Genomic DNA, 72,089 nt, shown 5'->3' with positions numbered 1-72,089 from the left:
GTATGCTGTGCATGTGACAGTTTGGTGTAGGCAGAGGTGATGCAGGCACATGAGTCATTGTTCTGGGTGCAGAGTTCGTCGCTCTGGTTGTGAGGTTATGCACTCGACCAGGGAAGCACATGTGGAAAGCGCAACCAAGCAGGCAGAGAATGAAGTGGTGCTGAACTCAGGTGTGCATGGAACTTGAGACCCGGATGCATGGCAGAGCGTGGCAGCCTGCAGGTCTGGTGAAAGTTCGTAATGGTCTAGAAAATCCAACCTGATCAGAGGTTCATCCACATCGGCAGCATGGAAGGTTCAAGAGAAGGTGTGAACCAGTGAGAGGTGAAGCGACATTTTGATGGAGCCGTGGACCACAATTGGAGAATGGTTGGTGCCGCTTAAGGTGAGGGTATTGGGGATAGCGCATCAACAGCGTGCTTTGCCAAGATGATGCTAACGTCAGTGACAGTGTTGATGAGAAAGTGAATGCCGGTCAAGATATCTGTGGCATAGAGGTGTCGCCTCACTGAAGCAGGTGGTGCAGCGTCAGAAGATAGGCACTGTGAAGGTACGTGGCAGGATGTGGCACCTAAACTTGCCCACCAGTCTCATCTGGGTAGGTGCAGGGTGCGCAGCTGTTGCAGGCGGCATCCCCATAGGTAGTGTGGAACCAGTACAGTGGGTAGGCCAGGTAGCTGATTGGGCCACTGCTCGGGTGAGGTCGGCAGCTGTCAGGAGCCCACTGGCAGTACATTCTGTAGGCACTAGGTGGCAGCTCCTGACGGGCAGTTGAGGTGTTGAGGTGAGCGTGCCAGGCTCTGCTGGCTGGGCATGGAACTGGAGGGGAGGTGCAGGTGTGCCAACTGAATAGGATGGTGGAGATGGTATTCGTGACAGGTGGTGTTGGTGATGAATGATGGTATAAGCCTGATCCGCCATACGTAATCAAACCTCAAGAGGGTCAGTGTCGTGAGACAGGAGATGAAGCTGCAGATCTGAAGGCATTTTGAATATCTACAACGTCCAAAGAGTGGCATCAGACTTTGCGTGGTCATCGATTAAAGCACGTAGATGCTGCCAAAGCTGTGAAGGGGTATGGTCATCAAGATGCTCCTTGTGTATAATGTGATGGATAGCCTCTGCCCAATGGCAGAAAAGGCACTTGATGAGCAGTGATTTGGCTGTTGAATATTTGTGCAATCCAGGTGGTGAGAGGAGCAAGTCGCTGATGAGGTCTGTATGTGCATGGAGATGGCTCAGGCAGACAAAATGGGCGCTGTCATCGGAAATGCCATGGATGTCCAGAAGGTGGTCCACTATGGTGAAATGTTTTAGGGTTGACTTTTTGCAATGCAGATAGCTTAGGGAACCTGCCTGGTAGCACATGTTGAGTCTGTACTGGCAGCTGGAGATTAGTGCGCACGGAGCAGGATGCCTCCGACGCCAAAAGTGCGGCAGTGGTGAACGACGTGTTGCCCGAGGTTTGGGTGGGGCGGTGACCACATGCAGCACATGATAAGGATGGATCGGAGGTGACAGGATGCATATAAGCTGGAAAGGCATGTCCAGCTGGCAAACCTGATGCAGAACATGGCGAGCGTGTAACAGCTGGTGCCACTGCAACAGCAGGTGGGGGCGAGGGGTGGTTGTGGTGGAGCCACAGGGTGGTGGACCCAGGAACCGGGGCTGGTGGAACGGCCTACACCATTATGAAAGCAAGCAGAATGTGGTTGTGGTGCAACCATCGTGCGATGGTCGCCAGTGCGTTTGAAGCGACCGGCATTGCCGAAACCGCATGCAGTAGCGGGTCAGAGGTGTGTGGTGGGGGGAGGGTGGGGTGGGGAGGCAAGGGCAAGGTTATGCTGCAATATTATGTAAATGAGAATGTGCTACCCCATGCATTGTAATGTTTGACTCACAGTCCTGGAAATAAGCCTGTGTGCCAAGCCATCCCGAAGGTAACAATGTACATGAAGGATAGACCGCAATGTCTTTAAGTGGAACATCCTCCATGCCATGGTTAGGCGGTGGGCACTGTCCATGTTATGGCTATTGCTGTGCTTCCACACTAGGTAGCAGCTGTGTTGAACCAGGTAATGTTACATGGCTGCCAGCATGGATGGACGTAAATAACTGTCCACTTTTAACCAAGTTCAAAGGAGGTACTTGTTCACTCGTGGTCGCAATTGGCAGAGTTAATGAGGCCCGTTACACTTGAACCGAAAGTCACAGTTAGATGCATTGTGGCACAAACAATGCAGTCTGGCACACAATGTGAGTCAATGATGAAAACAAGCTGAAATAACACTGGATTAGACATTGACGGTGTCAGGTTCACCACTGTGGTTGTCACGGGAGATTAGTCGAGAGATAACTCACTTTGATATGAAATATACATTTATTGAACACTTATACATATGACAATTATGGCTGTTGCACATAACATAAGCAGAAAGTTCATGCCAGACTCCTAGTCCAAAGAAAAAAGGTTCCCAAAGATAGGGCACTCTGCACCAGAAATGTCACAGGTAGAATACTGGGGAAGTGTGATCAATCTACAAAGGAGATTGCTTACAAATCACTCATGCGAATGGTTCTAGAATATTGCTCAAGTGTGTGGGACTCATACTAAATAGGACTAACAGAGGATATTGAACGTTTACAGAGATAGGCAGCACAAATGGTTAAGGTTTATTTAATCCATAGGAGAGTGTCAGAGAGATACTGAAGGAACTGGACTGGAAGACTCTTAAAGATAGATGTAAGCTATCCTGAGAAAGTCTACTAACAAAGTTTCAAGAACTGGCTTTAAATGATTTGTCTAGGAATATTCTACAATCCCCTACATATCGCCCAGATAGGGATCATGAGGATAAGATTAGAATAATTACTGCCTGCATAGAGGCATTCAAACAGTCATTTTTCTTGTGCTCCATACGTGTATGGAACAGGAATAAACCCTAATAACTGGTACAATGGGACATATCTCTGCCATGCACCTCATGGTGGTTTGTAGGATGTAGATGTAGATGCAGAGAGAAGTGCAGTCAGTCTACAAAGGAGATTGCTTACAAGTCACTTGTGTAACGCATTCTAGAATATTGCTCAAGAGTGTAGGACCCATACCAAATAGGACTAACGGGGGATACTGAATGTACACAGAGAAGAGCAGGTTTGTTTGGCTCATGGGAAACTCTTACAGAGATGCTAAAGAAATTGAAATGGCAGACTCTTGAAGATAGACATAAACTATCCCAAAAAAGTCTACTAGCAAATTTTCAAGAACCGGCTTTAAATGATGATTCTATGGGTATACTACAACCCTATATGTATCACTCACATATCAATTGTGAGAACAAGATCAGAATAATTACCGCACACACAGAGGCATTCAAATAATCATTCTTTCCACACTCGATATGTGAATGGAATGGGAAGGAACTGAAATAATTGATACAGTGGGTCATAGTCTCTGCCACGCATTTCACAGTGGTTCACTGAGAATGGATGTAGATGTAGATTTGATAGCAGAGGTTAGTATGAGAGACTACATCATAAACACAAAGTAAATTATAGTGTGAAAAGACATAACACATAATTAACAACATTTAATAAATGAGGTTTACTTAGTATGATGTTCTAGAAATTCAAGGCAGAGTAGAAGCAGTGGTCAAACAAGAACTATTTCAACTGTATCTTAAACATATTTAATGTTGGTAGGAATTTTAAGTAAGCAAGCGTATAGTTATACAAGATAATCAAAACTGTATTGCACACTACTGTTAACCAAATGCTTTTTGGAGCCTGCATATTGAGACTATTATCATTAACTTTCCATGAAAATCTACTTCTGCAGCATGAGCTCAGATTTGTCCATACCTGACTTGCAATAACTAGGTGCTAAGTTACATCCACCCATATTCAACATTCCTACATCAGTGGCCAAATTATGTTCGGTAACACATATTGCAAGCAACTCATTATTTCTTCATATATGATCTCCAGTCATTGTGTGCTAAGTTTTGTTGTTGTTGTTGTGGTCTTCATTTCAAAGACTATTTTGATGCTGCTCTCCACGCTAGTCTATCCTGTGCAAGCCCCTTCATCTCTGCACAACTACCGCAACCCGCATCCATTTCAACCTGCTTATATTTGCAAGCCTTGTCTACAATTTTTATCCACCAGCACTTAGACTCACTATCAAACAGATAGTAGCTTGATGTCACAGAATGTGTTCTATCAACTGATCCCTTCCTTTAGCCAAGTTGTGCCATAACTGTTTTGCCTAATTCATTTCAGTATCTCCTCATTTATCATCCAACATAGCCATCAAATCTTCAGCATTCTTCAGTAGCACTACATTTCAAAAACTTCCATTATTTTCTTGTATGAACTGCTTACTGCCTGTGTTTCATTTCTATACAAGGCTACACTCCAGATAATAATTTCAGAAAAAGATTTCCTAACACTTAAATTCACATTAAATGTAAACAAATTCTTCTTTATATAAGAACGTAGGCTTCCGCGGCTGGTGTCATAGTGATTAAAATTCTTCTGGGTATTATGCCACATCATTGCTAAAAACTAACAACAATAATAAACTAAAACTGATGTTTCGGCCGAATTGCAATGGTCTTCCTCAGGGCACAACTGGTTTTGCATGGGGATAGGTGCTTCTATTTATTACAGACTATCGATGTCTGATGTCACTGTTGTAAAACTTTTAATTGGCCCTCTAATATGATTGGCTAGTCATGATGTAAGGAAAGGTGGAGGGAAAGAGGCTATTCGTGGATGTCCATGTTGTCAATGATTGGTAGCTGTCTGCCAATCAGTGTTCGGCTTCTGATCGGCAAGTTTTCCTCCTGGCGTGCGCAGAAGTGGACTGACAGTTGCTCTACAGCTGTTTGTGGGGATACGTCCATGTCTCATGTAGCTTTTGCCCCATGACTGCTCATGGCCTGTTGGACTGGGATGGCCAGCAGCCAGGACGCTGGGAGTTTGTGGCCATCTTCTCTGTTGATGTTGTCAGGCTGCTTAATAATTTCGATCCCCTCCCGTATTTTGCATTCTCGTATCCACGATTCTTTCACCAGTACTCGGGCATCCTGGAACCTGATAGGTTGTCCACAGTCATGGTGGTGTTCCAGTATCACCGATTTATTATGTTGTTGTAATCGTACATAGCGTTCGTGTTCTGTTACTCGTAAGCTGACAGGTCTCCCTGTTTCTCCTACTTAGGCAGCTCTGCACTCACACCATAGTTCGTAAACACCTGCAGTGTTAAGATTGTTGACTACATCCTTGGTGGAACCTATCATTTCATGAATCCTGTGACTGCTTCAAAAAATTGGTTTGAAACCTCCTCGGCGGAGGACGTTGCCTAGCCATTCACTGACGCCTTTTACATATGGTAAATGTACCAGTGGAAGCTTTTCTTCTTTGCCTTCTTCTCATATTCTGCTTCCTTTGGTTTTAGCTACCTTTCTTATGATGTTGTCATCATAGCTGTTGGCACGAAACGTGTGTTGTAGCTCCTTTAATTCTTCTTTGATGTTATTTTCATCACTTATCCGGTTGGCTCGGGCAGTTAACGTATGCAGAACAGAATACTTTTGAGCTGGGTGGTGGTGGCTCTCTGTGTGCAGGTACCAATCAGTGTGCATTGGTTTCCGGTACACTTTGTGTCCCAGTTTACCTTCGGCAGCTCTGTATACTTCCCCATCCAGAAATGGCAAGGTACCATTGTTTTCAGTCTCATGTGTGAACTTCATATTTTTGTGCAGGCTATTTAAGTGCTGGAGGAAGTTTCCCAATTCCACTTCACCGTGAGGCCAGATAACAAATGTGTCATCCACATATTGTAGCCAACAACTGGGATGTAACGAAGCAGAAGCTAGGGCCGTTTGCTCAAAGGTTTCCATGAAGATGTCCACAGCTACAGGGGAGAGCAGGTAACCCATCTAACTGTTTGTAATATTTTCCCCACCAGGTGAAGTACGTAGATGACAGGCATAAGCGCACCAGATCACAGATATCTGATGGGATCCGATCCTCTAGAATGCACATAGTCTCCTCAGTAGGTATGTTAGTGAAGAGAGACTTGATGTCAAAACTGACCATAATGTCTGATGGCTTTATTCACTGTTCCCTATTCACTTGTATGAAGTGGGAAGTCTCTTTCACTTAGGAGCCTGTCCCACAAGACAGCATAACTTAGGTGCCAGATTGTTTCGCAACATAATACGTCGGTGAATCTATTCCGTTCACTATGGGCCTCAGCAAATAACCCTCCTTATGGAGCTTAGGTATTCCGTAGATTCTAGGAGGAACAGGCACCTTGGTGATTAGTCTCTTGGCTGTGTCAGGATCAATTCTCGAGTCCTTTACGAGGGCCTTTGTATTTCTGCCTGTCCTCACTGTCAGATCACTCCTTAGTACTCTGTAAATGGGATCGCTTAGCAGTTCGTCTATCTTCTTTTCATATTCAGAAGTGTCCATCAGAACCATAGTGTTTCCTTTGTCCGCATGTAGGACCACAATATCCTTGTTATTCCTGAGCTCCTTTGTGGCCTGTCTTTCTTCACATGTGATATTGGCTCTGGGTGGTTTTGCTGTTTGTAAAATTTTTACAGTTTCCTGCCTAATATTTTCTGCTTCAACACGTGGTACTTGGTGGAGTGACGCCTCCACAGATTGAATGATCTCTTCTGTGGGAATCTTTGTGGGTGTAACTGTGAAGTTTAACCCTTTGGACAGAACTGACGTTTCTGCCTCACTGATGGTCTGTGTCAAGATGTTAACCACGGTACAAGCTGCATCCAGACCTAGCTGTGAGTGGTGTTTGTTTCCTGTTAGCGCCTCAAATTTCTTTTTCTGTCAACTGCTGACCAAGTCCTCTTCCATGCAGGCCTGGTTGTGGGTTGTTCAGTCGATGTTATCCCAGTCCTTCACTGATAACATAGTTGACAGCCATAAATGCATGCTGTACAGTTGCCTGTTGTAGTCTATGAAGCTCTGGAGGTGTTGTATCCTCTCCCTTAATAATGCATGGCTGGGCCGATAGTAAATGGTTCTTGCTCTTCTCTTATCGATTTGAGGCTGTACCCTGATGAATTTCGGGATGACGGCTATAATAATTAACCATCCCCAGAAAGCGCCAGAGCTCTTTGAATGACGAAGGTCTGGGTAGGTTTAGTATTGTTTGTACTTTCTCAGGGGGCGGTGAAATGCCGTCAGCAGAGACCCGAAAACCAAGAAAAGTGACAGCGGGTTGATGTAGCTGCAGTTTGTCCTGGTTGGTCTCGATGCCTGCTGCCACGAGTGTGTTCATAACAGTTTGCACATTTCGAATGTTGTCCTCGACAGAGGAGCTGAACACAAGAATGTCATCAAGATATGCAAAGCAGAATTTTAGTTCGAATAGCACTTCGTTCATGAAGCATTGCCAGGTCTAGGTTGTGTTTTTCAGACCGAAGGGCAGGAATCGAAACTGAAATAACTCGATCGGGGTGGTGATTGCTGTCTTCTTGATATCTTCAGGTGCCATGGGGATCTGGTGGTAGGCCCGTTTGCAATCAATGACAGAGAATGTGGTCGCACCTGCGAGGGAACTGGTAAAGTCGGCAATGTTGGGTATGGGGTAGATGTCCATAATTGTTCGTGCGTTTAGTCGACAGTAGTCTCCGCACATGCGCCAGGACCAGTCTTTCTTGGGTGTCATATGTATGGGCATAGACCAGCTATTGGCAGAGGGTTCAATGACGGCAGAGCGTAGTAGTTCAGAAACCTGATTTTTAAGGTCGGAGAGGCACTCAAGACAAAGTCGATGTGGTTTACTGGAGATCGGGGGACCTGGCATGAGGTGGAGCTTGTGAACCGTGCCGTTGGTGACAACGGAAATGTTGCCGGCGGCACGGGAGGTGGTTTGTTTACAATGTGTGGTGGGCAGGGCAGGCGAGGCGTAGTTGTGGTGTTCGGAGCCACTTGGTGGATCCGACAGGAGCCGAGGCGACGAAGTATCCCAGGAGTGCCGAAATGTTTGGCGTGAGTGCACTGTTTGTGTTGTCAGTGGTGGTCGCACGGCGGCACGCAGGAGCCTAAATTGCATAGTTTGAGATGCTGTCCGCGAGGGGCGGGGTAAGAGCCGTCAGTTTGGGAACATGTGACACTCGTCGGGCATGCTCACTTGTGTCCGGCCGAGTGTCAAACGCTGCCGTGTTAGGACAGTGTGACCCTGCGGAACTGTCAGTACACGTTATGGTAGTCTTGATAGCACAGTTGCGAGGGGTAGCTGGAGATAAACACATGGAGGCTCGATTGCTGGGATTGCAAGCAGATTCGGTGCACTTACTGACCTTGCTTTGTTCTTGCTGTAGTGTCTGTAATTCATTTGCTGCATCGGAGAGCTGGAGCTGTGTTTCATGGAGCTGGAGGGAGAGTTCGAAGTTTCCCTTGTGTAGGCGAGCGATGTGTTCAAGCTTGACAAGGCACTTGTGCGTGGTTTATTGTAACGTCGTCGACAGAGACGAGCATGTATGGATGAGATGAGCCCGGACTGATGTGTCATAGGGGGGTTGCTCGACGGAGCACAGGGGAAGTGAGTCTTGGATGGATGATAAAACATGGTGTTTCACACTAGGTCCGGTGAAAGTTTGTGGTGTCGCAAGAAGTCAATGCCTAGTATAGGTCCATCAATTTCGTAGACTAAAAATGTCCACTCGAGTTTGCAGTTTGTGGAGAGTGAGATGACATGGGAAGTTGAACCCGAGCATTGCAGTTTAGTTGAATTCACGGCTTGCAGTGAAGTATGATGAGAGCAGATGTTTGACAATGCTAAGGACATAGGCAGTAGCGAAACATCGGCACCTGTGTCCACTAGAGAAAGGTATCCCGATGAAATGTCCTTAATGTAAAGTTGTCCGCAATTATTCCGTCGTTCCTGGACAGAATGGAGCACTGGGAGGTGCCTGTCATGTTGTGCGCAGGAGGTGGCACCCGGACCTAACTGCGATTGGCGTTTGGGAAGTAGCAGGATCGTCTGCAGTTCCATGCCGCCTCACCAAACCGTGTGTGGAAGTAACAGTACGGGAAGTGCAGTTGCATTTCCTGCGGAAAGTTCGTTGCCAGTGGTGGTGGCTGAGGTTTGGTGGCCGCAGCTGGTTCGGTTGCAGGAGGGAGCGTGACCGTGGGTGGAGCCGGTGACATCCCAGTTGCTTGTTTACTGCTTCCCAGAACGAGCGGAATGGTCGGCACAGTACGGCCCCGGCCACAGGGCGATGAGCCTGAACCTGAGGCTTGTCAGGTAGGCAGTGGCTGGTGAAATAGAGCAGTGATGCATCGTGTAGATAGTCAGCAATTGTTATTCTTTGCTCGACAGTTTCAGGAAACCTTTGAGCCAGAGCAAAGCAGATGTGAGGAGATAGTTTATCTACCAGATGGCGAGGAGAGCTGTGTCAGAGAATAGATCGGCGCTGACCAGGGTACGTAGCCGTCTCCAGAGCTGGGAAGGTTTGTCATTGCCTAGTTGCTCGACGTGGAGCACTTGCCGTATTGCTGCCTCAGTTGAGCGTGCAAGCCAATGTAGAACTGTCTTTTTGGCTAGAGTGTACCGGGTAGATGAGTCCGAGGCATCGACCAGGTCAGCAATCAAGTCCTCCTGGTCGTGCAGGTGGGTGATGACGCACAGAAACCTGGTTGACTCGCTGATTTTGTAATGGTCAAACACTTCATCCACAATTTTAAGCCAGGTTGTTGCTCTGTCGGGATTAAATGGCGGCAGCGTCGGTAAGCTTTGTAGAATGTTCGGAAGAACAAGTTGAGTTGAGTTCATCGTGGCACTGCCTGAATCGAGCTGTTGTTGCTGTAGTATTCCAGGAGAGTGTGCCTCCAGGGGGTGTGGCAACGACGGCCGTTCGGGTGGCAGCGTGAAGGTGACACGTTGTGGTTGAGCACGATCCGTCGCGACGTGGGAGAGACACCGTAATGTGTCGATTGCGGTTGCAGAAGCTCAACATGTTGCGGGTGTGTTCAGATTGACGCATCATGGAAGACAGACACGGATGAGGCACCGAGATGTGCCGAGAATGATAGCGGATGCTCGACTGGGGCTGGCATGGGGGCGACAGGCGAGAAAAAGTTCAAGGTTTGAGAACGCGTGTTAGTCTGCGGAAAGCTCGATATATGATCAGAGCTGAGGCCGCCTGTGTTGCAGGGAGGCTGCAGAGGTACAGACTGTCAAGAAGCACAGTGTGGGAATTGATGTCGAACATGGGACGGAATGTGTGAATGTTCACTGTTCATAGTCACTTCACTCAAAACGGTGTGCGGATAAGGTGAATGTCGTGGCGCAAAGCACTGAGGGGTAGCAGTGGGACGGAGGTGGAGTTCAGGCACAGATAACAAGTTATTGTTCCTGTTGCAGGCCAAAGTATCAAAGTAGGAAGGCATGTGCTGGTGCTGAACTGAGGCAGGCGCGGGCATGGTCGGATATTGAGGAGGTTGACCTGTGAACGAAGCAGTTCCAGCCACGTGGCAGGTATCCGTGTGGTACTGCACGGATTTTGGCGTGGCAAATCGTTGTCCTGGTGGTAGTATGTTGTCCGACGAAGCATTTGCAGAAATCGGCATTGGTCCCGCACTGCATGGAGATCCGTAAGACATAACTGCACAGTCGATGAGGGAGGGCACATGTGGCAGGAACAAAGGCGACTGATAGCCAGAGTCATGAGCACTCCTAACCTCACTTATTGTTGCAGGCTCGAAAACGTCTGCTGAAATCGGTGGAGGCATCGTGTTGCAGTCCTGGCGGGTGTACATCGCCCGCAACATGATGCATGTCAATCACAAAATCCAGTGTTAGACACTGGGCCAAAGTCATTGTTCGAATGCTGTGTCGATGTAATACATGTGAAAATAACCAATGTGGAGGTTACGGACACAGTAAAATGGCGAAAACAGAAAACGTTACAACATGGGCTCACCAGTGAGGGAGAAGTTCGGGTTGGTTACACCAAACAACACCCATTTAGCAGTAGTTCATTTATTCACCTAAACACATGCAAGGCTCACAAAGAACTGAACATGGCAGAACAGCCCAAAGACAATGCTCAGAGTCCAAAGACGGTGCTCAGAGTTCAAAGACGAATGCATATCAATGCTGGTGAAGATGTCATCGGTGCCACATATATATTCATTAACACAAACAAGCACAGGTCCTGCACACATGGCCACCATTTCTGGTAGTTCCGACAGAATGCAGCTGTCATATAGCATAGCATCAGTCTACAGATGGCAAGGAAGGGGAAGGGATAGCAATGTACTGGTGGGAGGAGAGAAGAGTGCTGTGTGGCAGAGTGTGCAGAGGCTACCAACAGGTGCAGTGTTGGTAAGTTGTGGGCCAGGGAGGTGGGTAGGGGAAAATACAGGGAGCAAAAAAGGGGAGGAGCAGGGCAAAATGGGCAGGTGTATTGGCAGAGGATGGCACATGAAAAGGGTGGGAGACAAGAGTAGGGAGGAGGAGATTGGACAGAGGAGTTGGGACCTGTTGGGTGGAGGGTGTGGGGACAGTATGTTAATGTAGGCTGAGGCCTGGATAATTTAGGGAATGGAGAATGTGTTATAAGGATAACTTCCATCTGGACAGTTCAGAATGGCTGGTGGTGGTGGATAGAATACAGATGGCTCAGGTAGTGAAGCAACTATAGGAATCAAGTGTGTTATGTTTGGGGCACCACTATCCAACCCGTATCTTACCCACAACATTCCTCTCTGTCAAACCCTCATAGCATCCAAACCCTGCATAGCTGAGCTTTCCTTCTTGTCACATCCTCCAAAACTCCACCAAATGCAGAGCTGAAACATTCTCATAACAATGTTGTTAACCTTTCAACCAAAACTCTCAGCCCTACAGAAGTTTCAGTCCTATCCAAAGGTCTCATCTTTAGCCCTACACCTAAATTTAACCATGCTGGATATGTCAAAGACCTACACTCCTCCCAATCCCTGCAGTGGAAATACTTCTTTGCCATTGATCCCTCCTACCAAAGCCTATATAATCCCAACATTGAACCTTGCCTCACCTTCTTCATACCACCATTCATCTGTGATCTCCCCCCCCCCCCCCCCTCCCACGTAACAACCCATTGGTCATCTTCTAGGAAAGCCTTACCTCCAACTTGGCCTTACCATCCTTCCCCAGGTCCCTTCCTCTGAATAACAACCGTTCAGCAGAAAAAATGACAGCAATATGCAACCTCAAAACAAATCCTGACATAATCATCTCACCTGCAGACGAAAGTTCCACTGCTATTGTTATGAATCATAGTGACTACCTGGCAGAAAGCCTCTGCCAATTACCTGACTCCTGCACCTATGAACTCTGCCAGAGTGATCCCATCCTAGAAGTCTAACATAACCTCCAATCCCTGCTTAGAGCCTTAGGTCCCTCCCAGAACCTCTTCTGTGAATCCGTTTCCATCCTCATATCTATGAGACCCTGCACACCTACTTTCTACACACTCCCAAAAATCCACAAACTCAACCACTTGGATGCCCCATTCCATTGTGGCTGGTTATTGTGCTCTCACTTAAAGAATTTCGGCCCTCATTGACCAACACTTTCAACCAATTGCACATAATCTAGCTTTCCATGTCAAAGATACCTACCACTTCCACCTCTTTACTTCCTGGATCTATACTTGTCACTATGGACACCATCTCCCTATATACCAAAATCCCTCATGTTCATGATCTTGCTGCTACTGAAGACTACCCCTACCAACATCCTTCAGACTCTAAACCCACTGCCTCATTCCTCATACACCTTAACTAACTTTATCCTAACTCACAACTACTTCTCCTATGAAGGGAAGGTGTACAACTAAATGTGCAGTACAGCCATGGGCACACATGGCTCCCTCCTAAGCCAACCTGGTTATAGGCCATCTAGAGGAGACCTTCCTAGCCTCCCAAAACGCCAAACTACTGGTGTGGTTCGGGTTCATTGATGATGTCTTCATGATCTGGATTCAGGGCCAAGACACTCTGTCTTCATTCCTTCACAGCCTTAACACTGTCTCTCCCATGCACTTCACCTAGTATTTCTCAATACAGCATGCCATCTTCCTGGACATTGGCCTACTACTCTCTGATGGCTGCATCCACACTTCTGTCTACATTAAACCCACCAACCACCAACAATACCTGCATTTCATCAGCTGTCATCCCTTCCACACCAAAAACTCCCTCTCATACTGCCTAGCCATCATGGGACAGCATACCTGCAGTGACAAGAACCCCCTTGCCCATTATGCTGAGGGTCTCACCAAGGCCTTCACAGACAGACACTGATCCCACACCCAGTCCACAGACATATCTCCCATGCCACTTGCCCTCACAGCCCCAGTCCTCCCACCATTACCAAGAAACAGCCACAAGTGAATGCCCTCTTCACCTCTCAATATCACCCTGGAATGGAACAACTGAACTACACCCTTTACCAGGATGACCTCCTCTCTGATGGCTCCATCCACACCTCTGTCTACATTAAACCCACCAACCATATCCCATCAGATGCCTGGCCACATTTGAAAGTAGCCATATCACATATCAGCTCTGCGGAAATCATTGTGCACATTTTTATGTTGTCATGACAACCAACCAGCTGTCGACCAGAATGAAAGGCTGTCACCAAGCTGTGGCCAAGAACAAAATAGACCACAATGTGGCTCACCATCAGCTGAACATAACTTGATTGATTTCAATGGTTGCTTCACAATCTGAGCCATCTAGATCCTCCCCTCAACCACCAGCTTTTCTGAACTGTCCAGATGGGAGTTATCCTTACAAAACATTCTCTGCTCTCAAAATTATCACAGCCTCAACTTATCAGAAATATACTGGCCCACACTCTCCACCAACAATTTCCACACCCTCTGTCCCGTCACCTCCTCTCTACTGTCAACTCCTACTCCCTTTGTGTGTGGCCTTTCCAGATGCACCCAACCATCTTTCCCCACTCTCTTCCTTTCTTGATCCCTCCTCTCCCCCCCCCCCCTCTCCCCATCACCCCTCTCTCCTTCTTCCTGCCCCACTGTTTCCTGATGCTGCATCTGTTGGCAGCCTAGTCTCTGCATGTTCTATCATACAATGCTCTTCTCTCCCACCACCTGTACACTGCTATCCCTTTCCCTTGCATTCAGGCCCGAGCTGCCAGTGCCAGTGTGTGTGTGTGTGTGTGTGTGTGTGTGTGTGTGTGTGTGTGTGTGTGTGTGTGTATATATATATAAAAAATGTCTGCTTGTGCCTGTATATGTGTGGATGGATATGTGTGTGTGTGCGAGTGCATACCTGTCCTTTTTTCCCCCTAAGGTAAGTCTTTCCGCTCCCGGGATTGGAATGACTCCTTACCCTCTCCCTTAAAACCCAAATCCTTTCGTCTTTCCCTCTCCTTCCCTCTTTCCTGACGAGGCAACCGTTGGTTGCGAAAGCTAGAATTTCGTGTGTATGTTTGTGTTTGTTTGTGTGTCTATCGACCTGCCAGCACTTTTGTTTGGTAAGTCTCATCATCTTTATATATATATATATATAAACAAAGATGATGTGACTTACCCAACGAAAGTGCTGGCACGTCGATAGACACACAAACATACACACAAAATTATGGTTTTCGCAACCAACGGTTGCCTCGTCAGGAAAGAGGGAAGGAGAGGGAAAGACGAAAGGATTTGGGTTTCAAGGGAGAGGGTAAGGAGTCATTCCAATCCCGGGAGTGGAAAGACTTACTTTAGGGGGAAAAAAGGACGGGTATACACTCGCGGACACACACACATATCCATCCACACATATACAGACACAAGCAGACATATCACCAGCTGATATGTCTGCTTGTGTCTGTATATGTGTGGATGGATATGTGTGTGTGTGCACGAGTGTATACCCGTCCTTTTTTCCCCCTATGGTAAGTCTTTCCACTCCCGGGATTGGAATGACTCCCCTTGAAACCCAAATCCTTTCGTCTTTCCCTCTCCTTCCCTCTTTCCTGACGAGGCAACCGTTGGTTACGAAAGCTGGAATTTTGTGTGTATGTTTGTGTGTCTATCGACGTGCCAGCACTTTCGTTTGGTAAGTCACATCATCTTTGTTTTTAGATATATTATATCTAATATATCTAAAAGAAAGATGATGAGACTTATCAAAGTTTGGTAAGTCTCATCATCTTTCTTTTTATATATATATATATATATATGTCTGCCTGTGTCTGTAATTGTGTGGATGGATGTGTGTGTGTGTGTGTGTGTGTGTGTGTGTGTGTGTGTGTGCAAGTGTATACCTGTCCTTTTTTCCCCCTAAGGTAAGTCTTTCCACTCCCGGGATTCGAATAACTCCTTACCCTCTCCCTTAAAACCCACATCCTTTCGTCTTTCCCTCTCCTTCCCTCTTTACTGATGAAGCAACCTTGGGTTGCCAAAGCTTGAAATTTGTGTGTCTGTTTGTGTGTTTATTGTCTCTATCAACATACCAATGCTTTCGTTTGGTAAGTTACAGCATCTTTGTTATGTGACTTACCAAACGAGAAAGCTCTGGTAGATAGACACAATAGAAAACACACACACACAAGTGTCAAGCTTTCGCAACCCAAGGTTGCTTCATCAGGAAAGAGGGAAGGAGAGGGAAAGACGATAGGATGTGGGTTTTAAGGGAGAGGGTAAGGAGTCATTTCAATCCCGGGAGCGGAAAGACTTACCTTAGGAGGAAAAAAGGACAGGTATACACTCGCGCACACACTCACATATCCATTCGCACATATACAGACACAGGCAGACATATGTAAATTCAAAGAGGTTGGGCAGAGATGTCAGTCGAGGGGGAAGTACACAGGTAAAGATGTTGTTCAATGACAGGTGATGTACAAGAGGCAGCAACTTGAAATTAGCGGAGGTTGAGGCCTGGTGGGTAATGGGAGGAGAGAATATATTGAAGGGCAAGTTCCCATCTCCGGAGTTCTGATAGGTTGGTGTCAGTGGGAAGTATCCAGATAACCCGGGCAGTGTAACACTGTGCCAAGATGTGCTGGCTGTGCACCAAGGCATGTTTGGCCACAGGGTTATCCTCATTACCAACAAACACTGTCTGCCTGTGCCCATTCACGTGAATGGACAGTTTGTTGCTGGTCATTCCCACATAGAAGATTTCACAGTGTAGGTCTGTCAGTTGGTAAATCACGTGGGTAACAGAGGGCGGTTACAAGGGTAGGAGCCAGAGGGTAGGTTTCCCTCTATTATATATGGATATACTTTTCCCCACGTGGAGTGTGTATGTGTGTTTCTTTTCCTGATGAAGGCTGCGGCTGAAAGGTAATGTGTAAGTTTCTTTTAAATGTGCATGTCTGCAACTTAAATGTGTCATCTGCATGATAAGTAGCAATCTATATTTTCCTTACATTGCTGAGTTTTTAAATTTATTCCTTCTGGATACAATTAATCAGATTTAACAATCCTGTTAATGTTATCTATAAGTGAAAAATTTTGAGCACATGAATTATATAGTTTCTTATTTTGCATAAAACTTTGGTTAAGTAAGTTTCTATCAAAAGAATTGATTTAGTTCAGCTTACTTTAGCAAAATGGTTTGGTTGGTTAAAATTAGTCAGTCTAACATTAAATCTACATGCTTCATCAGAAACAGAAAACACAGACACATTCACAAAAGCACATCTCTCACACACAAGGTCACAGTTGTCTATTGGTCCCAAAGCCCAACTGTGAGTGCATTGAAGGTGAGCATCAATCTGGCTAGGGTAGGTAGTGGTGGTTTGGAAGAGGTGTGGAGCAGGGCGGATAGCTAGTAAGTTTTCATTCTCTTTTGTTTGTGCCTGTCAATGAGTCAACATTCTTCTGTTCAGTAAGTGGTCCCCTTTAATCCTAAATTGTTTTTATCCTGCCAAAATTTTCTGTACTATATTTAGAGATTGAAAGTAATTATACAGTAGTTACTGTAAATGGTTTGAAATATACCTCTGTTTGTTATTACTTTTTAAAACTAATTTAAAATGCACTCTTTGTATCTCTTCTTTATTTGGAACTAGCCACCATTCGATTTATTTTTCAACTACATTTCATCAGCTGGGGACATTAATTCTCCCATTCTTGGGAGAAGTCTTCTCTGTATAAAATAACATTTTCACTCATGCTTTTATGCAGGGATAGGTCTATCATTTACCACTGAGTGCTTATTGTAAATCAAGTACCATACACTTCAACAAACTCTTAATTGTTGCTGTCAGGCTCTTCAGTCAGAAGACAAGTTTGATGCAGGTCTCCATGCCACTCTGTTGAGGAAAACGACTCCTGTTCTGTTTAGTAACCCAGAACAATGCTTTTCCAAATGTAAAACGTGCATATGTTAACCATTTAAAATACCCAAAGCACCTGGGTTACGATGAAGTGAGGTGGACAGTCTTCTCCAAGCACTGACAACACTTCCGTAAGACACTTATCCAGTGCTAGTCCTGTAGAAAAATTGTAACATAAAATAGTTTGTCTGTCTTTTCTCTTCAACTCATGATGTTAAACAATCAACAGCTGCATCAAAATTCACAGGAGTGCTATGTCCAAACACAGGCAGAAGTATGCTATGATCTGTCCATTTCTGGCTCCACAATGCATGAAATTGTCTAATACCCTTTATATTTATTAATACAACACTAATGTAATAGATTTTCTAGATTGTTGCATACTCTAGCAAAATATAAATGGAGAGAGATTTTCAACGTCAAATTGAAATTGTCACCTACTAATTGATATCTGTTCCACGGCTATTAGGCTCTGGTGTAAGGCATATTTCAGTGCCCAGTACTTTGTCTTCTAGTGCTGGAGAGATCATCAGAAGCTATAGAGAAGGGGTTAATTGATTTTCATTCTTAGCTGTAATTATGTCTTTCTAGCATTATGAGACAAAAGATCGCGCATCAAAACATGCTTTAGACCAATGCCGCTAAAAGACAAATTATCAAGAATGTAAATACCAGTAATGAAAGCCTTTGTTAGAAAAATGTGCACAAGACATCATATTATTGTTTGTGAAAGCTGGCCAAGAAGTAACATTACTTCATCATGGATTATCAAGAATGTGTCAATGTAGGGCTAAAGGTATCCTTAGTAAAGTACATAACTCCGTTTGCTATGTATTTTCGGATGCTATTTTTTTCCCCAGCCATGTCCTCTGATTGTGGGATTTTTCGATGTGTGTGCTGAACAGTGATAAGCATTTCATACTGGGTTCCAGTGCAAGGGATGCTGCAGCAGTTCATTTTTTTGGAAACCTTAAGTACATATACAATGTGGTGACAGTGATGAACACAGTGCGTAAAAGCATTAGCACACCTCTGTCACGGCCAAGTAGGCTATGCCTCTGTTGTGCGCTTTTCTCAACAAAATTAAGGGAAGAGTTATGGTCATGGTACTCCCACTCTGGTGTAAACTGTACGTGGTTATCTAAGAAAATAGGCTAAGTATGTAGGTGATTTTATTTGGGCTACCTTGCTCTGCGCGTACATGATTATGGTTACAAACCACGTATGTGGTCAACAAGACTGTGACTAAACTGGTGGACAGTTATATATGTCGTGACTAGTACACGCCACAATAAAATTATGATTCAGACTAGGCATCTTTTTAGAATCATCACGGATGTTGGATTAACTCCGATTCAGTGTTGTCAAACTATGATTCTGTTATGTTTCGCTTCAACTTTTATTTACGAATTAAGGTTCGGTACGAAGATTATTTCAAAACCGTTTTGATACAGACTGCACGCCACGATATGAGTTACGAATATAAGCGATTTAATGCGGATTCTTAAACGTGATATCCAACTCTTCATCGAACGAAAACAAAGATAAGCAACATATACAAATCTTATTATATCTTCTACACGGAAAAACTCCGTAGCAACCTCGACATATGTCCTTGACCAAAGATAAATTAGAAAATCGGGGCATACGGGAAATTACTGCGAGCGCTGCCCCGCGCCATTTCATCTATGGTCGTCCATATTGACCTGAGAAGAAATAGTAGTCAATTGAAAGACATAAATAAAACGCACTAGCAATATGTGATAAGCTAGAATCAGAATTTGTATTTAATGAAAAAAGTATTTTCTAGTTGTTACTTACGGTTAATTTATCCGCAAGTATTATGTCATTTAAATATAAAATATATTTCCATTCCACATGGGTACAGCGCTTCAGTGTCGTAGTAAACGTGATAGTCGGATAGAGCGGCATGTGTCACGTTCCGGTTTACATTTATGTTTCTTGTTGAATGTAAGCAGTTTAAACATTTATAATATTCTGTGTGAATAACAGTGATTATATTAGGAAGACGTAACATATGGGTTAGTTTGAATTTGTACTGACTGCTGTTTTTCGCTGTAATACCGTTTGGCGCGGTTGAGTGTGTGTGTATAGTTCATAGTAACTGAACTTCAAATGGTGTCTGTAAATATAGCGAGTTATTTGTAAACAACTAGTGGAAGTTGTATAAGATCTATACATCGTTTTATGTACGATTCTTGTTTTATGTGTTTACATTAGATTTGTGGTATTGACAAACACTGTGAATTTGTGAAGTTAGTAGTCTTCGGTACATTTCTAAGCCATGTCTTCAATGTAATGAATAGTAATGTAAGCCATTCATTATTTCAGTTATGTGTTCGAAAATAGTATGCCTGCTTCTGGGGGAGATCCAGTGAGTACAGCACTTCGCTTGTCCTTAACAAGTGAACGCACTGGAGATCTTGAAAAGCGGTTAGTGGCGTCCTCAGCGAATGTCCTCCTGTCTCATATAGAATATGAGTCGTCTGGCACCTTTAAGTCTTCTATGTTGGATACTTTGAAGGGAAAATATACTGTGCTACGCACTGGTGGGCCCATTTCGAATGGCAGTACTTGTCTGAAATCCTGTAACAAAAAATGTGAGTAATGGAAGTGCAAACTAACCTTAGTATAGTATTTAAATCTTTCTAGTTGCTTACTATTGTTTTGTTCTTACAGTAAGCGACGAAATGAGGCCTGAGCCAGATGCTGTGCTTCCTACTCCAGAGAGAACTCTGTTCCCAGCGGAAAAAGTGCAGCTGGGATGGCGGGGGACTTTTCCAGTTGGAGCAGGGATGATAAATATGGGGAATACCTGCTACCTGAATTCCACATTGCAGGTAAGCTAGTGTAGATTTCCATATGTCTTTCACCATAGACAATCAGCTCGTTTTGTGCACTATTTTGTAAGGCATGTTGTCAGTATTTAATTTGTGTTTAGTAAATTTCCAAAAGAACATGTCACAGATCACTTGACCCCGTAATGTTAAAGATGAACTCAAATCTACTTGCACATTTTAAAAATTTACATTATAATAACACTCCAATGGAAGTGGAGTTTGTGTGTCATGCACTTTGCTGTCAGTGCTAGGAAAGGTGTCAACACAAATTTTATAGGAAAGTAGTCAGTAATGATGTTTTTTTTTTTATTCGTATTATTACTACTATTATTTTCTCTTTTATTAACTGACATTTTGCCTGTATTGAGGGGTTTCGTGTGACTGTACACGATCTTAGAGTAGTAAAGTTACATTGAGAAAAGGTGCATGATAAGTAAGCTTATTATGTAGGTCATGATGCAGACAGAAGCATTATTCCTACAGAGCTTTCTTTCCCCCCTCTGTCATAAATTACATATCAGTGAAGAGATCATTAGCTTATGCTGTATGATATGGCATTACTGCTTTATTCACTGTCACAAGTTCTCACCCTATGTCAACCTTGCCATACGCAGATATGGAGGAATATTTGGTGTGTCAGCTTGGATGAGTGACATAGGAAACGTGTCAAACACAGTAAACAATACAGCGATTATAACATGATATTGGCAGCTTTTTTTTCTTTTTCAGATGGGCAAGGCTACAGATCAGTCTCTCACCCCAAAGAGATTTTTTTAAATATCCCATTCATTGGCTTCACAAACTCACAACCAAACTATCACATTCCAACCCGTACCTTAAACTAACCTACAGATCAGACTTTCATATTCGTTGGCTTTTTCAACTAACAGTAGTACTATGAATGTGTGCACCAAAAAGTGATATGACAGGAGCCATTAACACTATGTCATTGGCCAAAGCCAACAACTCATATTGAACATTCCTCTTGACATGCCTTTTATTATGCTTTCAATCACTGGCAACATGACTCAGTACTACTTTCAGAAGAGGAACTAATGTACATAGTTCATTTTTTTAAGTATCTTATTCGGCTTGTAAATCACTGTAGGTTTACTCAGCTATAACTGTGCCAGTAAGTTTGGAAATTGTCATTTGAAATTACTGTTCCTTTGGTAGGTGGCTTTCTCAATCTCAACATCAGTGATCGATTGTGTAAACACTTTTCCGGATAAGCACTGTTTGTTATTGATATAGAATCCAGATTTGTGAAATCCTGATCATTGGCACTTGTTAGGAATACATTTGGTTTTGTTAGAGCACGAAATAGATCTTTCTCTCCCATCCACCCTCCCTATCTGCATAGTTTTACAACTGACAGTAAAGAGAAGACGACAGGTGTCACTTCAATGACAACAAATAAACTAGTGAGAAATGAGTGGAACACCATGACTAGGGCCAGTGCGTGTTTAGTTTTCAGATTCACCAATTTCTTTTTTCAGAAACTGACATCATTGGAACACGAACATATGATCTTCCTCAGCCACGGAAGAGAGTGTGTGCCTGTTCTATGTCAGCTTTTGAAAGCAAGTTGGTGAGTTTGAAACTGTTCAGTTTGTATTGCTAATAAAGTGAGTGGTGATTTCTCTGTTTTAGATTTCTCTGTTAAACATAGTCACAACTGTGTTAACTCTACACAAAGTTTTCATTATTTTTTTGTTATTGTAATAATAAAGTAGTGTTCTTTTGGCCAAAACTTCTGTATGTGGTGGGTATTATACTAAAATACTTGTCATTTCAGGCACTATTCCATGTTCCCGCTCTAGTCAACTGGTTGCAAAGTGATTCTGGTCATCTTGAAAAATGTTCCATAAGTAAGTTGTTTAAAGTTAATATTTACATAACCAGTTGGTCTATGTTTAGTAATTTTCTTAATTTCATTCTCATTGTAATAGCTAAGATTCTCTCATTTTCTACATTTCTTATTTGTATTAATAAAAATGGCAGTGTAGGATAGTGGAATATGAGTCATTTAAAACCTGTCGGTGTTGCTGCTGTAAGCATGTAGTGAAATGTGCTTAGTAAAATAAGTTTGTATCATAATTTTCTTTTCCTGGTACGTGTGATATGTTATATTTCTGACTGTTGAGCTAAGTACATAATCCATTCTTCTGCATGTTTCATAAAGTTCTATTGCTTGCAGCTAATTAACAAGCTGACTTAAGTTAATTTTTGAAGCACTGTGCATAAAATATGACATCATCCTGGCTGGATACACAGAAATATGTGAATATGTTGGATACATATTGCATGAAAACTTTGAGACATCACAATCATGTTAGGCACTTATCACGAAACACTTACCTTGACCTATCTATCTCCAGTTAAGAAGGGTTTTTTATGTATAACATTTAATATCATAATTAGAAGCACAATATGATTCACAATACCAGTCAATCTTTTAAGGAGTAATTTACTGCACATGACGTGAATGATAACGGGACCTGAAGATGAACATAGGGCATTTCACATCATAAGAGTACATTACTCTTGATCTATCACTTGATAAGTTGTAGTTTCACACCAACAGTGAATGACAGACTTCCCTCAATGTGTATAGGAATTTATTATACTCCACATCCAATGATTTTGGAGTATTTCTGAGGAAATAACAAATTTGTTTCATCTAATTATTGTTTTATTACCACCAGCAATAACATGTCATATACCCACATCAGCATATTTCTAGGAAGTACTGGTCATAATACAAGGATGCCATCATACTCTTAAATCAGGAGAAATTTTGTGGGTATAATTGAAACCACTGTGAAAACGTAGGTGTCCTGTTGTTACAGTCTTCAGTCCGGAGACTGGTTTGACACAACTCTCCATGCTACTCTATTCAGTGCAAGCTTTCTCATCTCAAAGTACTTACTGCAACCTAAATCCTTCTGAATCTGCTTAGTGTATTCATGTCATGGTCTCCCTCTAAGATTTTTACTCTCCACACTGCTTTCGTATACTGAATTGGTGATCCCTTGATGTCTCAGAACATGTCCTACCAACTGATCTCTTCCTCTAGTCAAGTTGTGCCACAAATTCCTCTTCTACCCAATTCTGTTCAGTACCTTCTCATTAGTTACGTGATCTGCCCCTCTAATCTTCAGCATTATTTTGTAGCACCACATTACGAAAGCTTCTATTCTCTTCTTGTCTAAAATATTTATCGTCCATGTTTCACTTTCATACATGGCTACACTCCATACAAATACTTTCAGAAAAGACTTCCTGACACTTATATCTATACTCAATATTAACACATTTCTCTTCTCCAGAAATGCTTTCCTTGCCACAGCCAGTCTATATTTTATATCCTTTCTACTTCGACCACCATCAGTTATTTCGCTCCCCAAATAGTAAAACTCATCTACTAAATTAATTGTCACATTTCCTAATCTAATCACCTGATTTAATTCGACTACATTCCAGTATCCTTGTTTTCTTTTTGTTGATGATCATCTCATATCCTCCTTTCAAGACATTGTCCATTCCATTCAACTGCTCTTCGAGGTCTTTTGTTGTCCCCAACAGAATTACAATGTCATCGGCGAACCTCAAAGTTTTTATTTCTTCTCCATGGATTTTAATTCCTACTCCAATTTTTTCTGTTGTTTCCTTTACTGCTTGCTCAATATATAGATTGAATAAAATCGTGGATAGGCTACAACCCTGTCCCATTCCCTTCCCAACCACTGCTTCCCTTTTATGCCCCTCGACTCATATAACTGCTATCTGGTTTTTGTACAAATAGTAAATAGCCTTTCGCTCTCTGTATTTGACCCTGCCACCTTCAGAATTTGAAAGAGAGTATTCCAATGAACATTATCAAAAGCTTTCTGTAAGTCTACAAATGCCAAAAATGTAGGTTTGCCTTGCCTTAATCTATCTTCTAAGATAAGTAATAGGGTCAGTATTGCCTCACTCGTTACAACATTTCTATGGAATCCAAACTGATCTTCCCCGAGGTCGGCTTCTACCTGTTTTACCATTCGTCTGTAAAGGACTTTGCAGTCATGACTTATTAAACTTACCCCGAGGTCGGCTTCTACCTGTTTTACCATTCGTCTGTAAAGGACTTTGCAGTCATGACTTATTAAACTTATAGTTCAGTAATTTTCACACCTGTCAATGTCTGCTTTCCTTGGGATTGGAATTATTATATTCCTCTTGAAGTTTGAGGTATTTCACAAGTCTCATAGATCTTGCTCACCAGGTGGTAGAGTCTTGTCAGGACTGGCTTTCCCAAGGCTATCAGTAGTTATAATGAAATGTTGGCTAGTCATGAGGCCTCACGCAGTATCATATCTCCCAATTCATCTTCATCTACGTCCTCTTCCATCTCCTTAATGTTTCCCTTAAGTACATCGCCCTTGTGTAGACCCTCTATATACTTTTTCCACCTTTGTGCTTCTTTGATTAGTACTGGTTTTCCATCTGTGCTCTTGATATTCAAACAAGTGGTTCTCTTTTCTCCAAAGGTTTCTTTCATTTTCCTGTAGGCAGTATCTATCTTACCTCTAGTGATATATGTCTCTACATCCTTACATTTATCCTCTAGCCATCCCTGCTTAGCCATTTTGCATTTCCTGTCAACCACATTTTTTAGACTTTTGTTTTCCTTTTTGTCTGCTTCAATTACTTCATTTGTATATTTTCTCCTTTCATCAATTAAATTCAATATCTCATCTGTTACCCAAGAATTTCTGCTAGTCGTCGTCTTTTTACCCACTTGATCCTCTGCTGCCTTCACTATTTCATCTCTCAAAGCTACCCATCCTTCATCTACTGAATTTCTTTCCCCGTTCTTGTCAAATGTTCCCTAATGCTCTGTCTGAAACTCTCTACAATCATTTTTTTTTTTTTCCAAATCCAGGTCCCATCTTCTTAAATTGCTGCCTTTTTGCAGTTTCTTCAGTTTTGATCAACAGTTCATAACCGGTTGCTTGTGGTCAGAATCCACATCTGCCCCTGGAAATGTCTTACAGTTTAAAATGTAGTTCCTAAATCTGTCTTACCATTACATAATCTATCTGAAACCTTCCAGTGTCTCCAGGCCTCTTCCACGTATACAACCTTCTTTCATGATTCTTAAACCCAGTGTTAGCTATGATTAAGTTATGCTCTGTGCAAAATTCTACCAGGGTGTCTTTAAGTATCGAAAATGTACCTTCTGGAACATGAGAAAAAAAGTCCACAGTAACTTTCCACACCATATGGCTCTTTCGGTATGTTAATGATGACTAGCTGATTCCTTTACCTCTGCATTTTTTCTCATCAGTCTCTTTCTTGCTGTCAAGTCCTTCGTAGTGGCTTCAGCAGGTCTACCTGCTCCAACCATTTGTGAACAATCATGATCAAAGCTATTATCATATTTGTTCCTGGCTGAATGTCTAAATTATTAATTATTCTTACTCCTACTTTCACACCACCATGAGAATATATTATTTCATCCAGTATTTTCAGAAGTATCTAGCTAACAAAGACAAGTTCTTGGTATTCAGTTCCATAGACACTTGTTGAAGCTTTTGTTAGAGTTGTGCATGCAGCCATGTAGACACTTATCAAGTAATTTGAAACATGCAAAATGGTTGTATACTGGCTTCATTGCTTCCATGATGATGGAAGGGAAGAAATGTGGGTATATTCTGTGCGTGTGACAGCACCATTTGCTTGCTTCATAAAGCGTTCCCTTTTCGGCACATTGTATGCTGCATGTTTTGGTTTGTAGGTATTTTAGGGTGTTACACTGACTGTTTTGCTCTGTTCTACATGCACTCCAGCATTTATTATTGTTGCTAACACATAATAGTAGTTAAATTGTTTATTCCACACTACATAAGACAGTCAGGTCATCTGACGCATTTATCACACATAGCTTTCTTCCTACGAAAGTCTTTACTTAGCTTACTTAACCCGGCTGCCATTTGCTTCTGTTAATGTCCTAAACACTCCAGCACTTGTTTTTGTAACATTGCCATATGATCAGTTATTAACTACATTTGTGTGGCCCATACAGTCTGCTAACATAGAAAGCTTGCAGTACCAGATAAATCTTCATGGTGTCCTTGGTAATTGCTGCAGCTGTCAATTTATTGCTATATTATTTTGATTTGTTATTACAGGGTGTATACGACCCGGGACAACCGGGAATTCCGGGAAAAACGCGGGAATTTTTTCATCCGGGAGAAAACCGGGAAAAACCCGGGAATTTTTCGGAATTCCGGGAATTTTTCATTGTTTTAGCTTTCAGTTACATTTTTGTAGTTTTGACTGCAGAATTGATTCTCTAGCAAAGAATGTGATTGTATCCTGCTACTGGAGAATGATACTGCAGCAATAAAATATAAACGAGAGGGAAAAAAATAAAACTGTAGTGGCAAAGTTAATGTGCATTTTACGACAACAAAACACCGTGCACGCACAAGCGTCTACAGATAGCAAAAATATGTTAAAGGCCGTAGGGCGCAGACTGTAATTCTTCGTAACAATAAACTGCTTGCTATGAGCATGACGTCACAACTGTTCACATTAGGTTCGTTTGACCAGTTGCCAGCGGTCTGTTGCGCATGCGCATTTGACTCGCGTATAAGCAGTACCTTCTCTCACTTCCCGCTTCTTGAAGTTTGGCTGTTAGCTGCATCGGTAGTAGCAGCAAGCAGCCAGATGCAAACGAGAAAAATTTTTCTCGCGCGCCCTAGCTGCCAGATTCGCGCTTGCTCAGAGTTGTCTGAGTTGTAGTGGGGAGGGGGTTAGTCTCCACGTGACCCGTGTTTACGTTAAGTGATTTCGCTGCTTCTCTTCGTGTACAGCTCCCACGTCAAATGAAAACAAAACGGATTTCTGTGGCTGGGAGCTATCAAGTGAATTAAAATGCATTCACATAATTACAGAGGGCAAAAATATATTATTAATTTCAGTTTCTGATTTTATTTTCTTTCCAAGTTAGTAGCAGTCAAGCATTAATCGCCTTGCGGAAGAATGAAGTTATTTTTGCAAGTTTGCTAAAGAAATTCCACTGAGGCAATCATTTTATTTGAAACAAAGTGTTTCATTTAACAATTTTGGGTACTTCCAACTGTTCGGTGAATTTCAAGTGCACGTTATCATCTTCTGCCATGTATGGCATTATGCCATAATAAAGAACCAAACATAAGATTGTAGAGTACTGGTACTCCAAGAAAATTTACATCCCAAAAACCACACTGAAAAGCTTAATATCAGATGGGACCTACTTCATTGTGAATCTGGAAAAAACCAATGTGCACTTCAAGCCGAATTATGCATTTTAGTATGATTCACGAAATTTTGATGCCATTTCGAGTATCCTCTGATGCCCTGTTTCTTTTATGGTGCAGTGTAAGCTCTCTTAGTGCTTTATACACACGAACATGCGGGCTTCCTACACCACTGCAGTTGCACACGCACTATAATTCGTTTTTGGCACTCTCTGGCAACTGGTAAATCGAACCTATAACTAACAGTATTGCGAACGGTAGTTAGAAAAGCGTTACTTTCAAAGTAAATTTCTTTTTACGCAAGATGAATTATGTTACGTGTGTGAAAGTGGGATGGATATCTAAATCACAGAGCGTTCGAAACTGAACAGTTTGAGGACCAGCCACTTCAAGAATTTCGAGCCGAGGCATTTATGTCACAATTTTAAATTTACTGGCACATTTGTGTGATGTATCTTAAAGTATATCACACCAAAAAAAGACCAATATTACACGTGAAAGCTTAGCTTTTCTTGTAGATATACGGTACTGTGTACATTAATGTAAACCGTTAACTTTTCCTCTTGTGTGTTCGCGCTATGTAACCAGTAATCTTGCTAGTGGCTGACTATAACACATGTCCATGGTCTGAATAGCTGCTGTCATCGGCTGGCGAGATCTCGTGGCTTGAGATATGACTCGCTTACAAAAGGACATCACAACCTCGGTTGCAACGCTCCGGAAACTAACAAGCTGTGTTTGGTGCAATTCGAATTTATACTTTCTTAATACAAAAATATGCAGCGTATATGTTGCTGCAAATCAAAAGTCTTTCCAAAACTTCTCTGCTTTTTTTTCCTTGTCCCTGTATACACCCTGTATTACATTTCTTCACTGTTGCTATTGTGAGCATCACAAGCAGAGAAATAAAAACTGAAGTCACACTCTGCAGATGTACACAATTATATCTTTAATCATGACAATAGAGATTAAAATTGCTTACAGATATGCTCTGTTACTGGTGATCCCCTTCTTGAAAACCTACGAAAACATTTTGGCCATTTGACTATCCAAACTTGAGGAAAATACATTTTTTCTCTTGTCGTACATTGTCGTTAAAGTAAAATAGGTGTGGCCTGTTTTTAATCTTTTATTCGATATGCTGTCAATAAGAAACAGTGCAAATGTTATCAAGTGCAATATATTTTTAAAACTGGAAAAATTTCTTATTGTCATATAATGAAGAAGAAAAGTTAATTTTTTTGCCCTGTTGATACCCAGATCCCTCTAACGATAAAAACAAGAAGAGGAAGTGATATTGTAACTGTGAAATTAAATATTTTGTTTTACTGTTAGTCATGTGCTAAATTATTTTATTTTGTTTAATTTTAGATGGCGGCATTCAAAGCGAATGCATTATTTGTGCCCTCAACAAAACAATGAAAGCGTCTCATAATAAAGGTGCCGGTATCATCAAACCTCTTCTGATATACAGTAAACTGAAAAGTAAGTAAAACAGATGTTCAGCACTTGCTTCATTTTGAATTAGTGTGTGCAAAAATGTTGATGAGTTGATCATGTCTTTCAAAACAAGACTCTGTGTGTGTGTGTGTGTGTGTGTGTGTGTGTGTGTGTGTGTGTGTGTTTGTTTACTCTGTGGCTAATAAAATTATTGTGTTCTGCAGCAATATGCAAGCATATGAATCAAGGTCAGCAAGAAGATGCGCATGAGTTTATGCGTTACCTCATTGAAAGTATGGAGAAGGCATACTTGCTTCGGTATAAGGTTTACAAGTAAGTATCTACATCCATTTAGCATCTGTGTTAGTTTAATGATGAGTTAAGAGTAGTATACAATATCATATACATGAGAGTATGGAAGATGCGCACCTCAATTTTCAGCAGATGTATAAACAAGAATCTGCACAAAAATGAAAAAGAAAAGAATATAAATTTGAGATTAATGCAGATCTCTGGAGAAAAAGGAGTTACGTGTTGCATTAATAGAATGATTCAGTTTTACAAGTCTAGCACATCTTTCCAGCAAAAAATAAGGCAATTTGATGACCATTTATAGTTACTCCCCTCACCCCAGCAGAATCTCTGCTGTCTGTCCCACACTCCCTGCCCTTTCTCATATTGTCCCCACTGCACTTCCATCATGTTTTCCCCTGGCTGCATTGGTTTCACAGCATTCCTCCACTATGAGTTGGCAGCCCTGCAGCCAGGCGGTCGCGCGTGTACGAAGCTCTCACTAAGTTAAGCGATTAATATTGAAATAAGAGCTAATTTAGTTAATATTACATTTTAGACTAGTGCATTTACTTCTTATCTAATCTATCTATTGAAGGTTTCGCTTTTCTAAACGTAATTACATTGAAAAGGAAGTATTTTGTAAAGGCCGGCAGTCACGAGTTTGTTTACATACTTAGGCGTAAATTTTGTATGAGCGTAGATATTTGTTGTTGACTAGACTTAGTGCTTCAGAGTTAAATTGATTTGTGTCTCTCATCATGAATTTGTATGGTTGATAAAACGTTTCTGAAGCAAGTTTATAAGTTTGTTTACATTAGTGTTTAGTTACGTATTAGTACAGGTTACAAAACTTGTGTTATTGAAGTTATTTTCTGCTTTTAGGTTACGTTTTACTATCAAACCATGTGTGACAAGTGTGGTGGTTGCCGTAGAAATTTGAAAGAGGGAGTGTTCTGTATAGGCTGTAGGTTGTGGTTTCATTGGGGCGAGTGCAACGGAGAGGAAACGAGGGTAGATAATGAGGTTCTTCCATGGCAGTGTAGGTTATGTAGAAAGGACAGAAAAATGCGGAACAGGAGGCAAAGATTTGTGCCCTTAAGGCTGAATTAGAAATCACAAATTTGGAGTTATGTAATCTAAGTGAAGAAAAGGACTCTGGACGCTGGGAAAAGGTAGCAAGCAAAGGGTGAAAAAGGGAAACAATTGATAAAACTTCTGAAATTCAGTTAGCAAATCACTTTGGGTTGCTATCTGAAGTAGTGGAGGAAGGGCCTCATTAAGATGTAGTTGAATGTAGGTTGAAACAGAATACTAGCTTAAAGAAAAAAGACGGGTCAGGATCAAACCAGAATAGGAAAAGAAAAATGCTGCTTATAGGTAGCAGTCATGGGAGGGGTGTGGGCCAACAGCTTCAGGAGAAATTAGGGACAGAGTACCAGGTCACAAGTTTTGTGAAACCAAGTGCTAGCCTTAGCCAGGTGACAAAAAAACTTAGGTCAGCTATGCAAGGACTTTCAGAAGGAAGATCAGGTAATTATAGTTGGGGGAACAGGAAACAGCCTGGCTATGAATCCAAGATGCAGTATTAGGAGTGATCTGGACAAAATAGGAGCAGAAACTGGGCACATGAATGTGGGGTTTGTGGAGGGCTTTCAGTGTCATGATCAGCCCTGGGTAAACACTGCTGTAAGGCGTGTTAACTGAACAGTATGCTCCAGACACCGGCAAAGTCTCACATGAGTGTTGTTCCAGTTGATGCTGTTGGTAGGTGGGGTTACACTACACATGGCCTGCACCTTGATAAGAAGGGGAAAGATAAGTTAGCTTCTCTATTAGCAGATACTGTAAGGGAGGCCACAGTCACACAAGTTATTTTCTGCTTTTAGGTTATGTTTTACTATCAAACCATGTGTGACAAGTATGGTGGTTGCTGTAGAAATTTGGGACCAGGCGGACAGGTTTTGTTAGGTTAAAGCCAAATTCCAGACAACAACCACCAAGGAAAGTAGAAGAAAAGAAATTGCATCCACAGCAAATGGGATAAAGCTAAGAGTGGTATCAACTTACTTCACCAAAATATCAAGGGAATGAAAAATAAAGTAGAGCTGATAATATATTTAGATGATCTCAAAAATAAAAATGAGATTGATATACTTTGTCTATCTGAGCACCATGAAACTGTGGGGATGGAAAATGCCAGTATAAATGGGTATAATTTAGCATCTTACACTTGTCGATCTAGTATGGATAAAGGAGGAGTTGCCATTTTCATAAAATAAGGGTATAAATACAGAACTGTTAAAGTAAGCAAATTTTGTGTTGATAAACACTTTGAGGTTTGTGCATGTGAACTTCAGCTAGATAATGTAGTGTTGATATTAGCAACAGTTATTAATCTGTGGTGATTTTATTGTTAACTTTCTAAGCAGTTCTGATAGGAAAAGTGAACTAAAAGTGTTGTTAACAACATATAACGTAGAATCAGTGATCAATTTCCCTACATGTACAGCTCAGGACAGTAGTACTCTAATAGATAATGTATTTGTACAGCAAGAGGATGTAGAACAAACACACACTTTCCCTGTGGTAAATGGATTATCCGACCATGATGCACAACTGATTAACTTACAAAACCTAACAGGGTGTACATTTCAGAAACCATCAAGTAAAGTGTGAGGGTGCTCAATCCGGTATCTATAGATAGTTTAGGAAATGTAAACTGGGAAGATGTATATAATGAGCCAAATTCTAATGATAAAGGCAGCATATTTCGTGATAAATTTATATCCCTTTTTGTACATTGTTATCCGAAGACAATTGCTAAATGTAACACCACAAACTTTTCAAAGAAACCTTGGATTACTACAGGTATTGAAGTGTCTTTAGAAAGAAAAAGAAAACTATATGAGACAGCAAGAACTAGTAAAGATCCAGAAGTAGTTTTACACTATAAAAATTATTGTAAAATACTGAGAAAAGTTGTAAGGAAATCAAGAAATATGTATGTTAGAGAAGAAATTAACAACTCAGCAATAAAATCAAATCGATGTGGAATGTTGTTAGAAGGGAGACAGGAAAAGTAACCACTGGGGTAGATAGTATTACTGTTAAAGAGAATGAGACCATCTTAACCAACAGTACACAGGTAGCCAATGTATTTAACAATCACTTCTTAAGTGTAGGAGGAAAAATTTGTGAGAACAGTTCAAGAAAAAGCCAGGCAGTACATGGAATTTAGTCAGACTAAGTTTCATCTAACAACCGCTTGTGAAATAAGGAAAATTATTAAATCTTTGAAAAATAAATGTTCTGTTGGAGTAGATAACATCTCTAACAAGTTATTGAAACAATGTGGAGCAATTACAGCTGATGTTTTGAGTCACATATGCAATGCATCACTGGCTCAGGGTATTTTTCCAGACAGGTTAAGATATGCCATTGTCTGGCCTCTCTACAAAAAGGGGGAAACCACAGATGTCAATAATTACTGGCCAATATTCTTCCTTACAGCATTTTCAAAAATCTTTGAGAAAGTAATGTACTCAAGAGTAGTTAGCCATCTCAACAGTAATGGGATACTTAGTAAATCACAGTTTGGATTTCAGAAATGCTGTTCCACTGAGACAACAATATACAATTTCACTGTCCACATAATAGAGTGTTTAAATAGTAAAATGTCACCAGTAGGAATATTCTGTGACTTATCCAAAGCATTTGATTGTGTGAACCATGACATTATATTAGAGAAATTACAATTCTATGGTATAAATGGAACAGCATATGAGTGGTTTAAGTCATATCTACTGTACAGGAAGCAAAAGGTCTCTTTATATGCTTCAAGTGATTCAAAGGAGTTTACCACTTCATCTAACGGGGGTGAAATTACATTAGGTGCTCCACAAGGTTCGATCATGGGTCCCCTCCTGTTCTTGATATATGTGAATGATCTCCCTTCTTATGTGAAACAAGATGCTGAACTGACACTGTTTGCTGATGATACAAGCATAATTATTAATCCAGTAAAAGAAAGTCTGATAGAAAATTATGCAAATAAGATCTTTGGAAAAAATTATTAATTGGTTTTCTGCCAATGGGCTTGCTCTGAACTTTGAAAAAACACAGTACATCCAATTTTCTGCTGCAAAAAGTAAATTCCTTCAATAAACATATAACACATCAAAAGAAGTCAGTAGCCAGGATAGAGCATACTAAGTTTTTTGGTGAACATATTTTGGATCTCCTAAAGCGACTAGGTTCAGCAACTTTTGCAGTCAGAATAATTGCCAATTTTGAGGATGTGGAAATTAGTAAGCTAACATACTTTGCATACTTCCACTCTTTGATGTCATACGGAATAATGTTCTGGGGCAACTCAACACTTAGGCAAAAGGTATTCACTGCTCAAATGAAAGTAGTTAGAATAATGTGTGGGGTTCATGGCATCTGTTTAAAAGGTTAGGAATTCTTACAACTGCTTCACAGTACATTTACTCAGTAATGAAATTTTTTCTCAACAACATGGACCAGTTTAAAATCAAAAGCGACATTCATGATTACAATACCAGAAAAAAGAAAGGCCTACACTATCCTTTACTTAACCTATCTTTGGCACAGAAAGGGGTAAAATATGCTGCTATAGAACTTTTTGATAAATTACCAGATGAAATAAAATGTCTGACAGACAGCAGTAATAGTCTCAAAAACAAATTGAAATCATACCTCCATGACAACTCCTTCTATACCATAGATATAATATGTGCATTTTGTGCCATTTAAGGGAATGGGATCCTGTGTGCATTTCTTGTGCATTTGACACGTTCCACATGATAATGGTTTTTCCGTGCTGTTGATCAATGGAACACGTAACTAACTATGAACCATTACCACTTCCATAGCCTGTGAGACATGATCTTACCTCCATATGTGCATCAAGATTGAGATTTTGTAGGTCATACTTCATTCCAGATAAATTACAGAGTAAATTTACTAATAATGATGCACATTCTTTACCAAGAGTAATGTGTTGTATGTACAAAATTGATTAGTATAATAATGCCTTGTCATTACATTTGAGACAATCTTAAATATCTCGAGTAATTTTTTCTGCAATCTACTTTGTGCGCATTGCTGACAATACATCCTGTGCGTATAATAATTGCTCCAGTAAGATTGAAGAACTTGCAGTTTATGATATGGTGATTCATATTACCTTTCCTTTCTAAGGAATGTGTGTTGTTTCAGGTTGGACAACTACAGCAAAGAAACAACTCCATTGAATCAAATATTTGGTGGCTACATTCGATCAGAAGGTAAAACTTCTTTATATTATATATCCTGTATTTACATTATTTGTACAGAAATGAAAACATAGGAAACTGATATTATTAGAATGATTGAGTGAAAAGTTATTCTGAGGCAAAGAGCAAAGCAGACAGAAAGCAAACTCCTAATCTGTTTAGTTCCAGTTACATAGATGAATTTCCATTCTGGGCTAAACACGACAGGAACATTTGAAAACCTTGTGCTTTATTAGTGCTCGTATAAACTTTGTTCTCTGCTGTTTACGTACAGGAAAATAATGCAAGGAAAATTTTAAATAAAAAATAATAATTGTGAGTAAGAAAGTAATAAGCTTTATGATGCTTTAATTTCGTATGTATGTAAATGTATCATTAAAATGAACTTCAAATGAAACATAGATAATTTTATGACACTTTACCATTTGCTGTAGAGACAATGTACATTGTCAGATTCTCAGAGACAGTAGCTTTTGGGATGCTGTGGAAATGAGGTTATGACAAGGCGAAATACTTAACACCTAACTGATTATAATTCCTTCTCATTCTGAGGATAAACTTCTGATTAAGTTAGCTGTCATATGGATGTTACTACCTCTTTCTCGGTTTACATGATTTTCACCTTTCAAGGATATCAAGAAGGCATATATTACCAACATAGATATGCTGTAGATCTATTTAAACATCATATGTTTGCATATTAATGAAATTTTTGTAGTTCATAAATCTCCACTGTAGGAATTTAGTTATTCTGCAAAGAGCGATCTGGCGAAAGTAGATAACTGTTTGTCCAGGAGGTATAGGAGAAAGTAGGTAATGGCACATGGGTTGTAGTTGTATTCCTCGACTTAAGTTTATCTGTATATTTCAACAGAAAGCATTCATTACTTCCACACTGTCTTTAAGTGAACAAAGTATGAACTTAAGAAATATCAGACCAGCTTTGTGATTGGATTGAAGACTTACAAGCAAATAGAGGTTAGCACATTGTTTTTAATTGGATGAAATTATGAGATGGAAATGTTGGTTTTGTTTTAACCAAAGAAACTGTTGTAGGACAGTATTGTTAACGACAGATATTAATGACCTTGCAGGTAATGATGCAGCTCTTTGATGCTGTTGTGTATTGGGAAGTTGCAGCTCCATATAATTAGTGAAATGCCAGAAGATCTGCGGAGCATCAACACTTGTGAATGAAATTTAATTGCAAAGTCTCTGTAAATCTGTGTAATACATCCCTCATTACTAGCCAGAAAGAGTTCCCAAACCACACACACACACACACACACACACACACACACACACACACGAGTTATAAGTATCCAATGCCAGTCAGTAACTGTAAACAGTAACAGTCTCAATCACTAAATAACCAATGTTTCTTTTTAAATTTTTTTTATTTTAAATATCCACAGCCAAAATTTTGTTGAAGGATATAATCATCTTCCATGTTAACTATATTTTATGGTTGTTACATACTTAGGTTTTCACTGTTGGTTGGCTTTAACCCAGACTGAAGTGGACATAAGAAATATGCTAAGCACCACAGTGATGTGCTTTTTTTCCTTGGGCCATGTTAGTGTAAAAATAAAACCCAGTATCATCACAAAATGAGAGCAAAATTTCATGCTCACCAGTAACTAAAGAGAAAAAATATTGCTGGTAACACATGATGGATTATATAAACCAGCTGAATCACTGAATAGCTATTTCATTTCTTGGGATCGCTTGTTTTATGATTAATATTAAATTGCAATAAAAGTTCTATTCAACGTGGACAGCTTAACTGTTGTTTTAATACTATACAGTATTTGTGTTTAGTAGTTCTTATGCATATTACTAGTTTTTGTTGTATTATAAATAAATGACAAACTGAACCTTCGTAATATATATCTGTGTCTTTACAGTGACATGCTTGCAGTGCCGTGCAGTTTCCACAACATTCCAGCACTTTCAGGACCTCCTCCTGGATATACGGAGGGCCAGTACATTGGAGGATGCTCTCTCTGCATATTTTACACACGAGAGGCTGGAGGGTGATGATGCTTATAGATGTGAAAGATGTCATCGGAAGGTACCTGCAAACAAGAAATTTTCTCTTGAGAAACCTCCAATGGTCCTCTGCATACAACTTAAAAGGTAAATACATCTATTATCTGCCGTTTTGTTGTTACTTCAACAAAACTGCAATGAAATGATTGTGTGATATGTATGTGGTCATGATAAGTCTTAAAAATCAGCGACCTCTACTTTTCTGATAATGTTGGAAGTTTTGTTACCCAAAGGTAAACACTAATTTGGGCCTTAAAAGAAAATGTTCAGTATTAAAACTGTTCAGATGTGTTCTTAGATTTTGCCGTTTAGTGGGACTACTTTTTTTGCCTTTTTTCTGAAGTATCGGCATTAGTAATTAGTTAAACATTATAATAAACTGTGGGGATATAGAAGTGCTTAAATTGTATCACATTGTATATCATTGTAAGAGGATCTCCGATGTAGGAAAAGATAGATTGCTACTTAACATAAAGATGACATGTTAAGTTGCAGACAGTTATAGTTAAGACACTTACACATAAGCTTTTGGCTGCAGCCTTTGCCAGAAAAGGAAAGCGAAATGTATACCATTCATTCATACAAGCATGCATGCCTCACGTACATGTAACCGCAATATACGGCAGCTCAGACCAGAATGTTTCCGTCACATGGAATGGGAGTGGCAGTCTGGGTGGGGGAGTGCTCTCCGGCGGACAGACAGAGACTAAACTGCCAGCAGGCACTGCTTCGGGAGATTGAGGGGCAGGGTGGTGGTGGTTGGGTTGGGGGGGAGGGGGACATGGGCGGTTACTTTGACAGAGGGCGATACACAACGAGGGTGGAAGACAAGACTGAGGAGGAGGTGATCGGGCAGAAGGAGTAGAAACTGTTGGTTGGAAGATGTGGGGACAGTATGTTACCTTAGGATGAGGCTGGGATAATTATGGGAGCAGAGAATGCGTTGTAAGGATAGCTCCCATTTGGGTACTTCAGAAAAGGTGGTGGCTAAGGTGAGGATGCAAATTACTCATGTAGTGAAGCAGCCATTGAAATAAAATATGATATGTGTAGCTGGATGTTGTGCCGCTAGGTGGTCTGTTTTGTTTTTGGCCAAAGTTTAGCGGTTGCTGTTCTTCCTAGTGGACAGCTGGTTAGTAGATATACCAATATAAAAAATCTGTTCAATGATTGCAGCAGAGCTGACATGTGACCTTACTGATTTCAGGGGTGGCCCGGCCTCTGATAGGGTAGGATAAACATATGACAAGTCTGGAAGTGTGGAGTGGATGGATTGGGCAGGTCTTGCTCTTTGATCTTCCACAGGGCTCTGATCCTTGTGGCAAGGGGTTGGGACTGGGAGTGGCATGGGGATGGGCTAAAATGTTGTGGAGGTTGGGTAGGCAACAGAACATCACTTTGGGAGGGTTGGGAAGGATCTTGGGTAGGATGTCCATAATTTCAGGGCATGATGATAGATAATCAAAGCCCTGCTGAAGGATGTGGCTCTCCTTTGTGGTTGGCTCTTGGGGGTATTGGTAGGATTGTTTGTGTGATGGGAAATGGCACGAGAGATCTGTTTGCAGGTTTGTCTGGAGTAGCACTTGTCTGTGAAGGCCTTGGTGAGACCCTTAGCATACTAGGCAAGGCAGTTCTTGTCACAGCAGATATGCCGTTCAGTGTGGCAAAGAACAAAGTAGGCCACTCTGTGGCACAACATGTAGCTGAACATAACATGCTTGATTTTAATGACTGCCTCACTACCCAAGCCATCTTGATGGTCACCTCCACTGCCATTTTTTCCGAACTGTCCAGATGGGAGTTATCCTTAAAACACATTCTCCACCCTTGTAACTATCCTAGCCTCAACCTACAGTAGTGTACTGTCCCTACACTCTCCACCCAAAACTTTCCACCCCTCTGTCCTATCACTCTCCTCCCCTTTCTTGTCTCCCATCATCTTTGTGTGCCACCTTCTGCCAATATGGCCTCCCATCTTTCCCTCTTCCTCTCCTTTTTTCCCCATCTTCCTGCCCCACAACTTCCTGATGCTGTACTTGTTGGGAGTCTAGTCACTGCACACTCCACCAGACAGCATTCCTCTCCCCCTTCCTGTACACTGCTGTCCCTTCCTCTTCCTCACACCGTCCATATTGCTGCTCCTATTCCACGTGACAGTCTGGTCCAAGCTGCTAGAGCTGGTGGTCATGTGTGCTTGCTTGTGTGAATGAATGGTGTGTGTTTCTCTTTTTCTGAGGAAGGCTATGGCTGGAAGCTTATGTGTAAGTGCCTTTTAATTGTGCCTTTCATCTTTATGGTAAGTACAATCTATCTTTTTCCTACATTGCTGATATTCCAACGTGGAATTTCCATAGTAAGATCTCAGTATTAACTAAACATTTTACATATGATTTCTCTCTTGGTAACAGATTTACAATTGTGTTTACATGTAAAATAAAGCAGGCTGTATTCCTTAAAATTAAGCTCACTTTTTATGTATGTAATGTGAATTTTCTAATACCGAACATATGTGTATCAAGTTGAATTTTTGTTGCTCTCTTGTAGGTTCAGCATGTTGGGTGCTAAATTGAATAAGCATGTTGAATTTCCTCAGCGGTTGGATCTCACCAGGTACCTCTGTCCGCAGTCACAGTATCGTGGAGGACAGCCTTTGACTTACAGATTGACATCACTTGTTCTCCACATGGGCTCATCTGTAAACTGTGGTCACTACACAGCTGTTGCCCAGACATCCACTGGTCACTGGTATCAATTTGATGACAGCTCAGTAAGTGAAACAGTTGCACTGACATTTGTAATGAATAGAATAATCCCCTATCAGTCAGTAACCAACTACATGTAGAACAGACTTAAGTTTACAAGTGGGTAATAGGTAAACACATGTAGACACTAATAAATTGTCCCTGTCTGGTCATCTTTGTCCCTTTACTTTACTAATTCCTTTTATTGTATTTTTCAACCTCAGCTCACACAAATAGTAGCTGGTAACTGATTCTGGTTTCCTGGAAAATTGTCATATCTGTTTAAAGAGAGAGGAAAATACAGTAAAATACTAGGTAACTAAATTAGAAAACCAAACTAACTGCCATACACTACTACTGAACTTTAATATGTTACCCATTGTTCCCAAGAAGATGCAGCTGATTGTGATATTATTTGTATTACCTGAGGGTGAAAAATACAATTGAATTTCTTATTGTGGATGGTTACTGTATTCCCCAAAGGCAACATGCGTAGTCTGTGTAAATATTTGTGAGCCGTTTCTCTGAAAATACACTCCTGGAAATGGAAAAAAGAACACATTGCCACCGGTGTGTCAGACCCACCATACTTGCTCCGGACACTGCGAGAGGGCTGTACAAGCAATGATCACACACACGGCACAGCGGACACACCAGGAACCGCGGTGTTGGCCGTCGAATGGCGCTAGCTGCGCAGCATTTGTGCACCGCCGCCGTCAGTGTCAGCCAGTTTTCCGTGGCATACGGAGCTCCATCGCAGTCTTTAACACTGGTAGCATGCCGCGACAGCATGGACGTGAACCGTATGTGCAGTTGACGGACTTTGAGCGAGGGCGTATAGTGGGCATGCGGGAGGCCGGGTGGACGTACCGCCGAATTGCTCAACACGTGGGGCATGAGGTCTCCACAGTACATCGATGTTGTCGCCAGTGGTCGGCGGAAGGTGCACGTGCCCGTCGACCTGGGACCGGACCGCGGCGACGCACGGATGCACGCTAAGACCGTAGGATCCTACGCAGTGCCGTAGGGGACCGCATCGCCACTTACCAGCAAATTAGGGACACTGTTGCTCCTGGGGTATCGGCGAGGACCATTCGCAACCATCTCCATGAAGCTGGGCTACGGTCCCGCACACCGTTAGGCCGTCTTCCGCTCACGCCCCAACATCGTGCAGTCCGCCTCCAGTGGTGTCGCGACAGGCGTGAATGGAGGGACGAATGGAGACGTGTCGTCTTCAGCGATGAGAGTCGCTTCTGCCTTGGTGCCAATGATGGTCGTATGCGTGTTTGGCGCCGTGCAGGTGAGCGCCACAATCAGGACTGCATACGACCGAGGCACACAGGGCCAACACCCGGCATCATGGTATGGGGAGCGATCTCCTACACTGGCCGTACACCTGTGGTGATCGTCGAGGGGACACTGAATAGTTCACGGTACATCCAAACCGTCATCGAACCCATCGCTCTACCATTCCTAGACCGGCAAGGGAACTTGCTGTTCCAACAGGACAATGCACGTCCGCATGTATCCCGTGCCACCCAACGTGCTCTAGAAGGTGTAAGTCAACTACCCTGGCCAGCAAGATTTCCGGATCTGTCCCCCATTGAGCATGTTTGGGACTGGATGAAGCGTCGTCTCACGCGGTCTGCACGTCCAGCACGAACGCTGGTCCAACTGAGGCGCCAGGTGGAAATGGCATGGCAAGCCGTTCCACAGGACTACATCCAGCATCTCTACAATCGTCTCCATGGTAGAATAGCAGCCTGCATTGCTGCGAAAGGTGGATATACACTGTACTAGTGCCGACATTGTGCATGCTCTGTTGCCTGTGTCTATGTGCCTGTGGTTCTGTCAGTGTGATCATGTGATTTATCTGACCCCAGGAATGTGTCAATAAAGTTTCCCCTTCCTGGGACAATGAATTCACGGTGTTCTTATTTCAATTTCCAGGAGTGTATTTTAGGAGTAAAGAGGACCACTCACCAAATAGCAGAAGTATTGGCAGTTATTTTTCATTCTGCCTGAACTTTCCTACAGATATAGTATGAGTCTGCAAAACTGTGGCCTAGTATTTTAGATATGTACGATGATCCTAAGCTGATTTTGTGATGATGCACTATGGCTATATTGGGACAGGTTATAAAACATGTATGCCTTGTCATATTTTAAGTGCATGTTTTCACATCCATGAAACTAGTAATTTTTCATTATGACATATTTTATTGTTTTAAGATGTATTCTGTTCTCTAGTTTTATTTCATTTCTCCTGTTTTGCCATCATTGGCGGAAATAAAAGAAATTCATTCTCCACTTCCTGGATCACTGTTTTAATCTGCAGCCATATATATGGGTGGTTATAATTAAACTTTCCCTATTTAACACATTATAACACGAACCTAATTACCATATGAGTACCAAACTTGGTAGCATTAATGTCCAGAGTATGGGGTGCATGATTTCCATGCATCACAGCGCCACTGTCCAGCTCCCATCGTGGCCACCAGGTGCTGTGATCAGTCATCGTGAGCCATAGGCTCTCACACGTGACAGTTGCAGTGCACTTCTTGACGTGTCAACATGAGCTTGGACTAAAGGAGCAGGGCATTATTGGTGAAGCTCTATTATCAAAAACAGTAATGCTGCAGCTGCACTTAGAGAATATTGCCGGCTGAAAGTATTATGGAAGTGTCGTCTTTCTCCACCTGTTGTGCGGATCATGATGATGAAGAAGAAGTAGTTTGAATCAACTGGAGAACTGGGTGTTGCTATGGGAAGAGTCTGACAACCAGTTGCACCACAGGCGCACTATTCCTAATCGTCAGGCAGTGCTCATGCTGTGTCACGACAGTTGAACATCCCATGGTCCACTGTACAGAAGGTGCTTTGTGCCATTCTCAAATGGTATCTGTACAAGATCTGTATCGTACAGCAGCTTGCATCACAGGATGCACAGTGATGTGCTGACTTCACTCGCAAGGATTGAAGTTGATGAGGGCTGGACCATTCAATGGACAAACCGACCTCATTTTTCTCTGACGGGTGAGGCGAACGCACAAAATTGCCGAGTTGGGGTATCTTCACCTCCGGTCACTGTGCATGAAGTTCCTCTGTGTGGTGAATGTGTCACTGTATGGTGTGGCTTAAAGGCTATGTTCATCATTGATCCATTCTGTTTCGAACAGGCTGGCACTGGAGGACCAAAGACGTGCAGTGTGACTGGCCAGCGTTACTGATATATGCTTTGCCAGCAGGTGATACCCACTCTACAGGAGAGAGACAGCAGTTTTCTTGCAAGATGGGGCCCCACCGCACATCGCTCATAAAGTTGACTTGCTTCTCCAAAACGCATTTGGGAACGATCGAATCGTCAGTCGATAGTTTCCAAATGATTGGCTGTCACGATAACCCGATCTCAGTCTCTATGATTTCTGGTTGTGGGGCAACCTGAAGGGCAGAGTTTACTAGGGGAACATTCACACATGCTGATCTGAAGCGTAGCTTATCAAGAGAGGTAGCCAAGCATACCTATGGACATGCATCGTTCTGCTGTGTTGCGTTTCAGACTCTTCTGAACATTGATGGGCATCATATGAGTTCCATTTGTAGCAATAATGGTACTGTAGCAGCACATTAAAAGTGTTTCAATTGAATTGATTCCACAGTATTTCTTGACATTAATGCTACCAGGTTTAGGACTCGTACGGTAGTTAGTTTTCATGTTATAACGTGTTAAAAGGGAAAGCTTAATTACAACCACCCTGTATATCAACTGTCATTCATATGAAATTACAAAATGAATCTTGGTCTTAAAATCAGTTTGATGAAGTACGTTACTTCAGAGTGATGGCAGTCAGTGCAACATCGAGAATATGGATACTATGCATACCCAAACTGACATTAGGCTCTATAACTGCATTCCATTTAAAACTGAAAAAGGTATGAGCATTCAGTTGAGTTAACAAATAACTTTTACTAGTACGTGCGTCAGATAATTGTACAGCATTATTCGACAATTGCAGAATCTATTTCGTGATTGCCTCTGCTTTTGTTTGACAAGCATTAGACAAGCATTAACAGATTTAACACAGCTATTTTATGCACATCCATTTTTGTAAAGAAACTGTGCAATTTATGCACCATGTGCCCCAGACTGCTACTGGAGAATGCTGAGGAGCATGTTCTGTGCGATGAAGCAGGTTGATGCAGAGCGTGCAGCAACCATGATGCATGTGCTTCATGATGAGAAACATATACCTTGTGAGAATGACTTCAATCTCTAAAGTTAAATGCCAGTATGATGGTCCCTTTAAAAAGGATCCTAGCAATTTTCCTCCCCATACTTGCCTACCACAGTACATGCTGTATATTTAACTCGGTGTTGGTTGGATGTTGCACCACAATATTCCTTCCTTAACCCTTTCCCTAATTCTTTCCAAATATTTATTTGCTTTTATGATATCAATTGAAGCTTTTTGATTCAGTTTGTGTATGTGAGTAAGGTGTGATAATAAACTTGTGTAAGAAATGGCAAAGTCCGCTTTTGGAAGATAGAAGGAAGAGAACCATCTTGATGAATAAAATTCTTCTGGGTTTTGTACTGCGTCATTGTGTAAAATTCAATAATTATAAACTGTAAAACCAATGTTCCATCCGAATTACAGTGGTCTTATTCTGTAATTGTATTAAACAGATAATTTTATCAGTAATGCAGCGTCTGAACTATTTAGATTGGAGCTGGAAAACTGAAATTATTACATATGTTTAACTGCTCCACTTCATACAACAGAAATGGTGCTTAGAAAAGTTATTTTCTTGGTCGGTACTTTTAGTTACTGTACTGTTAAGAATATGTGTAGAGTCCTTAATCTGGCCCTGTCAAAGAAATCAAAAAATGACTAAAAAATACTTTAAAGTTGATTATTAGATGTACACAATTTTTATTATGATTATTAATGACATTATTTTTATTTATTTCAGGTAAGACCTATATCGCTAAATTCAGTTCTTGATATGAATGCATACATAATCATCTATGAAATGGATAAATCTGAAGCAAATATACCTCAGACACAGCCTGCAGTGTCTACAAAACCTGCAACAGTTACTTCTGTGACATCACAAAACACTCTTACAAATGGAAGTACAGGTCAGTAGATAAGCTCTGTATTTGTACACTGTGCAATCAACTGCTTTGAGAAGTCACATAATCTGTTCTCATTGCTGCATTACATTATTAAAACTGTAAAAATATAAACACAGTTTATAAATTGATAAGTTTGACCTTGAAAGTGCAATGAACAAAATAAAACGTTTTCATGTAATAGCAACTTAAACTATTACATGAATCTGGTTTCAATAATGACAAGTTCTATGTAGCCATTTCTGAGTTTGTCACCGATCACATTGAATGTAAGGGATTTCACAGTCAACTGAACTGTTCTTATAAATATTACACACATTTTTTAACTAAGAAGCTTATATTTCTTTTACAGTTTGAGAAATTATAAATTTTAAGCATTTGGCTGTCCATACAGTTTGTCAGCAATCTCAGTGGTCAGAAAACATTGCACATATTAATTCAATTTTTTAAAAAGTGGCTGCTTTATAAATGTGGCAATAAAACTTCTCCCCTTGAGGAATGTTAATGTGTGACACCATCGAAAATTAATCTATAACAACTTCCACCAGGGATAAGTGCAGATTTTTTGACTCTGCACCTTTTCTTGTTTAATAGATTATTGGCTGTGTATTTTTCATTATACTATGTCATAAATTATGAAAACTGATCAAATTACACTCTGCCAGTGTGAAACAACAAAAGCTAAAATGGCATAAGAAAATAGTATACATTTCATTATACAGGGTGTTCAAAAAGTCTCTCCGCACTGCCATATGATTGTTTGCCGCATGTGCCGTATGCCGCAGTGAATATACCAAAATGAAACTCTTTGCAGTATCATTGTGCGTTTATTGTTTCATTGAAAAATATGGGACCCACAATCCAACATCTAGAAATTGCAATTCAAACTCCTATTTTCACAGAATGAAGTTGTTCCTCATGAACACAAAATGGATGTGCAGTACTCCACATACGTGAATTTTGCGAGTTCATGTACCCAGATAAATGAAACCATGCCTCATCAGGGAAAAAGTTTCATTAAGAATATCCCTTCCATTTTGTTGAACGAAATTTTTGAATGATTGACAATAATGCAATTTCTTGCCATGATCAGTATTTTTCAGTTCGTGCACAACTGTCACTTTGTATGGGAAAAGTTCTTCTAATTTTTTCCTTACAGCTGTGTGACACTAACATCTATTTCCTGGGCAAGTTTTCTTACTGACTTGGTCGGACTCGTGGGCATTTTATCGGAAATATCGCATAGTTTATCCTCAGACAAAACTCTAGGATGACCGATGACCACTGCTCGGTGCATCTGTCACTGAACCTGTACTTCGAAATTTGTTAATCAAATCTTGCACTGTATCGCAATGTGGGAATGCTGCCTTCGGCAAAACTGAATTAAATGTTTGACGAACTGAAACTGTGTATTTACTGCCAGCTTTGAACACTTGTTCGACTAAACCACAGGTTCTTCAATGGTTAGCATTTTAACACAGACAAAAACAAAACAAACAAATAAAAGAACTGAACTTAAACATTCACGTCAACACGTAACGACACCCACCAATGATACTACTGATGCTGGCTGAGATAAATGAAACAATGGAATGTTGGGAGAGCCCACTTGAAGGAAAGTAACCCAGGCAGGTGAACAGTCGTATGGCACACATGGCTAACAGTCATACGGCACTGCGGAGAGACTTTTTGAACACCCCGTATTATCTTACTTTTGTTGTTTGTACTGATTAGGCAAAACATATACCAAGTACTCTTTCTATTTTTTAGGCTACAAGACAAACTTACAACGGCTCGTTAGCCCTGCAATGATTCCTACAAGTGTAAAGGCAGCATCTCAGACTAATGGCCTGTTAAATAACCACAAGCCAGCAGCCCCTGTTACAAGCAAACTGTCCCCTGTTAAAAGCCCTGTGAAAGTCACAAAAACGGAAGCCCCCATTGCCATAAATAATGTATCTAGTCCAGCTCCATCATCCTTGAAAGAAAGGTATGTATCCAGAAATAATCACTCAATTGGCAATACATTTTGTTTCATTTGTAAACAAGTATTCATTACTGTGTGTCGTTTTTAGTAAATGTGGAAATTAACTGCGTAAATAGATGTAGTTTTCATTTCACAACAGAGTTTTGTCAAGAGAACAAAACTTATATAGTGTATGCTTACAACATCAACTACTTTTAGCTTTCCTTTCTATTGTGTATTGTTCATGCTGGAGTCTGTTTGACTCATAGTTATATTTAGGTCAAGTGGTTTGCATATGCCACTTATCATCATGGAAGTCTCTGAAATAAGATCACTAAATCTTTTTTCCTTAATGTCGTTGTCTGTATTCTGCATTTGAATCAAGCGTTACAATTTATATTCCTTTTTTGTTTTTTGTAACGCATAAAAGAAATAATTAGTAGGCAACACACAGCTTTGTGAAATACAATGGCCCCTCTTTTTGGAGAATATACATACTCTGACTCAAACCTCACCAAGCACTTCAGTCCCTCTGTAACCGAACACTGCCACATCTGGGGAAAATAGTTAATGAGGCTGTAGCAGCCATCTGATAAGTCAGTGCAGAAGTCTTTGCCTGTACTGAAAATCAATTTGGAGGAGACAAGACAAGTGCAATTGAGAGGACTGCTGTTTCTCAGCAATTATAGTGAAAACTTTTGGGAAGGCATTCACCATGTCTTTTAGAACATACTGTTCCATTAATTTGGGCACTTTGACACTAGATTGATAGCCACATCTGTTTAGTGTGTTCGTAGACATATACCACACTTAACAACAGCTTAGTCAATGACAGGTGGTGATAATTTATTAAAAATAAACATTCACGGTATCCTTTTTGTACAGGGTACACTCGTCACCACTGCCACAGAGCTTGGTTCCATACGATCCCGGTGACTCCACCGGTACAGATTCCGAGCCGGAGGGAGATGGAGCAGCCAGAGACTCCAGCTCCGGTGGTCCTGGTGATGACAGTTCGGTCCCCAGCCCCCCCTCCAACAGCCCGACACCACCTCCGCCCCCTGTCACAGTCGCGACTTCCACCCCTATACCCGCTCCCAGCCCCAGACGTACGTTACAAATCCCCCGCGCAGGTTGGCAAGTGACGGAGCAGGGCATCTGCACGAAGCCCCCTCCACCCCCTGCCACATCTGCTCCCATAGCAGCTGCAACCACAACGTGGTGCGTGTCATCTCTTTCCTCTGCCAAGGACTCGACTCCGGGGCCACCGCAGCAGCCCCAGCGGCCTGTATCTGTGCCTACTCAGTAAGTACTTCAAATATTCTATCTTCAATGATTTTCCATTGATGGTATTGAATTATGGAAGTTATTGGAGTGCAGTTCTATTGTTGGATTGGTATTGTATCAAAAGAAAAATTAACTGAGGAAACTGTAAATTGTTAGGAGACAGAATGACTGGTCAGTGCTTACTTTAAGGAGGTGAAAGAGTACCTATACCTAGCCTTTAGAACATCTAGTTCCTAACTGTGGAAGAAAAGGATCCTAGGTTGAGGAAGGTTAGAAAGGGGGAACAAGTAATTCAGACCTCAGATTGACAGGAAGTAGCCTGTTGTGAGGATGAGGGGAGATAAAGAAGGAGAAAGTGTCAGGAGTATATTATTGGATGTCTGTCATGCAATACAAAACATGTCAATAGTCTGACCCCATTTTCAAAAAGCTTTTGTCTTGAACTTCTACCTATGGTCCTTGTTACTCTGAGGCAAGAGAGGTATGGCCATACATTGTAGTTCACCTACCCCAGACAATACACAGCATATGTACGAAGCCGAGAAGTCGGTCCATGACAGACTCTTCACTCACCAAAAGCAAGGTTTAAATGAATGAGATTTTCACTCTGCAGCAGAGTGTGCGCTGATATGAAACTTCCTGGCAGATTAAAACTGTGTGCTCGACCAAGACTCGAACTCGGGACCTTTGCCTTTCGCGGGCAAATGCTCTACCATCTGAGCTACCGAGGCACGACTCACGCCCAGTACTCACAGCTTTACTTCTGCCAGTACCTTGTCTCCTACCTTCCAAACTTTACAGAAGCTCTCCTGTGAACCTTGCAGAACAAGCACTCCTGAAAGAAAGGATATTGTGGAGACATGGCTTAGCCACAGCCTAGGGGATGTTTCCAGAATGAGAAACATCTGCAAGGTTCGCAGGAGAGCTTCTGTAAAGTTTGGAAGGTAGGAGACGAGGTACTAGCAGAAGTAAAGCTGTGAGTACCGGGCGTGAGTCGTGCTTCGGTAGCTTAGATGGTAGAGCACTTGCCCGCGAAAGGCAAAGGTCCCGAGTTCGAGTCTCGGTCGGGCACACTGTTTTAATCTGTCAGGAAGTTTCAAGGTTTAAATGGACCCGATTCTACTTTGCACTGGATCCACAGCAACAAGATATCTGATGCAGCCCTCAATCACCATATGTTTGTGAAAAATGTGCTGTGATTCATTGTATCAACACCTCAAGTTAATGTTACTGTTCTGGAGAACAGTACTAAAGAAAAGTTGCTGGATGCGTGAAAGACTGACCTTTGGTAGATGAAACAGACAATTTGATTGATTGTACCCCCTTCTCTCCTCCGAGACAAATTAACCTAATTTTAGTTCACCTTTTGTTTTGAGGGCTGTGTATTCAGCTGTGCCTTGCACTAAAAAATGGCAGCTAGTGTCTACAGGATTTTCACGGTGATAAAAAATGCAACACATTTTGAGAGAGTTTCTATTTTTGTTTTGGGAGAATAAATATCTTGGGTCGAGGGAATGAAGGTGTTTAACTTTGGCTTGAGATTTGTAGTGTATTTTAGATACAGGATCTGCCACACTCGTATACCTGTCAAATTTCTTAAAAGGCTTTGTATTGTTCTTAATTTTTTTGGAATGTGAATATATCTTTCCAAGATGCTACGACATATCCCAGCATTTAAGCTTGTTGGATGTGTGAAGTATCCGTAGTATTTTTATATTTTACTTAATAATGATTAATATTTTATTCTTATAATTTACTTTTTGTTTGTTTTCTGTTCTTTGACTACAGTTCTAACTGATAGATATAGAAGGGGGGGGGGCGGGGGGAGAGAGAGGACTTTTTGTCAGTGTCAGTACTGTTTATCTTAATGTGTGAAACAATGTGAATAAAATGGTTATATGTGATACGAAATTTTTACGTTTTCAGAGAGACATATTTATTGAATGCAAGTTAAAATCTTGCATAGTAATTGTAATTCTACTTTAAGGAACGCAATAATTTAGTGTCAGGTGTAAAATAATTTGTAAGCCACAGCCACACACATCAAATAGATTATCTGTAAACACCATCCTGAAGTTATTGCTCATGCCACGTATGATTGATGAATCAGTTGGCATTGTAAACTCTTTGTTAGACTCAGGTGTACCTCCATTTTATGTTCTAACTCATTGACGTTCATACTGGAATTTACGCAACCACGCACCAAATTGCGTTTGCGTTGCTGCATTCCCCGGCCTCCCTGTGGCCCCCCTCCTGGTTGGTGATTAGATCTGTGGTGATGTCCTCAGACTTTGTCTACTCATTTTAGCATGTTTCTGTTAATCATGGTTATACATTTACTTCTTAGACCTACAGGTCTTCTGAAAGACAAGTTACGAAATGTTACAAATATTTCCTTCATTGTTTTTTGGAGCAGCTAATGACAGACTGTCTGAAAGTGAGGAATTTTAAGTAATTTTCGAAAATATACTCTTTAAGTTTTAAGTATAATAGGTCACTCATAAAGATTTATTGAGTAGTGCATTAGCTACTGCAATCTCCTCTAGTGGAGCAATGAAAATGAAAATGAAAATGTTTTCTAACTTGGTAATTTTGACTTAGCTGTAATCTCCGAACTGGTTTACAGCCGGTTGTACATGGCTCATTATTTTTTAGATATAAAACTTTTCAATTACTTGTAAGTTTTATTTTGTCTATTCAACCAGAGCGGTTCACAGTGTGACACCGAAGCAGGATGTTCCCTGCCGAAATATGCCAATGATCATGCAGTGGGGTGCCTTAAATCCAACTGTAGTAAAAACGTTAAATGTAACAACAAAAACAATCAATTTTTGATGAGGTAAGCTAATTGGATAGATAAAAAATCTGCTCACCAAGCAGCAGCAGCAGAACATGCGTGTAAAAGGAGGTTATAGTTATAACCATATGTTATGTCTTTGTTCTGCCACAGCTTGGTAAGTAGATTTTTGTCTATGTAAAAGTGTGATTAGGATTTTCTTAAATCCTACTTATGTAGGACAAGTAGATGGCCGTGCAACTATACCTTGTACACCAGTCCAAATAAGTGCTTGACTTATGTAAAAAAATAATATACGACGACAATCGTTATATTTGGATGAGGTGGCAGGTGCGCGCGCGCGCCCACACACACACACACACACACACACACACACACACACACAGGGAGAGAAAGTGTTTACGAAGGAAATATTAAGTTCATGAAACTTTAGAGACATTTGTTGAACATGAGGGAAACACTCAACGTATAATTGTTTATAGGTCAGATCGTCATTGTAATGGCAGTCGGAACAACAATGATGACAGCACGAGACTACATCGAGATGAAGTCAGATCCATAGTTGGCAAGGAAGTAGCCAATGGAGATGATAGAGCATCCCCTATTCATCGATCACGAATTCCTCACACTGTTGTCGTTCGGATGCCAAGAGATGAACGATCTGATGGTGATAGCAGGCCAAGTAACAGTGGAAAAGGACCAAGTCAGATGTGGGATGGTGCTGCCAGAACAGAAATCACTGGCAAACTGAAGCACTTGTCACACCAAGGCTATGCGGGAGCACAAGGTAAGCTCTTTTTCCATGTTACGTGTATAAAATTGCATTTAGTTGTATGAAACATGGCTAGAATGAGCACAAGAGATGGTATGAGCTGTAACAGGTTCTGGCGCCCAATTCAAACTACTGGCATTTGATGAGGGAGGAGGCTGAGCAAATTAGAATATTTTCAACATCTTTAATGGAGGCTATGCGCTCAGCAGTGGGTGAAATCAGTCAGTTGGCACCAAGAGACTGTACAGGAATACAGTAAAACCCTGAATTAATGAATTTGCTTTAAGGAAATCCCACTTTTAATGAATGTTTCTGTTATTTCTGGTGAAACTCCTATAAAACCAGTGTTTTTCCTGGTGATAATGCTATAAGACTGGTGGTTTTCCTCCTCACTTTTAACAAATCACACTATAAGTAGTAGTCTTTTAAGGAATAAACATGGAAACATTCTGCAAATTAAAATTAATTTCACATTAAAATCCAGTTTTTATGCAATTCCTAACATGTTACTGAGTTTCCAATTTCTTTCACTTTCACACAGATTGTATTCTTTGTCATGTGACACAGTAAATGATAAATCATTCAATTGATTGAAACATACCTAGATCATAGTTAATAACTCTACTTCTCTTGTAGTAATCTGGCAGATATGTTAAACAAATCTGAAATAGATTTCTGCCCTGCCTAATGACTTGGGTCACATAATCTGATGTCAATCTTGGAGTCTACAAAGATGAAAAGTGTAATTGTTTGTTTATTGAAGTGTTAAAGTTATCAGTTTTACTTTTGTCAAGTTATGGCGTACCAGCATATAGAGATTACAGTTCAGCGAAGGCTGACTATCATCTGCGATTTTTGTGATAATTGTAATGTAAAACCTTCCAACAAGTCAAAGAAATAAGATCTAGCACCATCTAGGTGTGTGGCACACACAGAAATAAGAAAGTGTTCTTAAATGCCCAAGCCAACAATTTTTGTGGATTTAAGAGGAACAACATTTATATGTCTACATTCGGTAATATGGCAAATATTCCTTTAAAGTGGTTTAAAGGAATAAAAAAAATCAGCATTCCTATCAGCAGAAATATACTGCAAGAGATGGCTTGTGAAATCATCCTGAAGTTCAGTGTTGGAAAATTTAATTGCATTGCTTGGCATGGCTGGTGAGATCATTTTAAATAAGTCATAATCTGTCATTTCAAAAAGTGTAAGTTGAGAAAGTGAGGTGGTCATAGAAAGAGTAAACTATATGTAAGAACATTACATTGCCACAACTGATACAGGGCCTCCCGATCAGCCCACTACTGCAGCCTAAAGTGCTACTGCATGCACTGAGTTTGACCCCTCAACTGTGGTTAAGTGGGAAACGGTTCAAAGGTGTGGCAGACAGCAAAGACTTTTGGGTAGAGATGGGGTCAATAGTAAGGCCTTCCCTGTTCGACTGACAGAGCTTTCAGGTGCTATCTGTGACAGAAAAAGTTTGTGGGTCAGATGCATTCGCTTGTCCTGTTTCACAAGAAGCCTCAAACATAGGTGCGTAATGGTGCTCTTACGAATTTGGCCACCAAAGAGAGGCAGAAGTCCAGTAAGCACTCTGTGTACATACCTGCGAGAGTCATCTCACATGTGAAATGGGTCTTCTTGGATGCCATGAAGAGCACAGGGTGCAGCCACTTGCAGATGGTGTCTCATGTTGATACTAATGATGTGTGCCGCTTTGGATTGGAAGAGATTCTCTCTGGATTCAGGCAGCTGTCTCAAATGGTGGTGACTGCCAGTCTTGGTCACAAGCTGAAGACAGAGCTCATGATCTCTAGCATCATTGACAAGATTGTTTATATTTGCAGACCTTTTCTACATAGTGAAGTGAAGTGGAGAGTCTGAATCAGAGGCTCAGGCTGCTCTGCAACCATGTAGGCTAAGATCCTTGACTTGAGCCAGAGGGTGGTGGGATATTGGCTTCCGCTTAATGGGTCAGGGGTCCGTTACACACAGAAGGTGTTTGTGGTGGATGCTGCGTGGAGTGGACTGGGCAGTTTTTTTAGGTTAGAAAGTTTCAGTTCCAAAGGGAAGAACCAGAGCAGCAAGCGCTAATATAAAACACTGAATCTCAAATCATTTTTGGTACCGAAAACTGGCTAAAACAGGAGGAAAGGGCAGTTGAAATTTTTACGAAGTATCTAACAGTTTCAGACTGTATAGATTAGATGCGTTTGGTAGCAGCATGTCTGTTGCTGTTAGCAGTAGTTGATCGGGTAGCAGAATTGAAGTAAATAGGTCCTCTGAGTTAGTATGCGCAGAGATTATATTTAACAGTTGGAATAAATTGATAATTAATTCCTTTTACCAAACCCCTTTACTCAAATGATATAGTTGCTGAAAGGTTCATAGAAAACTTGAGTATCGTCTCGGATAGATAGCCCACTGATAGTTATAGTTGGTGGTACCTTAGATATGTTGATGAAAATGTGTGTTCAAAGCTGGTGATAGGTATAAAACATTGTCCAAAATTATACTAAATGCTTAGTTCAAAACTTGTTTGAACAGTTAGTTCAGGAGCCCACGTGTAGTGTAGTGTAGTTTGTGTGTGTGTGTGTGTGTGTGTGTGTGTGTGTGTGTGTGTGTGTTGCGGCTTATGGGTGCTCAGTGTTGAGATCATCAGCACTCTGACACACATTAAAAGAAACGAATGTGTCCAAATTTAGTAAAATGGAAGCATACACACAAAGAAAGTGGGGAAAGATGAAAAATGCTGTACAAGAAAATGAAACGTAAGGAAAACTAGAAAGGAGTGTCAAGGATGCCACAAGAAATTGTCACTGGCTGGCCACTTACGTAAAATAAGGGTGAGCCAGCCACCCTGTGAACAAATTAAGACCCTCTCCCTGAAATCTCCGTAAAAAGTTGGACAAGTCGCTGAACTTTAAAACTTTATCCACATTCATTTGAGTATTTCCTAAAAGAGGTGACAGATCCGCCGGCAAGACAGCCACGGCCCACTGGTCAGAAAATAAAACGCAATCCAATAAAACATGGCGCATAGTGACCTGGACACCACAAGTACCACAGATTGGAGGGTCCTTTCGCCAGTGCAGGAAGCCGTGCGTCATAGGACTGTGGCCTGTCCGAAGCCGAGTGAGGAGAACATCGTCCTGTCTGCATCGTTGGAAGGAAGTACACCACACACACGTTTTGGGCTTGACCAAACGGAGCTTATTGTCAGTCATTTCCAGCCACTCATCCTCCCACTGACGCATGACTCGTGAGCTCAACAGTGAGTGTGTGCAGGGGGATGGCACACTGAAATACTTGCAGATTGAGCCACGCCTCCTAGGCTGCAAGACCTGCCCTTTCGTTCCCGGCAATGCCGACGTGCCCTGGAACCCAGCAGAAAGTCACCTCCTTCCCCAGTCATTGTAGTTGGAGGAGGGCATCCTGGATGGTCTGGACTATTTTATCTGCTGGGCACAAACATTGCAATGAGTGAAGGGCACTTAGTGAATCGGAACAGGCAAGAAATTTAGTGCAGGAAGAGCATCTCATCTACTCCAGTGCCCGCTTGACTGTAGATTTTTAGCTTGTTGGGAACTAGGGGGTTCCACCAACAGCGTCCCATTACACAATCACGTAACAGATTTCAAACTGCCAGCAATGCCCTCGAGCCCTTTGTGAATATAAGAAGGGGAAACTTTCTTGAAGCTGCCCTCTTTCCTTGTAATGACTAAAAACACATTCTGACCGCCAGCATGTGTTCTGTTACTTGTCATGATACTCTCAGATGTCATTCCTGAGTCAGGAGGACTATCTACGCATGCCCTCTTGTTGGATTGGGTGTTGGAACCTACCTGCGGCAAAACCTTTCCGCTGGCAGGAGGCAAAGATGATTTCGAAGGATATGGTTGCAAAAATATACTTCACCTCTTAGCAACAAATAGGGAGTATCATGATGGATACAGGGGTTAGAGACCACAATATTGTTGCAGCAAACCTCAGCAAAAATAAATGCAAAATATATCTGTTTTAAAAATCGTTTAAAAATTCACTTGGCACCTTCATAAGAGGCAGTCGATATACCTTATGAACCAACTTTGGAAGCATACACCAGATACGTCTCAAATTCAGAGGAATAGCATTGACAAGAACTGAAAGATTTATACCAAATAAATTAATAAGAGAGAATTATTGCCCCACAGAACACAAAACATTGTCAGAATTATTACCCCACAGAACACAAAACATTGTCGGAATTATTACCCCGCAGTACATAAAACAGATCAAAACATTGTTACAGAAAAAAAGGCCATGCAAAATTTAAATGAATGCAAACTCACTAATGAAGTTCAAGGGAAGTTCGAAATTAGTTTAGATTTCAGTGTGATGTGCTTCTGACAGTTTCCCACTTGAAACTCTGTCCCAAAATGTAGCAGAAAATCCAGAGAAATTCTGGCTGTACATGAAGTACACCAGTGGCAAGACATTCAATACCTTCACTGCATGAAACCGATGGTAGTGTTGCTGATGACAGTGCCACTAAAGCAGAGTTGCTAAATAGTTTTTTAAATTGCTTCACTGAAGGAGAAGAAATAAATAATCCAGAATTCCTGTCAAGAACTGCTGCCCACACGAGGTAACTTGGAAGTAGATATCCTTGGTGTAGCAAAGCAACTCAAATCAAGTCTTCCGGACCAGATTGTGTGCTAGTTAGATACTTTTCAGGATCATCATCATCATCAGCCAATTCAATCATTGAATGATGTGGCCTCTTCGAGTCGTGGATTCAGGTAGGCTTTCAGAAGTCTTCTCCAAGTGGGACGGTCTTGGGCAGTTCTCTGCCAGGTGTTACCAGCGATCTTCTTGATGTCTTTGTCCCATCTGTCTGGTGGCCTTCCTCTAGGCCTCCGGTGCTCTCTCGGACTCCACTCCAGTACTAGCTTCGTCCATCTGTTGTCTTTTCTTCTTGCGACGTGGCCAGCCCACTGCCATTTCAAGGAACCTACTCTCTCTAAGATGTCATTAACCTTCGTCACAGACCGGATGTCATCTGCCCTTTTCCTGTCCTTTCTTGTATAGCCCAGCATTGATCTCTCCATAGCTCTCTGTGCTGTCCTAAGTTTCCCTTTTGTGAATGAGTTCAGTGTCCATGTCTCGCATCCGTACGTCATCACAGGAAGAATGCATTGATCAAATACTGCTTTCTTCAGATTTACTGGCATTTTTGATCTGAATACTTCTGAATTCTTCCCAAATGCTTGCCAACCAAGCTTGATGCGTCGATAGATTTCTGGTCTTATGTCTCCCTTCATATTTATAATCTGGCCAAGGTAGACATATTCACTGACCTCTTCTAGTAGACTGTCCTTGACTTTCACATCTCCAGCTGGGACCCATTTGTTGGATATTACTTTTGTTTTGGAAAGGTTCATGTTCAAGCCAACCAGCTGACATTCCGATGCAAGATCTGTAACTAAGTTTTGGAGCTCTGCGAAGTCTTTGGCCAGTAAGGCAATATCATCAGCAAATCTCAAGTTGGTAAGCCTTCTTCCATTAATTCTAATTCCCTTACCTTCCCAGCTCAGCTTTGACATAGCCATTTCCAATACAGCAGAGAACAGTTTTGGGGAGATGGGATCGCCTTGCTTGACACCCCTCATTATGCGGAATTCTTGAGTTGATTCGCCGATGTTAACATAAGCTGAAGAATTCTCGTAGATTTTCCTGAGCACTTCAATGTATGCTGCTCCCACTCCTTGCTCACTCAAAGCTTGGAGGACAGCTACATGGCTAACGGACGATTTCTAACTAACTTTTCAGGATACACTGATATAATTGTTCCGTATCTAGCAATCATATACAGTCACGTGCTCTATGAAAAATCTGTACATAAAGACTGGAAAATTACACAGGTCACACTGATACTGAAGGAAGGAAAGAAGAGTAATCCACTGAATTATAGACCTGTTTCACTGATGTCAATTTCAGTGAGATTTTGGAACATACTCTGCAGATAAACATTAAGAACTGCCTTGAAGAAAACGATCTATTAACACACAGGCAGCATGCAGTCAGAGTTCGCAGTCATGTGTGTGAGATGTGCTTGCTTGTGTGAATGAATGGCATGCATTTCTCTTTTCCTGACGAAGGCTGACACTGAAAACTTAAGTGTAAGTTTCGCTTTAATTGTGTCTGTCTGCAACTTGTTATCTTTGTGGTAAGTAGTAACGTATCTTACATTGTTGATAATCCTACCAGAAGTGATATCTGATATTCCCCAAGGAGGTGTTACAGGCACTCTGCTGTTCCTAATTTTTATAAATGATTTAGGAGACATTTTGAGCAACCCTCTTAAGATTGTTTGCTGATGGTGCTGCCATTTACCATCTAGTAAAGACATCATAACATCAAAATCAATGTTGTTGTTGTTGTCTTCAGTCCTGAGACTGCTTTGATGCAGCTCACCATGCTACTCTATCCTGTGCAAGCTTCATCTCCCCGTACTTACTGCAACCTACATCCTTCTGAATCTGCTTAGTGTATTCATCTCTTGGTCTCCCTCTACGATTTTTACCCTCCACGCTGCCCTCCAATGCTAAATTTGTGATCCCTTGATGCCTCAGAACATATCCTACCAACCGGTCCCTTCTTCTTGTCAAGTTGTGCCACAAACTTCTCTTCTCCCCAATTCTATTCAATACCTCCTCATTAGTTATGTGATCTACCCATCTAATCTTCAGCATACTTCTGTAGCACCACATTTCGAAAGATTCGATTCTCTTCTTGTCCAAACTATTTATCGTCCATGTTTCACTTCCATACATGGCTACACTCCATACAAATACTTTCAGAAACGACTTCCTGACACTTAAATCTATACTCGATGTTAACAAATTTCTCTTCTTCAGAAATGCTTTCCTTGCCATTGCCAGTCTACATTTTATATCCTCTCTACTTCAACCAATGTCAGTTATTTTGCTCCCCAAATAGCAAAACTCCTTTACTACTTTAAGTGTGTCATTTCCTAATCTAATTCCCTCAGCATCATCCGACTTAATTCGACTACATTCCATTATCCTCGTTTTGCTTTTATTGATGTTCATCTTATACTTCCTTTCAAGACACTGTCCATTCCGTTCAACAGCTCTTCCAAGTCCTTTGCTGTCTCTGACAGTATTACAATGTCATCGGCGAACCTCAACGTTTTTATTTCTTCTCCGTGGGCTTTAATACATACTCCGAATTTTACTTTTGTTTCCTTTAGTGCTTGCTCAATATACAGATTGAATAACATTGGGGAGAGGCTACAACCCTGTCTCACTCCCATCCCAACCGCTGCTTCCTTTTCATGCCCCTCGACTCTTATAACTGCCATCTGCTTTCCGTACAAATTGTAAATAGCCTTTTGCTCCCTGTATTTTACCCCTGCCACCTTTAGAATTTTAAAGAGAGTATTCCAGTCAACATTGTCAAAAGCTTTCTCTAAGTCTATAAATGTAGGTTTGCCTTTCCTTAATCTATTTTCTAAGATAAGTCGTAGAGTCAGTATTGCCTCATGTGTTCCAACTTTTCTGCGGAATCCAAACTGATCTTCCCCGAGGTCGGCTTCTACTAGTTTTTCCATTCGTCTGTAAAAAATTCGCGTTAGTATTTTGCAGCTGTGACTTATTAAACTGATAGTTCGGTAATTTTCACATCTGTCAACACCTGCTTTCTTTGGGATTGGAATTATTATATTCTTTTTCAAGTCTGAGGGTATTTCGCCTGTCTCATACATCTTGTTCACCAGGTGGTAGAGTTTTGTCAGGACTGGCTCTCCCAAGGCCGTCAGTAGTTCTAATGGAATGTTGTCTACTCCCGGGGCCTTGTTTCGACTTGGTCTTTCAGTGCTCTGTCAAACTCTTCACGCAGTATCGTATCTCCCATTTCATCTTCATCTACATCCTCTTCCATTTCCATAATATTGTCCTCAAGTACATCGCCCTTGTATAGGCCCTCTATGTACTCCTTCCACCTTTCTGCTTTCCCTTCTTTGCTTAGAACTGGGTTTCCATCTGAGCTCTTGATATTCATACAAGTGGTTCTTATTTCTCCATAGGTCTCTTTAATTTTCCTGTAGGCAGTATCTATCTTACCCCTCATGAGATAAGCCTCTACATCCTTACATTTGTCCTCTAGCCATCCCTGCTGAGCCATTTTACACTTCCTGTCGATCTCATTTTTGAGACGTTTGTATACCTTTTTGCCTGTTTCATTTACTGCGTTTTTATATTTTCTCCTTTCATCAATTAAATTCAATATTTCTTCTGTTACTCAAGGATTTCTCCTAGCTCTCGTCTTTTTACCTACTTGATCCTCTGCTGCCTTCACTACTTCATCCCTCAAAGCTACCCATTCCTCTTCTACTGTATTTCTTTCCCCCATTCCTGTCAATTATTCCCTTATGCTCTCCCTGAAACTCTGTACAACCACTGGTTCTTTCAGTTTATCCAGGTCCCATTTCCTTAAATTCCCACCTTTTTACAGTTTCTTCAGTTTTAATCTACAGTTCATAACCAATAGATTGTGGTCAGAGTCCACATCTGCCCCTGGAAATGTCTTACAATTTAAAACCTGGTTCCTAAATCTCTGACTTACCATTATATAATCTATCTGATACCTTCTAGTATCTTCAGGATTCTTCCATGTATACAACCTTCTTTCATGATTCTTAAACCAAGTGTTAACTATGATTAAGTTATTCTCTGTGCAAAATTCCATGAGACGGCTTCCTCTTTCATTTCTGTCCCCCAATCCATATTCACCCACTATGTTTCCATCTCTCCCTTTTCTTTCTCTCGAATTCCAGTCACCCATGACTATTAAATTTTCGTCTCCCTCCACTACCTGAATAATTTCTTTTATCTCATCATACATTTTATCAATTTCTTCATCATCTGCAGCCCTAGTTGGCATATAAACTTGTACTACTGTAGTAGGCATGGGCTTCGTGTCTATCTTGGCCACAATAATGCGTTCACTATGCTGTTGGTAGTAGCTTATCTGCACTCCTAATTTTTTTTTTCCCCATTATTAAACCTACTCCTGCATTACCCCTATTTGATTTTGTATTTATAACCCTGTATTCACCTGACCAAAAGTCTTGTTCCTCCTGCCACCGAACTTCACTAATTCCCACTATATCTAACTTCAACCTATCCATTTGCCTTTTTAAATTTTCTAACCTACCTGCCCGATTAAGGAATCTGACATTGCACACTCCGATCCGTAGAACGCCAGTTTTCTTTCTCATACAGTAAAGCTGCATGCCCTCGGGAAAAATTACGGCTGTAGTTTCTCCTTGCTTTCAGCCGTTCGCAGTACCAGCACAGCAAGGCAGTTTTGGTTAGTGTTGCAAGGCCAGATCAGTCAATCATCCAGACTGTTGCCCCTGCAGCTACTGAAAAGGCTGTTGCCTCTCTTCAGGAACCACACGTTTGTCTGGCCTCTCAACAGATACCCCTCCGTTGTGGTTGCACCTGTATCGCTGAGGCATGCAAGCCTCCCCACCAATGGCAAGGTCCATGGTTTATGGGGGGTATCAAACTCAATGGACAAGATATTTGAATGGTGTATAAAGCAGCAATTAACACTAAATAATGGAAGATGTCAGGTCATCCATGTGAGTTGTAAAAGGAATCCATGAATTTCAGTTATAAATAATAAATCAAAGGCTAGAATTTAACTAAATACCCAGTGACAACAGTTACAAATAGCTTAAATTGGAGTGATCACGTACATAATATTGTGGGGAAGGCAAACCATAGACGGTACTTTATTTGTGGAACACTTAAAAGGTGCAGCAAATCTACTGAAGAGGCTGCCTACAACTACAGTTGTCCATCCACTTCTAGAGTACTGTTGCACATGGGATCCTTACCAGACAGGGTTGATAGAGAACATCAAAGAACGTTTAGAGAAGGGCTTCTTGTTTTGTGCTATTCCGAAATAGGGGAGATAGTATCACAGATAAGATATGAGAGTTGTGGTGGCACTCTTTAAACCAAAGGCATTTTCTCACTGCAACAAGATCTTTTCATGAAATTTCAGTCTCTTCCAAATGTGAAAAAATTCTGTTGACACTCACCTATGTAGAGAAAATTGATCAGACGATAGTTGTAATAAAATAACAGAAATTGTAGCTTGCATGGAGAGATTTGAGTGTTCATTTTTCCTGCATGCTGTTTGAAAGTGGCACAGTAGAGAAATAGTGTGAAAGTGTTTCAGTGAACCCTCTGCCAAGCACTTTGGTGTGAGTTGTAGATAAGTTGTGTGGATGTAGATGTTATGAGCCCAGAGGTATTTTCAATGCATGAAAGTGGCATCCTTTATTGATTCATACAAATGACAACTTTCGTAATTTACTTGCTGCAAAATCATATTTCGTTAAACGAAAATATGCTGCAGGTAAAAAAAAGGAAAGGATGGATGATGACTTTAGAGTGTGTAAATATGGATGAAAGTGAAAAGTTGGTTTCACTTAAAATAGGAAAATTTAAAGTTTCCAGGTGTTTCAAAAACGCGTAAAGAAACTTTGTAACCCTTGGTTGGTATCAGAAATCTTTATCACAATTTTTCAGGTTTTTAGATGCCAAGATGGGTGCAGAAAATTGTAATTATTGTTGACTGATAGCTTTTACATAGCAAAGAAATTTTATTTATTTTTCGAGTCCAGGACATAAAATGTTATTTCTGAGGGTTGTAAACATTGTGTTCCCTCCTCCGAACTGTGGATGTCAACTGCAGCTCTGGACCTGGGCATAATATACAGTGTTAAAGCCAATAAAAAATAGCAATTTTGTGGAAGTCAGTTTCATTTTTTGACGGGTTAAGTTTTTAGCACAGGATATTGATAATTTTGTAATTAAATATCACCTACCGTATTTACTCGAATCTAAGCCACACTTTTTTTCCGGTTTTTGTAATCCAAAAAACCGCCTGCGGCTTAGAATCGACTGCAAAGTAAGCAGAAGTTCTGAAAAATGTTGGTAGGTGCCGCCACACCTAACTTCTGCCGTCGAACATATGTAGCGATTCACATGCATGCTTTTCAGGCACAAAGATAAATACTGGCGCCAAAACCTCTGCGTCAGTAAATAAATTAAAAAAAAAAAAGAAAAAAAAGAAACGGTGGAAGACGAAATTTTTTCTCCGCCCCGAGTTTCGACCACTGCATTTTCATAATTATCCAATGAAGTAAATACAAATTCCGTATTGTTCGTCTTCGAATGTAGCAACATTTCAATGTACTGTACTACGAAAATCCGACTGGCAAGACTGTTTGGGATGTTTGTCAATATGGCCAACTCAACGTTTTCAATTTTTTCTACCTATGAGAAGAGATGGTTGCTAATAGGAACTTTTATGAATCGTGAATCACATGCAGTATTCTCTTCACCATAAGAATAATACGTATATAAACATTTTGCCATGCATTCTTTCGTGTTTGCTGCTATCTCATTTAAATCCTGTCTGCTTAATAAACTACGAAACTAGAGTGAGACAATAGCAAACGCTGAAGAATACACATATCATTTCATGTTTATATTCGTATTATTCTTGTGCCTAATAGTGATACAGTCAGAAATGAAGCACGTCAATTGACTAGATTTTTAAATCTAAGATGACTAATTTCTGTGCAGAATGTTATGTACTAAAGAGACGTCTGCAAAGATTTTCAAACAAAGAAAAATTTTCGCTAAACTCTCGTTCAGAACATCTTCTATCATACGCAGTCTATTATTTGGTTCTTGTTGATCATCGCCAAAGAAAGCAGCAGTGTTAGTAACAACAAATAGCAGTCTCTTGCCATTGTTTCGCTAATGAGACGATTCCTCTCTTTTTCTTTTTTTAATTGTAAGCGGCGGTAGCGCGCACAAAAGCAAGCCACGCCGCGACCGGCGACAGGCCGTAAACACTGATTATTATCAGAATGCGACAAACAGTGCATGACACAGTACAGTAATGCATTTTCAGCTTAGAGTGACGTAAACACCTATAACAAAGAGAACGGCACTTATCAGATCAAAGAAAAATAAGCAATCGATCCAAACCAGACGAAGCACGTGAAAAAGGAAGGGTACCCGTATAAATACGGACAGAGCGCCTGACGCATAGCAATGGCTACCTGGTAAAGCCTAACTGCTAAGCTTACTACGCGAACCAAACTACTGTAACTGTATCGTCATTCATTCGACCTAAATTGTGTCTCATATTACAATGGACCAACTTTGTTTCGATTTGGAGGTGCGGCCTAAAACTTTACTCTCCCCTTGAATTTCGAGTCTCATATTTTAGGTGCGGCTTAGATTCGGGAAAATTTTTTTTCCTTGATTTCGAGTCTCATTTTTCAGGTGCGGCTTAGATTCGAGTAAATACGGTATGTTATCTAAACTTGCTTGAATTATGATTCTGGGTCATTCCTTGTATGTACTCGTGGCACACCCCCATGTAAGGAAAAATATTTGAGTCTACAGTTTAAGAAGGGGTTTTACTGCACATCCTCCATTGTACACTGTGGTGGAAATGAAGAATATTCGGATGATGTATCTTCACTGCTACTAGTGTAACCTCTGGTTGCAGTTGGCATTATTACATCATTTACGTCCATGTGATTCTTTTACTTCTGTGAGTCAGTTGCTCTTTTTTTTTTTGCGAAGACAGTTTTAGGGAATTAACATTATAGTTGCACAGAGAACATTTGAATGTAATTAGTTTTAACTTGATGTGTTGCCTGTCGTCTTTCATCTCTGGATTTTTGACTTATATTTTCTGAATGATTTTTCTGGTGCTTCACCGGCAATGAGAAATGAATCTTTCACATTTCGAGCCATTGGTTCTGGTGAAATGTCAGAAAAGTCATTAAATAAGTGCCAGATCAAGAAGCCAAGGCAAAAAACAACAGACAAAAATGTCAGCAACTGGCTGTGAAAACCTGAACAGTTTTATAGTTTTATTTGGTTTGCCAGTAAATGCTGAAAACTTCCAGTCACTTCTGATTTCAGTGGTTTTAACATATTATTGGTATTACATAATTTCAAGGCTGTTCCAAACTATATTATCCATGAAAAATAGTCGTGTGGTTGGTTATAAGGGCTTTTAGCATAGCAGATAGTAAATATGAACAATGATCAAGCAGTTTAAAATCTAGTCATAAAGACCAGTTTGTCCGCAGCTCGTGGTCTAGTGGCTAGTGTTGCTGCCTCTGGATCACAGGCTCCAGGGTCTGATTCCCGGCCAGGTTAGTGATTTTTCTCTGCCCGGAGACTGCGTGTTTGTGTTGTCCCCGTCATTTCATCATCATCATTCGTGAATGAATGTGGCTAGAATTGGACTGTGTAAAGATCGGGACAATGTACGGGCGCTGATGACCACACAGTTGAGTGCTCCTCAGACCAAACATTATCATCATAAAGACCAGTTTAGTTAATATTCAATGCTCTGAGTAACACTGTAAAATTGCTTAATGAGAGCTACCCTCAGGTTTGCAGGAAAGTGGGGGGAGGTGGGCAGACCAAAGATAATCTTTATTTTCATGAACAAAGTAATTTACATCTTTGCAGAATTATTTAATTTTAAAGAAATTACAAATATGTTCAGTGCAAACCAATCACCATATGTTTTCTAATTGTGCTTTCACATTCTGCAGATTAATAGCTGGACCGACACCCCACAAGTTTAGATCTCTTAAACACTTCTTTAGAGGATTGCTTTGAACATGAGACGACACACAGTGTTGGTGTACATCAGTATTTTCCATTCTATATTGTTTAAATCTCTAGGCTTTCTATGTCAGTACAAGGAAAAACCAGTCCAAAGTTGCAAATTTCACTTTTTGTATTCACTTGATGAATATTTCCAGCAATGAAAGATTTAGACTGAAGACAAGTTGCTGTTTGAGTAGGGGTTGCACATGCCACACTGTCCGATGTTGTGTACAAACGATTCTGCATAATAAGTTTGTTTCTCTAGTCAGTACCCAATTTATATTACACAGATATGCAACATACTGTATTTCTCAAAATTGCATGGCCCTGAAAGGCACTCTGGGGACCAGAGAAAATGGGAAATTGGTCTTAAGTAGCATACAGTCTCTTTTTTTTTTTTATGCAGCTTGTTCTTCCAGTTTTTTCATTATGTAAAATAACCCTGGCACTTTAGTAAAGATTGTCTGCTCCCTCCCCCCCAATATTTCATTTTTTAAACAAAAAAAGTCAAATTGAAGCTGTGGTGTGTTGTTTTGTTAAGTGTTGGTTTCACTGTGCCCTTCTTGTCTTAATTTTCTATGTTGTTCATATAGTTTCTTTCTCTTGCAGTGACTAGTTGGGGTGGTGAACGGAGCTACGTGGACATTGAACTGGAGAAAGAGCGTGATAAGGAACGCAAGAGGTCTTTAGAAAATTTGTATGACGAAGAGCTCGACAGAGGAAGGGTAAGTTTGTTTGTTGATAAATTTCTTGGCTTCCAGTGACAGCCAAGTTTCTGATAGTGCTCAGTGTGAGTTGTAATCAGTACATTAATTTAAGACTAGGGTTTATACACATTTAAGGAAGAAATAAATGTGTGATTCATACCTGAATAAAAAATGTATGAGGGCATATTTGTTTGTAGAAATGGAAACACTGCAAAGGTCAATAGGGTTACAGAAGAGTGGATATGAAATGGCATGAGAGGAGTTTCTTAGTACTGAGGATCATAGGCCTAGGAGGTAACAGTTAAAAGACAGTCAATCATGAGACATGAAATCACTCAACAATTTGCACAGTGCCAGGGGAAAATGTTTACTAACCTGTGAACTTCACAATTGTTACAACTTTTTCTGTAGTTATTCTTTCATATGATCAACCAGTAAAAAAAGAAATCCATTGTGTGTTTAGATCTTTCTCTCATAATCTGTTTCGTGTTCCTACAAAGGAAATGCAGCAGCACATTGTGGTTTTGAATTTTCATATTTTCTTTCTTCTGTTTATATTTCGTCCTCATTGTCTGTACTAAGATTTGTAACATGTTTGAAACAGTGAATAAGAAAACATTATCTTTACAGGCAAAGAAGATGAAATTCAACAATAACAGCAGCTCGCAGCACAATTCCCGACCCAAGTACAATTCGTTCCAGCAGTATCACAATGAGAAGATTCGTTGGAATAACTCTGGTAACATGTTCAGGCCGCAGGTCTATTACCGCCCACACCATTCACATCCTCATCCCCCACCATACCATCACAAGGGATTATATTACAAGAACCGTGGTGGCCATTCCTTTCACAAATTCAATGGTAGTGGGAGATTTGGTGGTTCAAAACAAGGGTCTCGTTGGCAGCGCTGACATCTCTCCTGTAGAGGAGAGATGTACCCTCGAGCAGATATCTCAATGGATGTAAATATTTTTCTTTTTCTTCAGTACCTTTTATTTTTACTCAGTTGTCAGGCAGTCACATTGTAAATTGAAGTGTTTTTTAAGCTGTGACAGTAGATGTTTTAAATGTATTATATGAACTTCAGTGGAATAACAGATTTGATTGTGTATGTAGCTATATATTATTTTCCTTTCGCTTGTGAAAGACTGCGTTATGTGGAGAGGAATCGTTGATACTGTGAGAAGTGCAGAAATTGTATTCAATGTGATTCTTGTGTTTTGCATTTATATGTCGTGTGTGTGTGTGTGTGTTGTGTGTGTGTGTGTGTGTGTGTGTGTGTGTGTGTGGTGAGAGAGAGATTGAGATTATCGTGAGTTTAAAATGAACTGTACATAGCTCAGAACTCGGTAGTAAGTGTACTTTTGAGTCATAATGGTCTTAAAGACCATATTCTGCCCAGTTTATTTATTTGTAAATGTTATTTCTTGTAGAAGATGTACAAGAAATAGCATGTTTACCCAGTCTTGTGTTGCTAGTGACAAGTGTTCCTGCCATGGTAAGTGTAGCAGTTACACTGTGTTAAAAAAGAACCAGAATTATTATTTTTCCATTCTTTATGCACTGCATGTATTTAATTCTGTTGCTGTTCATTAACAGCTAGATGGAATCTGTGTAACAAATCTTTATCAATGTGATACGTGATGTAATAAGTGTTTCAAAAAATGAGTGGTTTCCCCAATGCAGATACTTGAATATTTCTCTGTGTTTACATGTTTATACATATTTGTGTGCATAAATGTCTGGATCGTTGCAGTATTATACAGACTTATGATACCTGCAAAAGGTGGCAATAAAATCAAATGACTAAACTGGTTTCATTTCTACTTGATTTTTATTGTGCAGAACATAGGAGATAAATTTGCAGCTGTTAAACAATTGTTACAAGAGGTAAAACTATAATATGTTTCATGGTACATTATCAGTATGCTCCACTTTTCTTCTAGTCTTTTAAAGAGTAGTTTTAAAATTGTTGTGATGACGTCTCGTCTGTGATTTTCAGTAGTTAGGTATGTTCCTAAGATAAACATGTCTGGTACTATTCACATTTATTTAATGTAAATTGACATTGTTGTTTTATTGTTCCCCCCACTGCCCCCTCCGCCCCACCCCCAATGACCTGTAATTAAACGTTCATTTGAAGTGCCTCACCAACATTGATATTACATGAAAAAGTGTCTACTCTTTTCTGCCTGTGTGTGGGGGAATGAGATGTTCTGTTCAGTATATAAAATGCTGAACATGATATAGAAGTACCACTCAAGGATATGAGTTAAAATGGTCTCTGTTGGCAAAAAACATAGCAGACATTGTCTATAACTGTCAAAACGCTTTTTCATCAGAACAGTCTACAATACATACATCGGTGCAGACGTTTCCAGAAAACTTCACCATTTTCTCTGATACCACATATTTTGTTTGATTGAATAATAGCATTAGAATAAATGTGAAAGTAAATGGATGTTGCAAAGCAAATGTTGTGACTGTTAACATTATTGGTCACACCGCAGATGCTCAGTTCAGAATGTGCCAGTGTAAGAGTTCTGTGACCACTACACAAATCAGTCTAGGTGCAAGAACACTTATTTATTGTAACTCAGAAAAGGTACCTGAACATCCAACTCTGGTTATATAATGATTCTGTACAGACTAAGGACTAAATTTGCATAACTCAGATTCTGAAGAGCTGTTTAGTATTGAAAGTGACTAATCTCATAGCAATTTTGCTGCGCTGGGGCTGTGACATTTCCAGTTGCACAGGATAATATGTCCCACTACAGTGTTTGCCAACTGTAGGCTGCACTTGTGAAGACTGCCAACTGTAGACTGTACACTGAAGACTGCAGGCTGTGGGTTTTATTGCTGCTCAGATTACTACATTGAATCCATGCAATTGGCTGCTGCATCTGGAGACTGTATGCTCCCTGTCTGTAGGCTGTCCAAGCAATGTGGCATCGTTGCATCTGGTTGGTGCTCGTGATGGGCATGGAAAAGTAGTTCGGCCACTGCTGGCAGTCTTTTATGAGCAACCACCAAAGTGTATGGTGCTGCTGGCCTTGCCTGTGATGTATGTTATGCCAAACTGTTATAGTGGAGTAATAGGGGAGGCCTACCTGGCAGAGGTAGTAGCATGGGGTTCAGTAGTAAAGGTGTCCTCGATTTGATTTGATTTGAACACCAGAGTATTAGTAAACTGTGATCGTATTGTAAGGGAGTGGTATGCTCTTTTATTTTCTCTGACTTGACTTTTCCTACTAATTATTTTAACGATGCTGTGGGAAAATTTAAGGTTTGTGGCCAACAACGCATATGGTGGAATATTTAATAAAAATTTCCTGCTGCTAGTTTTGCAAGTGAAATCAGTATGTTATTGGTGCGGGCAAACGCTAAGAACTTCTACTAGTTGGTCGCACAGGAAACAATGAGGAGCCTGTGGATCGATAATTAAAAGCTATGGGATTTATGTGGGTACTGACCAATATCAAGTACAGTTGTGAAGTAGAACTGTACTAAGTTACCTTTGGATTGTGTCTTTTCAGCTGCAGTAAGCTTCTATTTTACTCTTAGTGTTCTCTCTGGTTTTCTCATGACTTATTAATTATGTGCTTTATGATGTACACATGAAAGCACACCATTAAAATTACTCTTTAGTGAAACAAGTTCAGAAAAAGACATGCTGCAGACCAACAGCACTTCTAAATTTTCCGTAGTTGTATGAAATTGTAATACAAAATAGCAACATATCCTATGACATTTAACCTGCTAATTTGGCATCAAGAAAGATTTGGAGACCAAAGTTGCAATTTGTGCCAGATACTTGCAGGACTAAATGAGAAGTTGGGAAAAGAGGTTGTTCTTTTTCACTACATTTCTTGATGTACAATGTGGTACATCCTACTTGGGACTTCGAAATATCTATTGAAATAAGCACTGAAATTTTCAATTGAGAGATGTCTGTGAAAGACATTTAAAGCTTTCTTAGAGTTCAGATTCAGAATGCTGTGCAGAAAGTGAGTACTGTTGGTATGCCCTCCACTATTTTTTTACACTGAAACTCCATACCAAGTTACCTTATTTTCACATTATTATGTCCTTATGGTATAATCTGGGGTAGTTGTTGTGTTCACAAAAAGCATATGCTGAGTCTTGAGAAGGGCCAAAGCCATGGTCTTAATCTGTTGCTTTGGCCCTCTTTGACCAAATTAACTGTCATTTGATGTCTGTGATCAACTTGCCCACTTCATTTCCTAAGGTGGTGCCCATTTTCATTCTTCATGTAGGCCAGTTTGTTGTTTCAGTAAAGTGTAACGTTTGTAATCAATAATAATAATAATAATAATAATAATAATAATGATGGTTTATTTGTCCATAATAACTCTTACAGTCGTGGACATAGTCAGTCAGTACATACATGAACAATAATAATAGTTTAGTAGTAGAAATAAAGTACATACAACATTAAAAATCCTTGATGGAGTACAAACATTTAGCAATTAACAGCTGCTTTAATTTTATTTTAAATATGTTTCCTTTTAACATTTTTATGGTATTTGGCAGTCGGTTGTAAAAAATTCTTCCAGCAGAAAATGGATTATGATCGGTTGCTTCTTTATTTCTGCATTTTATGTGGTAATCCTCTTTCTTCCTTGTATTATAACTATGGATATCACTATTTATTATATTGTGCTTCATATTTTCTTTTACAAACTATTGTAGAGTTGTTCAAAATAAGATACCACACTTTTGTAAGACTTCATTAGTTGTAAAACAGTACATGTGAGAATAAAAGCTTTTGGGATATGTTGCAGAAGAATGCTGAGGATTAGATGGTGGGTTGGATAACATGATGAAGTGTTGAATCAGGTTAGAGGAGGGAGAAATCTACACATGAGAAGAATGAAGGATATGACATAATGGAAGGAAGAGAGTGGTGTAGAAGTTTAAGATGGAACCAACATTTGAATACAGCAAACAGCTTCAAATGGCTGTAGATTATAGCAGGCTACAGAGATAATGATGCTCGTACACAACAGACTGTAGTGAGTTATTTGTACAGACATACATTACTATGTGACATTTGCCTGCTTTGTTTCTTCGTTGATAGTCCTTGGAGTCAATGTACTGCATTATTATACTGGCTGAAAAATGGGGGGGGTGGAAGTTCAACAATGACTACTGTAAATAATGTCGATGACAGTTGCACAGTTGTGTTTCATAGTTCTTTACTTTCACTGTTTACACCCCCCACCCCACCACTGCCCCCATATTACACAGTTATATGGCCAGTTCACTACTGGTGTATGTTGAGCCTCTGCAGGCAAACATCAGCATAGTGCTACAACAGTTTGCTGCTGAATATCTATGAGCAGTAAATACTTAACAATACAGTTCAGTTCTTGTAGAATAATACAGTATGTGTGACACTATTTCTCAAATAATTTGGACAGACACTGTCATTGTTTTAACCCACAGCCTATTTGTGTTACACTAAGTCCACTGTTGAGTTGATGCATTGTTGTTACAGGAATCAGGACATAATTTTCCTCTGGAAATCGGCCATAGACTGACTGCCTTGTGACCAAAAATCCGTCCTTTATATAACCTTACAATAATAGGCACTGAAACTATACATTGTTCACTGTTTAAGTTACAGAAATTACAATTAAAACATAGCTTATTCAATTCCTTCTTTTCAACAGTTTCTTCTACCACAAAGGTTAAGCCAAATTATTTGTTTAAATGATGAAATTAACAGATATAGTTATACAAACAATACTTTTGACGGATCAGGTAATTACTTTTGAATTATATAAGGGCTGGCTTTGCTAACATGTTTTTAAATAGAGCCAAATAAATACTTAAAGAATCCTAGTAGTTCTTGTTCCAAATGCTTATAATTGGTACATAATTTACATTTGTTTGTAAGTCAACAATAGGATCTAAGTCACGAAACAATTACTGATTTCACCCTATAACAAAAGATATTAAGTAGGAGTGGTCAAAATAAATTAGGAAACTTATTACATGCACAAAATTAGACCTGGTGCTACATTCTTTAAGACTGAAGGCCAACCTTTCTCTTTCTTTTATGAAAATGCAGATTATACTTAAGTATCATAATGTTAATTAGTCAAAAATGAATTGAAAGAGGCAGATGGCAAAACAAGAGGTAAAGAGATCCCAGCTTGCTTCATCACAACTAGACTGGCAAAGGTACATATTTTAGTTAAGCCTGACATTTAGTGAGGTAAGTGTTAAACTTCAAGTTTAACACATATATTTCGCAATGACACAACAACACATAAGTCACAGAGTAATTTGACATGTGTATTCGTTAGCATTCGAATAAGCACTGAGTCCCAGTCTAGCGG

At 40.6% G+C, this 72,089-nt stretch overlaps 1 protein-coding gene across 2 annotated transcripts; it reads left to right on the top strand.

Moving 5' to 3' along the window:
* The first annotated feature begins 19,039 nt into the window (after positions 1-19,039).
* On the top strand, positions 19,040-67,533 carry LOC126175087 (ubiquitin carboxyl-terminal hydrolase 36). 2 transcript variants are annotated; one of them, XM_049921630.1, is made up of 15 exons: positions 19,040-19,306; positions 19,688-19,956; positions 20,036-20,196; positions 21,995-22,067; positions 28,860-28,973; positions 29,153-29,261; positions 34,464-34,531; positions 36,427-36,658; positions 39,116-39,338; positions 44,290-44,458; positions 46,223-46,442; positions 47,304-47,723; positions 50,985-51,289; positions 65,620-65,735; positions 66,348-67,533. In XM_049921630.1, exons 2-15 carry the CDS (start codon positions 19,707-19,709, stop codon positions 66,627-66,629), a joined length of 2,742 nt encoding a protein of 913 aa, XP_049777587.1. In that variant the 5' UTR covers positions 19,040-19,306; positions 19,688-19,706; the 3' UTR covers positions 66,630-67,533. The 2 variants fall into 2 exon arrangements, with proteins under 2 accessions (XP_049777587.1, XP_049777588.1); XM_049921631.1 differs by having other exon boundaries at positions 19,040-19,377.
* The last annotated feature ends 4,556 nt before the right edge of the window (positions 67,534-72,089 follow it).

Source organism: Schistocerca cancellata, chromosome 3 (assembly GCF_023864275.1).
Source record: "Schistocerca cancellata isolate TAMUIC-IGC-003103 chromosome 3, iqSchCanc2.1, whole genome shotgun sequence".
Taxonomy (NCBI): domain Eukaryota; kingdom Metazoa; phylum Arthropoda; class Insecta; order Orthoptera; family Acrididae; genus Schistocerca; species Schistocerca cancellata.
Note: the sequence above shows the minus strand (reverse complement) of the source record. Positions and strands in the feature narration are given on the sequence as shown.

Coding starts and splice junctions, on each gene's coding strand:
- LOC126175087 (XM_049921630.1), top strand. CDS start 19,707: ATGCCTGCTTCTGGGGGAGATCCAGTGAGTACAGCACTTCGCTTGTCC. Junction 46,443..47,303: donor CCATCATCCTTGAAAGAAAG/GTATGTATCCAG, acceptor CTTTTTGTACAG/GGTACACTCGTCACCACTGC. Junction 51,290..65,619: donor AGGCTATGCGGGAGCACAAG/GTAAGCTCTTTT, acceptor TTTCTCTTGCAG/TGACTAGTTGGGGTGGTGAA.